Genomic DNA, 72089 nt, shown 5'->3' on the forward strand with positions numbered 1-72089 from the left:
CTTTAAAAAAATAAATAATCACAATTTTAGTAAAAAGAATATATAAGAATTTTCTATTTAAATTTTGAATTTAGATATATAAATGCACTCTCAAGAATGTTACATAGTCATTTTTAAATTTAAATTTTGAATATCAATATATACATATAATTTAGAAATTTATTTGATTTCACTCATGATTTCAAAAGGATTAAATGACTTAAAATTACTTTTATTTTAACTATATATGCATGTACTAAGTACCTAAACCTAGAGTTGTGAAATGGTTCAACTCATGATGGGACGGATCAATCCATTAGAAACTTAACATATGGTAAAGCAGAGCGAGCCGACTCACTAATTTGATGAATTGGTAAATCTCCAATCCAACCTCAAGGCGAATTACGAATTAGACAAGTCAACCCATGGACCTGTCAAAAAATTAAAAAATATTAAAAATTTTAGATTTAGATTACAATTTAAACGGGTCAAATTATAATTTTAAATTTTGGATTACAATTTAAATGGATCAAACCCGTTAGTCTATTAAGTTTTCTACTTTAATTTTAAATTTTAAAAAAATAAATAAATTTTCTCAATCCACGGACTAACCTAAGTCCGTCACAAACCGACTCATGCGGATCATGCGGAGGACAAGGCGGGTCAGCCCATCTGAATCCACCTTAAAATGAATTGATAAAATTTCAACCCAACCCGCTTAAATTGTTTGACGGGGCATACCAATTTGATGAACCCAAGCCAAATTGACGACTTTACCCAAACCTACTACAAATTAGGTTAGTATTTTTTAAAAAATATATATATCAAATAACATAAATAGGACTTTAATAACAAGGCAAATATTATCATAGAAGAATAGATTAAAATTTTAAGTTGCTATCTATAAAAATTATAGATTTAGGATTTAAGATTTAGAGATATGATTAAATATGGATACCTATTGCAATCCTTGCTTCTATCCTATTAATTCCTTTTGGCAATAATGCTTATCTCATGCTACTCTAAGGTTTGGAAGCTGTTCTAATGTAGCACAAGAGATTGGTTAAGTTTATTGGCTCAATATCTCAAGAAACACAAGCATAATTTTTCTATTCTAGATTTAGAATTTGTTTTTTCATTATTTTTGCTCTAAAGATTTGATCTCGTTATATCTGCAGGGTCACCTTGTAGAGATTAACTTAACTGATCATAGGAGCTTATCTCAAAAGGAGTTGACTATGTGCTCGAGAAGACATCAAACTCTTGAAAGATTATGATTGGATCATTAGCTATCACCACTATGTCAGAATAATTCTGATTAGGAAATCCAGAAGGTGTTATCCTACCACCGAATATTAGTCATTGACTAACACTAAGGTACTTAAAACGCTAATGGAATTAATTAATAGGATAGAACACTAAGGTACTTAAAACGCTAATGGAATTGTTTAACTGCAAGCAATCTGCATCTCATCCATGGGAAAAAGAGCAGTTCAAGTCATGGCAATAAGATATATTAAATGAATGATAATTTGTAATTTGAAAGACATCCTTTTTCTGCTTTTCTTAATTTCACGAATAGGATGAATTGAAAAAGATCATAAATAAACTGTTCCAGAATTACAAAAGAATTAAACACAATGTTTAATGTATTAACAAAATTTGCTGCTTAGTGATCGAAAAAACAGGAACACACTAAAAGAGAAAAGGTATCTAACTAAAAAATGGGTGCAGTGTATCATCAAATAGCCACCTCTTAACCCTAATCATAAACATACTTCCGAGTCATTCCAGTTGCTCCAACAATCATCTGGTTTTTCAATCATCTGGTTGCAAAATGTGAGTGGATTTCATGGAGGAATGATCCAACAACCTCATGTCAGGAGGCAGACACCACACCAAAGAATGACATCCAAGTTGGTAAATCATATAACAGTGTAATTGGAGAATAATTGAATTAGATTATCAAGAGTTTCCGGATAAAATTTCCTCGCAAACAAATAGCAAGGTCTCTTCATTCCGTTCCACATACAAGGTTTTAAAGTCGCCACTTTCTGCAAGAAAAGGATGACAAGTACCATTACTGAAACATAGTTAAACAGAAGAATTCACTTTATCATGTCATGTAGCATCAATCTCCAGATGCCCTTGTAAAGCTGTAGCATATATCGTCGCTACATGAATTTTCTGAACATAAGCACATCAAATATGCACGGAATTCAGTTCTTGTTGTGTTAATCTCATAGGTTTCCCTACTTGAAATATCAATATTGGTGAAAATGGTCATTTTTTTCTGTATACAACATTGGCCTTACTAGAAGAAATAGCAACTACATAAGGTTAGAATGCTGAAGGACAGGGCAGTTAACAGGCTAATAAGATTTAAAAAGAATATCGGCATGAAGTGTCTTAGCTCCACCACCAAAGATGTAAAAATATTTATCACAGATTTATTGACTAAAGCAATGGCACGAGCAAATATTTTGTGCCCATGGTGTTGCTCATAGTTTTGTGGCACAGTGTTGCTCATAGTTTTGTACAAACCAAAGGAGGAAACTAACGGAGCCAGAGGAAGGATCATTCTAAAAGAAATACAAGTGGATTACCTTCTCGTCGCTGGTGACATGGAAACTCTCATCGATTGACTGTCAAGAACCATATCAACCAATGAGAACTAGAGGCATTAGGACAGTTTGGATCATAATTTTTCAAGAAAGAATGCTTACTGTTATATTCTTCAGGCGTTCATAACTTACGTCCTGAGCTCGATATGCTTTTGGATGCCACTTTCCTTCAGACCAATCAACATGTGTCACGGACCAATTGGCAATCCCAGTAGGATCTACCATCTGCAGGATGTATCCAATTGGTTAGTGATGGCCAAAATATCAAGTTAGCTGTTATCCAGGAAAAATATGCCACAAGATGTTCTTATCTGCATACAGTGAATAGAGTTGGCAGATAATGTTCATCAGCATAGCAGTTACGACCATCAAAACCTGGCTGAGAGGTCAAAAAACAAAAATCAGTATATTTTTAGTGTTTGACCAATCTAGCCTAGCAAATACTCAAATATCATGGCTCAGTGATTATTACATTCCCTTGATATTCCTGTCATGTAAACTTAAATCAACTTTTGACTTTTCTTAAAGTTATTTAGTAATCAGCGCAACGATACTAAATAGAGACATCAAAGAGGAGAAACTCTCAAATACAAGTAAAATTGAGATTTTTGTTCCGTAGATTCATAAAAGTGAATCTAGCTATAATTGTGCAGCTTTTTACATCTGATATTATAGTAAATAAATCATTACAATTTAGTCAGAAGAGAAGCCTTAGCGCAACGGTAAAATTGTTGTCATGTGATCTTGAAGTTACAGGTGGGTGGGTTCGAGTCGCAAATATAGTCTCTTGCAAAATGCAAAGTAAGGCTACATATAATAAACCCAATTGGTCCAACCTTTCCTCAGGACCCTGTTTTAGCGGGAGATTTATGCACCGGACTACCCTTTTTTTTAATAATAATAACAATAAGATATGTTAGACATAGAAGTATATTTGATCTTAACTTGGATTTCATTTTTCCATCAGTTAACCTATTTTCAGCTATTCTCTGGTAGAAAACCAGACTAAGGAGAACTGCTATTTTATTACCTTGCAATAAAGCTTGAATTTTGTATAGTAGAGACTGTCTGCCAGTACTATTAAGGCATGTTGGCGCTTCATTGTGAACCACTGCATTGCAGAAAAGGATCAATCAGTGCTTTAGGAAATGATAAGTTTATGTTCAGTATAGGGGGGAAAACATAAGAAGACCACAGATGTCATATAAGACATGGGTTTTGCCTTATTGTGCTGCAGCATCAGCATAAAAAATTCTCTCCTGGGATATTTTAGGAAAACTGTACCTGAGAACCCTTTCTGAAGTGTCCCTCTTCAATCTCAGGTAACATATGCTCAGTATACCTTGCATTTCCATGAGGCCCAGGATCCCAGAAACTAATAACAATCATGAAAAAGATAGCAACAAAATTGTTAATCAGCATATCAAGTCAATTTTTAAGAAACATATTATCAAAAAATGTTTGGTGAGTTGCCAGATTTGATAAACATCTTCAGAATACAATAAACAAACCCATTGTTGAAGGAGAAATGGAATAAGATGGTTGTACCTGTCGATGAAACTGACATTTGTTGCCATCAGATAGTTGTAGACATAGTCAAAGTTATGTAGAGGAACACAACTGTCATATAGGCAGCATGGTTGGTCATCATGTTGGTGTAATAAAGAGGCCAACTGATCTTTGACAAGCAGTAAATGAATACCTGTCAGAAAGCAACACAAAGTGTTGATTATCAGGGTCTTGGAGTGCATTTGTCAGAAGTCGTCTCTCCGCATCAACCATAGAAATCTTCCCCCAGACAACCTACATGCAGAAACATCTTGTTTGAGGAAAATTAGGAAAATCCATGCATGTTTCCTTGAAGGGATGGAACATGGGAGAGAAAAGGAGAGATGGAGGATAGAGATTGAAGAGAAAGAGAAAATGTGTTCTTCTACTTTGCATCAATGAAGTAAATGAATAAGAATAAAACTAAAATTTCATACAATGCCCTCGTACAACGCCACCTACAATGCTAGAGACCTTGATAGTAACATATTTGCAAAACTACAAGGTTGCTCATTTCACCAGCCCCAATCCCTGCAAGCCACCTTTTCACCTCCACATGAAGGCTTGGGTATAGCTTGTCGAAAGATTAGATTGGGCAAAAGCAAGTAAAGCCTTAAATCGTGTCTCATGGTGCATGAGTCAACAAGGGTCGGCATCAAACTTAACTAAAGTGGAGGGAGAAGGTGCAGACCAAACAAGGGGAAAGGAGGGAGAGATTGTGGAGAAAGGGGAGGAACCTGTGGAGTGGCCAGAGAGGAAGATAGAAAGGAGGGATGAAGGAGAAACTATGGAGGCTGGATGGTACATGTGCTATCGCTAGTTATCCTTAATGGCCCATCTACTAACAAAAGGAATGGATAATTTTTGTATGGCCAAATAACTATTTTATCTTTAAAAGTTATCAAAATTATCCAAGATATCACTTAACCTACCTCTTAGCACTATTGCTTACTTTTTGTCGTGTGAAATATAGAAGCCAAACGTACCATCTTTCCTACAAACAAAGTTATCAAAGCCTTTGCCTCCCTGAAAGAACCTCACACATCTTTCCCCGAACAAAGCCATCAAAGTATGAAAAGATTTCTTATGATGTTGTGTCATTGCTCTATGTGGAGGTGAGGCAATGTTACAAGAATTTTATTTTATTTTTACTATGCCACCTGAACCCAAAATTTAAAAAAGGAAATAAAAGATCTGAAACATTTTTTGCTAGCTGATTTCAGATTTCAAATCATTTCAATTTTCAATTTTTTATTTAAAATTAATATATAATATAAGTTGTAGTTATATGGATGGAGAAAGACATCCCTATGTTTCTTGTGGCATTGTATCATTTAACTGTGTTCTCTGAACCTGGAAATCAAAAAAGATTAAAAAAATCTGAAGATGTTTTTTACTGGCTCTCTTCAATCTTTAATTCTTTCAGTTGTCAAACAATTTTAGTTTTTTTAAAGTGAAGTATAAAATTTTAAACTGTAAATATATGGAGAAAATCATCCCTATTTCATGTGCATTGTCAATTTTAAATGACAAATTTTTAGTGTTATGTCATTTATACGACTAATTTATGTCCATATGAGGGTGAGGTAAGATTACAAGAAAACCCAACCCAATTAGAGAGATTCAGATTATGAAAAAAAAACATTGTATTATCTGAACCTAAAAATCAAGAAAAAAAATCAAAAACTTGTTTTTGTCAACTCAGTTTATATTTTTAATTCTTTCAAATTGCATATATTTTTTAATTCAAAGTTTGTGAAGTATATAATTGTAAGTTGTAAATACATGGATGAAAAAAAGCATCCCTACAATCAAACCTGGATAAAATAGACATTTGCATTTTCTTTCCTTTCTATTAAGGAAGACAAATGAAGTGGCCAAATACTCTAATTTCTTTCTTTTGTATTTCTTCTTTCCAAATAGACATATTTTAGTTTTTTTTTTCTCTCCCCTACCCTCCCTTTTAACTCCTTCCTTCCCCTTTCCTTCCATAAGTAGATGGGATAGGTGTCAAGTATAAGTGGATATAATGTATCCGGAGTTGTATGTGTTTGTTTCCCATTGTTGAGAGGAGTCAATGAAGTTGATGCAATATGAAAAACATTGTATATATATAGCAATTGGAGAGAGACAAAGGTTTGGAAAAACAAGACTAAAGGTTGCAGAACAGGCTGAAAGCATTTACTCAAGTGCTAACGTGTAATTGCAAGATATTGCACATGAAATATAGATACAGTGCTTAATTGGTTATTTAAGATCTTCACATGCATTTCCGTTGTTCTTCATAAAGGTTTGACCATGTTTACACTTAAATAGTACCAAAAAACAGTTCAGTCATCACCAGTTAGTACCATACTGTCTGATGACATTGTACAGTATAAACATATACATGGAATTTTATAAAAAAAAATTGTTCCATTGTATTTTGTTCAATACTTATTCCATTTCATCATGAAACTGTAGAACATTAGAAGCATGTATTAGTCCATAAGAAAACAGGATGTCAAATTACCTTGTCACTTCGAATGTCTCGTCCCACAAATATAGGACTCACATGGACTGGTTTTTCTCGAGATGCATGTACATAGATGGAGAATCTCCCCTGGTGACCCTGTAAATACAAATTTAGTTCCACTTCAACTACAAGTTGAAAAGAAGTCTAGCACAGCTTACATGGAAATGACTGGCTAGCGTCATTTCTAATGTAACATAAAATCCATGCCCAACTTTTGCATCATGAAGATTGTTGGCACTTTCAATGTCAATTGTTGGCACTTTCAATGTCAAGCACTTGTCAAACAGTTGACCATGTACAAAGTGAGTGGTATACCTTTATCAAATAAAGCTAGCGGCCAATCCAGATATCCTTGTAGTCCATTATTTTACATGATAATATTGCAGAGAAATGGAATAAGTTGGGTACACACATTTTTATTAATTTCTGAATGAGGCTCAATTCTGCTCAAGTAAATGTAGCAGATACATGTAGACTGTGTTATGCACAGGGCTACGTAATGTTACAAGATATTAAGATGATATTGTAACGTCAAGATGCTAGTATGCAAGTATAAAGATGAAATCTATGGAAATAAATTTACAGTGAAATCATATTCTATTAAGTTTAACCATGAGTTGGACAAACCATGAATGTTTGTGTGTTCATTTCTTTTTTGGGCAAAGAATACTCCCAAAATCACAATGCACAAAACAAGAGGGCAGTTACTAGAAAGTCTGAAAAAAATTAGACATTGTCAAGTGATAACATGTAAAGATGTCGTCCAGTTTACATGAGCACTTAAACATATAATTTTATCATGTCATGCCCTTACATATAATTATAGAGATAATTATAATTGGTTATGAAAAAAATTACAATTATCGTCCAGATGAGCACTTTTAAATTTGCCCTTACATATAATTATAGAGATAATTATAATTGGTTATAATACAATTAAGATTTTTAAATTTCCAATTATGCAAGTACTATGAAAACTATAATGGTCTTGTGGCATCATTACACAGATGCACTGACAGATGAATAAGCAATACCATATTCAATTCTGAAAGACAGAAACATGGTGAGCCATATCTCAAATATTTGAATAATCATATATCAAAGTCTACTGGAGCACCTGGAAAGTCCACAAAACTGTGCTACGTTCAACTAAAATTCATTGTCATCTCAAAGGATACTTAACAATTCACAATGACAAAAAACAATTACTTGAAACTGTGAAATAAAATAAAATAGATTGTCCCATTTACATGAGCACTTAAATATATAATTTTACCATGATATGAACACACAAAGTAGGGCGTTCAAGATAAGTTTACACAATAAAGACAATGATAAAATTAATACAATTGAGAATTTAAATTTCAAAGTTTGCAAGTATTATTAGGGCTTGCAAATGGTCTGACAGCCTAGCTTGGCACAGTTTAGGCCGTGTGCACCAAGCTAGGCCTAACTTCGCATAAAGTCAGCCCAACCCTAGTTAGGTGGCTATTAACAAGCCCACATGTTGGACTCAACACAACTGTGTGCAGTAGCCAGGTCGCACATAACATATACCTATGCCAAACTTAGCACAACATGCATGCAGAGTGAGTCCAAGCACAGGCTTGATTAACTTTTCCCCACAAAAAACCAAAACCATTTCAAACGTCTAATTACAACCATAAAAGACAAAAATAAAATAAAATCATAGGGGCATATTGGTCATTTAAAAATTCAATACAAATAATAAAAATTATTAAAATTTATCCAGAAATATCCTCCCACTCCGACTCTCACCCAAACACTTTCTCATACTCATCTCAAGTTATCAATTCTCAATTAACATACCTACATTCTTATTCTCTGATAGTCTCAGTTTTATCTCTAAGTTTCTCTTACTGTCTTCTGAATTTTCAATTCTCTATATTTTAGAAAATCACCACCTGTATTGTGTCCCAACTCTCATCAACATCATCCACTCTTCTATGCAAGGAATAGATAATGAATTTGAATTTTACTTATTTTAATTTAGAACTTAATTTCAAGTTAAATTTAATTTTATGTTTCATGTTTTTTAGAAAAACAGGTTGGAGTAGTACCTTCTAGAATTGGTTCATCATGGAACATTAACGATTGAACCTGGGAGTAAATAAATCAATTCTAATAAACGGCCAGTGCCCCTGGTATTCTGGGTTAGCAAATTGATCATATTGAACCACAATATGAACAACCAGTTTTAGAAGTCTCGACCAATTTTAAGATCAAGAGATGGGCAATGACAAGATATTGATGACACTAGAGTATGTATAGATAACATACTTAAATAAACCATTTTTAGGAATTTTGGACATCATTATTCGAAATGTGAAGAAAGAGTCTATTGTAAAGCAAGAAAATTTTATTTGCAAATCTTATGGTCAATGACCACTTGGCTTGCTTGTCAAACTCATGAAATAGAAATGTCATTACCATTGTCTTTAACTCATAATAGCCTTATTACTTTTATTTTTTAAGAAGTGTTTAAAAAAATGGCTCACAAAATTAGGCATAGGAATTTATGTTGTTTTAGGTTAATCATGTCATAAACGGGTTGCACCATTTGTGTTAATATAAAATTATGCCACATAAACCAAAATTTTAATAGATTTTTTAAAAATAATTTCATATGACCAAAAAGATCAATTGAACTTCTAAATAGTTTATTTATTCAACATAAAAAGGTATTAAAATTAATTTAACTAGGTTAACAGTTAATCCATGTCACTCATTTACATATACGGGTTGCGTCATGCCACTTCTGAATTTTGTCTCTTTGTTAATCATGTTATGGGTTGAGTTGAGTCATCAAGTCATGTTCAACATTATCAACCCTAGCCCTATACAAAATATATAGTGAAGTTTGAATCACCAATTTTAATGGTTGATCCCGCATATCTTAAATATTTTGTTTGGGCACACTTACAACCTTTACACAAAAAGAACTAAAATCACAATGTGATCTGACACATTAAAATATTTTGGAGAATTTAACAAATATAGTTCATACTTTTGAAATTTTAAATATATAATTGCATTAATATTTGATGTTTGGACTAGCAGCCATAATTCTCTTCCATATATTTGAATATAATTCTCTTTCTTATATTTGGATCAAGTTGATGAAGTCAAGCCATCCCATCACGGCCCATCGACATGCTTGAATATTATGAAAACTGTACTGGTTCTGTGGAATCATTTAACATGTAGATAACTAATGAATAGGCAATATCATATTCAACTTAAAAGGGCTGAAACTTGGCATGTCATATCTTAAATGTTTAAATAGTCATATATTAGATGACCCTAAGACTAGAAGACTATATGCACACAATGAAAAAGATTACCAAAGGCACATCAGAATAATGAAAAGCATTTCAATTAAGGAACAAGAGAATCACAACATAAAAGGTTAAAGATTTACCAGAAAAAACTTCTCCCAGAGTTTCTCAAAGGGCAGTGAACCAGGAGTCAAAAACATGAAGGCTATTTTTGGATTTTTTGGCTCAACAGTTGGCATAGAGAGAATTTCCTTGATCAAAACATGTGAAGCAACCTCATCATCTGTAAGCACACGGGCTACAGGAGGTAACCAATCCTTAAAAGGACCACAAACACTTGAAGCAAAGAAGTAGCAAGCTGAATAGCGGCGAGGAGGATAGACATAAGCCCCAATCAAAGCAACACACACCATGCATACTAAGATGATGATCCAGTGAGGTCTTCTTGAAGTTGGTCTGTGGCGTACCATTGGCATGGTTTGCACATTCCCATTGCCTAAGTGCCATGGATGAGATATTTTCATCTTGTTCTTCTCATAACAAGAGTCAAACTACAAGTGTTGACTCTTCACATGAACTGCAATCACTTTACTGTATATCCAAAGACTAACCACAATCCACAATAATAAAGGCTGCAAATTCTATCAACCAATAGAGAATCCCACTGCAAAAGAAGAACAAATACTTCACAAATCAGATTTTTTTAGAAATCAAAATCAGTTCCTCTGTTTCCTTTGTGAAGGAAACATAAACTAGATTACTACTATATTATATTAACTCCTACTAAAGGCAATCTCAAATACTGCTTTCTTCTACATTTGAAAGAGTTTGAGTTTTTTTGAAAATTACAAATATTGTTTAATTACGAAAAAAGTTTAAGTATTCACAACACATAAGTATATTTCCCTTATTTGATCTAAGGAAGAAAAAAAACACAGCAGATAGGTATATGCTTTAAATCCTCTCAAATTTCCTTTAACAAACAAGCTACTCTGGACTCTGGAGTAGTAGATAATCAACCTCGTTCTCTTCGCTTGATGTATAAAAGTGAAACAAAAAGGATGTACAAGAAACATAGTTTCTCATAATTTTCCCCAATGATTGTCTCAACATAGTCAAATGTCCGTTACTTTTGAAGTTGGCCCTCAACGCGTGAAAAAATGGTGACAAAGATGGTCAAATTCAACCAAAACCAAGTCAAAAATAGGGAAATAAATTAAATAGTCACCCAGGAAAGACAAATCTATCGGTGCGACTCCAGCCACCAAACACATTGAATCATTACCTTCGCGGAACTAACCAAATCTGACAAATCAATTAGTACCAAAAATAGATTCAACAACTATCAAAAGTCGTTGAGCAAAAGAAGCTGACGACATGGACAAGCAAAAATAAAAATAAAAATCAAGCAAGTCCAATACCCAACATTTCCCCCGATTGAACAAAAACAGCATGTACTACAGCGCAATCTGAATAAGAAGCAGTCAAACGAATCCAAGGATCGGTAAGTAAGGTATTACCTGAGAATCGAGGAGGTTACCCCAGGAATCACAGATCCAGAAACGAAAGCGAAGAGGCAGCTGGGAGAGGGAAGAGATCTACAGGGAGAGAAAGGGGAGAATGGAGAATCACAAGCAATATTGGAAAGAAGCAATTAAATACTTGAAATCGGTCGCTTTCTTACTTCGAATCTCAACTGTCGGCTGCAAAACGCCTTAAAAAACGGCGACTCTTCTCCCTTCTCCGCTTTCGATCCTCCGAAGCGTCGCGTTCGAGGATGAGGGAGGGAGAGGAGAGGAGAGGATCGGGAGGGAGGGAGCAGTCGTAGCCGGCCGGCGTGCTTCTTGCTCCCCAACGAATTGGGTGGGTTATGTGGTTTGATTTGGTATTCTCTTCTTTTTCCCGTGTTGAATCGGCGATCGATATTTATCCCTTCCTTATGCCTCTGTATTTTATTTTATATAATATTATACTTGCTGTATGCATACATAGCGTACCAATCGTATTTGACAAGGACGTATAACAATTAATTTGACTGAGGCCGGTCAACCAAGTGGTTCCATGCCCATTAAAACTTACCTGGGTAGTGTCTAGTGGGGGCCCACTAGGGGGTTTAGTTTTTGTTTGTTTTTAAGTTTGACCAATTTTCACGAATTAAAAATTGAGATTGAAAATTTGTTTTTGGAAATGATTTGAGAGAGAGAGAAGGAATCACGAAAGCATTAGTGCGGTCAAATAAACCAACTCAATCCATCAAAAATCATCATATAACAAAGTAAAATAGATTGATCTCAACCCAATCCAAAACGGATTGCAAATTAGACTAATCAACTCACGAATATGTCAAAAAATATATATATAAATATTAAAATTTTTAAATTTGAATTATAATTTAAACGGGTTAAATTAAAATTTTAAATTTGAATTGTGATTTAGACGGATCAAATCCACTAGTTCATTAAGTTTTTTATTTTAATTTTAAAATTTAAATAAATAAATAAATTTTTTCAACCTGCAAGCCAATTCAAATCCATCACCAGCTGATCCATGCAGATCATGAGCCTAAATAGATCAGCCTATTTGAATTCCATCTTAAAATAAATTGATAAAATTTTAATTCAATCCACTATCTAATTTAAATTGATAGTTATAGAAGCATTGTCAAATCACTAATTTGATGGGAGATTTTGACTTGCAACAACTGAAGGAACAAATAAAGAAAATTATTATAGAATTCCAATAAAGAAACATATTTTATATTATAAAAAATTAACTGGACGTTAGGTTAGACTTGACCCAGATATATTATCCCAATTAATGGTCCCACCCCCAATATTTATAGATAACAAGACAAATAGAACAATAGAATCACAAAAATTATAATCATAAAAAAAGACCGGTTCCAATTTGGCTTCCATTTTTCGTGTCAAAAAGGGTTCCAACAAATTTTAGAGAGATGGTAACAATCAAAGTCTTCCAAGGCATCATGTTCCCTTAAAATTGGGAATATCTGATATTATTTAATTATTATAATTTCACTTCAGTAAAAGATGAAATTCGTCGTCCCAATAGACTCAATACGATCGGTCTCACGATTATCTATACAAAAGTAAATCAAAAACTACAGTTAATCAAAATTCGATCCTTATTCACTTCACAAATTTGTTCCATAATAACCAATTGAATCATAATCCGGGGACAATTATTATAATTTCACAATATTGATCAATGCCATCCAAAAGTCAAATGTTTGATAACTTAAAAAATGCTCATAACGCTTTTCACTTGAAGAGAACTAATTTGGAAAGTGAAATGCAAATTGATACGAGTAGCAACAGTTGCATGACAAGTCGAATCATCCATAAAATAAAATAATTTAGTCAATCCGTGAAACACATAGAATTAAACCAAATGCACTACCTTCGTGCTCAGAACTCTTTGAGAGATTTCCTAAAATATAGCCGCCGTTCTATCAAAAAAACTAATTAGGACAGATTAACTAGACAAACTTATTGAAGTAGCCAGTTCGATCAAGCAGGTTAGGGTTGTTAGGGATTAGTTAAGGCATTCAAAATAGACAAGTCGATCAGAATCAATCAAATAGTTATTATTTGATCTTTTTAATAAAAAAAATGTTCCGATGAAATATCATGGATAATCAAGTCATCGACCAATGAATTATTGACATACATGTTCCTAAAAGGTAACAATCAAAGGAACATGAAAAGTATTCAAAAAGGAGAATTAGAATAATGTCGGAGATAGATTCCGATAAATTACTCTGACACTCAAATTAAAGTTTTACATAAAGAAAAAATTTAAAGACTTGAAAAAATTAGGATTTATGTGTGTACATGTACATGTGCCCATGGGTATGGACAACTTTTTATAAAAGTTGTTAATATCCATTTAGGATATGTTCCAAATTATGTGTTTCAATTGTCCATATCTTACGAAATATTTTTCTATATCTTTGGAAGAAATAATCTCATGGTCGCTTGATTTTGTGGAAAAATGGATCTCTCGGACTGCAAGAGACCTAAACAAACACAAAGGTTGGGATCCAGATGTCGTTCAATTGCAAGTCATTTATTAAATAAATTGTCTTTTACTGTCCCTATCCCATATTAAATGAATTGTCTTTTGCTATTTCCATATTTTTGCTACTACTGTATACATTTTTTTTACTTGGTATAAATCAATATGCCCTGAGTCAACTCTTGTCATTATTCACCGCAGTTATATTTATTTTTAAAAAAAATAATTTAATATAGCATGCAATAATATTTGAATGATTTATTTTGAAAAATATTTTACTGAGAAAATTAAATACTCAGTGATAACCCAAATACTTTTGTACTTTGAAGACCATTCTTACTTTAGTTATATATATGGGCTCATTTAATTTTGGAGGCGGATGACCCTTTCAACGAGTCATATTTTATAAATTATGGACTCATTTAATTTTGGAGGCGGGTGACCCTTTCAACGAGTCATATTTTATAAATTATGGACTTCATATTTTATAAATTATGGACTCATTTAATTTTGGAGGGGATGAGTCATATTTTATAAATTATGAGTGCTTGGATATTTGTCGTGCGTCTCGGAGCACCTTTCTTACTTTTTGCCCCTTGTCATATTGGTGCAATACTCCCAAAATAAAACACTATAAAATTTCTTTGTAATTAGGTGATGGAGCAAACCTTAATCTATGAAAGGACTCACCCTAAGAATTAAATTCCATAAAAGAAGATCACAATGTGACAAAATAATGAAACATCTGCATAGAAGTGGAAACAACTTTAACTCTTGTATCAATTCTTTGTAAATTCTGGGATGATTTTAGGACATGAGAAATTACCTTGATAAAATTTATTAAATTTAGTATTTTCAAATTCTTCACCATGGTCATTACGTATTCTTTTAACTTTTAGGTCTTTTTCATTCTCTAATAACTTGCATAAATTAATTAATTTTTCAAAGATTTTATCTTTAGATTTCAAAAATGTTACCCATGTGAACCTAGAATAGTTATTTATTATTACTAAGTAGTACATGTTTCCACTTAGCGACTTAACCGCATGTGAATCAAGGAGGTCTAAGTGCAATAGTTTAAATATTGAGTTAGTTTGATTTTGATTAGTTACTTTATAGGTTGACTTAGTTTATTTACCATGTTGGCAAACATTACAAATTACACAACTGGTCCTTGTCTGCGATTTGCAGCAAGGGACCTTCGTTCGCTTCGACATCCACCAGTCATCGAAAAATGGCAAGGTAAGGTGTTTTTATCCGATGTTTACTGATGTTTTGTCTACGGAGCGCAGTAAGAGTCAAGGGCAGAGGATGGATTCTGAGCTTCGTCTTCTTCGATTGCGTCATGGTGAGCGATTTGCCCCGGCGACCTATCTTCCTATTGGCGCAAAATCCACCAATATTGCCGATTGCCCTGTTCTGTGCCGATTCGGGAAGATAACAAAATCCCTAACCCTAGATTTTGCTTTTGCTTACCTTGTTTTTTCAACATGATTGAATTAAAAACCCCCCTGAATTAACTGTTTTCTCTGTTGGTTCCGATAGGGAAAAACTAATCTCTAACTCTAACCCTAACTCTAACTCTAATTCTAACCAACTTTCGATTTTATTTGCTTATCTTGTTCTTTTAGTATTATTGAATCAGAAGAAACCACCCCTGTGTGTTTGATTTTGTGTTGTTCCTGTGAGTATCAAATGAATATTTCGGTTGAGTTAAATTTGAATGATATGTTGTTTATAAATGTTTAGGTTTGTGTTGAATGGTAGGGTGTGTATCAAATGAATATTTCGGATTGTGATGACATGTTCGGTTGTGTTGAATCAAATGTTTGTTATATTGTGTTGTTGAATTTGGGGATCAAATGTAACTCATGTTGTATGTTGAACCATGGAATATTTGGTTGAATGTATGGGCTTGGATTTGGTTTAAGGATTTAGGTTGTATGGTTGCAATGAATGTAATGAACATAGTTGATGTTGAACTTGTAGTGATGGTTGGAAGAGAGTTGTAGCCAGTTACATGATGTGTAGTATTTGTGATCATTTGTAAATGGATCTTGTAAATTTGATAATGTTTTATGAATAAATTATTTTATATTGTATGCTTTGTGTATCAATGTAAATTGATGTATGTTGCATGATGTTGAAATCCATGTTGTATGTTAACTTGTGATGATGAATTAAATTGTGGAATAGGTTATTGTAAATGAAACATAGCCATGTTAAGGTGTATGAATAATTGAATGTTGTGTTTGCCATGGTCTTTGCTTGTAGTAATAAATCGATGATGTATAATATTGATTATGTTTATGTTTAGATAATTCATGTTTAGTTGTATATGGTTAGTGGAATATATTGTAAATGAATTTTGTTGTGAAGTAATATAATTGTGTAATTAGGGTTAAATTGTAACACGAGTTGTTGTTTTGAATAAATTATGATTAGGAATGTATAATAGATTTCCAGTTATAAATTGTGTATTATTAATAATTTTTTTTTGTTGATTATAAGATTTAATTGTTAATAAATGGATTTTGTAGATGGTTAGAAATGAATAAGGATGATCAATAAATAAAAACCCCGCACTATGTGTCTAGGGTAAACTTCCATCATTGAGTCCATGAGAGACGACTCGGACCTCTGCTATATTACCTGAGCGATAATTAGGGGTTTAGTTAATTATAAATTTTAATTTTGAAGAGTGTGAGTGACAAAATAAAAGAAAACATAACAAATAAAAAAAATAAAAAAAATAAAATTTAACAATCCCAAAACACACCTCATCACTGACCATCCGAGTTGTATCCACCTATAAAGTGGGCCAGAAATATCTAGCTAATAATATTTTTCGAGCCAGAGTTCGTTCTCCAATGTGATGTTGGGATGTATACTATAAGCCTAGCTTTTTGTATAAACATCTATTTTGAAATAATTTGAAATGAGAATCACATTGGTCAAATGTCTGCATTTTATATAATGCAGTTGTCCACTTAATTTATATTGTAGATAACATGGTGTGTGGTGTCACACACAGAAGATCATGTTATCAGTTCCTTATAAATTATAAATAGTAGCTCACAACCAAGATGGATAGGGACAAACCATTGGAGTGGTTGTAGTGTAATTGGTATTAGTTTATCTTGACTATTAAATTACACTAGTACACTTTGTGTGTATTGAGCAGGACCGTTTGAGGTCGTTCGATTTATACTGACTATATAATCGAACTAGACCTCAGTTATTATGGATGTGCATGCTCTTAATCCCTATATAATAACAAGCACATATACTTAGTATGTATTTCTTTAATTCATCAAAGGGTGAGATTTATTCGTTAAATCAAAAGGCCCGATGAGTTGGGAGATAATGCTATGTATATGGTGTGTTGTTGATTATAGAAGGAAACTGTGTCCTAATATTTAGGCTGATGATGTCCCCTTGAGGAGCTCATAAGGATTATCATGTAAACCCTGCAGGTGGACTTAGTTCCGCATGATAATAAAGTTGAGTGGTACTACTCTTGGATTCAGAAGTTAATTAATTGAGTTGTCAGTAATTCAATTAATTGACGGACATACGATATCTTAAACACAGGGAGATTAATGCACTCATGATAAGAAGGAGCCCATATTATAATATGGGATTGGTGCGGTAGTTCAATAATAACCCTTTAGTGGTATGAGTTATTATTGATGGACTTGAGTTGGGTGTTCAGGGAGAACACAGGAAGCCCAAGCCCATCAGGAGGCCAAAACCAATTCCTCCTCTAGGTCCCTGTTGTAGCCTCTGGATAAAGCCTCGTATCCACCTAAGAGAATTCTGTAAGAATTTCGGTTAGGAAATTCTGTTAAGAATTTTTTCTGTTAAGAAAAATTCTGTTAAGAATTCTGTTAAGAATTTCTGTTAAGAATTCTGTTAAGAATTTTGTTGAAATTCTGTTAAGAATTCTATTTCTTTAAGAATCGTAAACAAAATTTTGAAATATAAATTTTTTCAACAAAATTTTTATGTTCAAGAAATTTTGTTAAGAAAATAACAAAACTTAATAAAGAAATTTTGTTAAGAAATTAACGAAATTTTATTAAGAGATTTTGTTAAGATAATAACAAAATTTAGTTAAGGAAATTTATTAAGAAACTAACAAAATCTTATCAAGAGATTTTATTAGATTTTTTCTAACTAAATCTGGATAAGAAAAGTTTGTTAGATTCTTTCTAAATTTTCTAAGATGGCAAAGCTATAAAAGGGGAGGATTAGGGAGAGGCAAATTCTTCTTAAACACATTTTTTACCCTCTATAATCTCCAAGAGCTAGGGCCGGCCACCAAAAACCCTTTCTCCTTGTTTCTTGCTAGGGTCGGCGCCCCTCTTCACTTTCTTTCTCCCTTTTCTTTGCTAGGGCCGGCGCCCAAGCTTCCTTTATCTTTTCCCTTGCTAGGGCCGGCGCACAAGGATCCTTTCCTTGCTAGGGCCGGCGGCCAAGTGAAAAGGAGGAAGAAGAAGGAGAAGAGGAAGAAAGGAAGAGGAAGAAGAAGAGGAGTTTCTTCTCTTTTCCTCTTTGGCCGTTCTTCTTTAAGTCTCTTCCTTCTCCTAGCTTTAGGTGGTGCCACCTTGAAAGGATTCTTTCCTTTGATAGGGCCGGCGCCCAAAGAAGAGAGGAGAGGAGAGGAGGAGGAAGAGAAGAAAGAAAGAAGAAGAGGAAGAAGAAGAAGGAGATAGCTTCTACCTTGAGTTCTTGCCATCGGATTAGAAGAAAGGAAGAAGGAATTGGGTGGAGTCATCTTGGTAGATCGTTGCCCACACAACGTCCAAGAAGAGGAGAGGAATACAGCAGAAGATCAAGAGGTCTTCGGGTATGTACAATCATCTACACAACTTACAAAGAAGAAAGGTACAACTACTTCATTCCGCTGCATAGTTGTTATTGTTTTTCTTTGTATGGATCCTGAATACCAACACAAGAGCCCAATGATCTTATGCATCGATCAAGCACATAGTTGATCGAATATGAGGGTTGCTTGAAAAGATTCCGTCTCCAAAAAATTTTTATCTGGCAAGAATTGAACGGAACGGAATTCCAAGGTTCCCATCAATGGTATCAGAGCATTGGTTAGGGCTCTGTGTGTTTGGTTTCAGTTAATTTATGCACTTTTCATACATAAATTTAGGCAGGATAATAGTAGGATATGCAAATAGATTAACTCTGTGGTTGCAGGATTCCTAGTTCAACTATTATGGCCTAATATGTGTTATGTATGATTGTGTTGTGCATGAATGTGTTGTATGATTGGATTCCTCGAGGCATGTCATGTAATAATTTTTTAATTTACTATTCGATTATATGTAAACTCCTTCGTGGAGTATAGGATCGATAGATGTAAATTATTTTATTTACTGTTCGATCTAGATTACATGTAAACTCCTTCGTGGAGTATAAGATCGATGGATGTAAATTATGTAAATTATATTTGATGTTATTGCGACTTGTATCCTTGCTACGCGTGGTGTTGTTTTGATGACCAGAGGCGCAGCAGAGAAGGAAGCATGATAGACGCAACTACATCATCAGTGGACGACATATTGAAGAACGACGGATAATTGAAAAGGGCCATAATAGTTGAAAATTTATTTTTTCATATTTATTGCCTATTTCTTTTATGCTATTTGATATGCTATGATCATGCTACTTTATATGCTATTATGATAATGCATAGGTTAAAATTCCTCAATTTCAAATAACTAAGTGGGAGAGGGATTATTTAAATAAATCTCATGGTCTCCATTACTGGTTTGTAAGTGATGCATTCAAACTTGCGTGTTGGCTCTGAGTGCCTTCCTCCATATCGGATGAGTTTGTTTTGCGGATCACTAGATCAAACTTCCTTTATGGATGATTATAGGAAATTATTTAGGAGCGTGTGATCTTCTCCATCTGAAGGGGCACAATCCTAAATAATGGACTTAGTATCAAGTAATGGTATACACTTAGAACGCATCTAATAGTATCCTCCCCATCGGAGTCACTGCTATTATTTGTGTGACCAAAGATAAACCAACTATTAATTTTATTTATCATAAAGTTAAGTTGACAAGATAATAAAATTAATGGGTAAAACCTCCTCTTACAAATGCTTGAATTCGTATACGTCCACACGATCGTGGCATACGAAATTCTCGGTGTTTGAGGTGTTGGTGAATTTAAATAATATTGTTTGAGGAATCAATATTATTTTAAATTCTAAAGATTTTGACCAAATATGTGATTCTTAGGATTTCATTATGGCTTTCAACCCACTTACTGTTATTCTAAAAGAAAATAAAATTACTGGTCCTAATTATATTGATTGGAAACGGAACTTGGACATTGTCTTAACTGCTGAGGAGTACAAATTTATATTTTTCAAGGTCTGTCCTAGTGTGCCTAATATAGATTCTAGTGAAGAGGAGATAGAGAGACATAGGAAATAGGTTAAGGCAGATGAGATGGCGCGGTGTTACATTTTGGCTTTTATGTCAAATGTACTGCAACATCAGCATCAGGCCATGCCTACTCCCTATGACATAATGCTCAATCTCAAAGAACTCTTCGGATACCAGAATCGGGCTACCAGGCAGGAAGCCAAGCAGTTTGGACATTGGAAGGTGGACTATCCTCTTAGAAAAGAGAACAATAGAGGTGTATCTTATTCATTAGTAGTTGAAACATGTTTAGTGGTGTTATCTACCGCTACTTGGTGTGTAGATACGGAAGCCACTGATCATGCCTGCAATTCTTTGCAGGGGTTCCAGGAAACCCGACGACTACGTGAAGGGGAGATTACCGTCTACATGGGCAATGCTACGAAAGTGGCAGCTATTGCAGTGGGAGATGTTTATTTATCTTTTGAGATAAATAAAACTTTGATTTTGAGAAATTATCTTTACGTACCATATTTTAGAAAGAATTTAATTTCAGTTTCTAAATTATTCATGGATGGATATTCTATTTTTTTGATGACAAAGTTGTTATCAAGAAAAATAGGGTTAATATCTGTTCTGGTACGTTGGTTGACAATTTATATACTCTTAATCAAATAACTCCCACGATGCAATAAATGAAAATTAATAACACATCTTCTAATTTTAATAAGAGAAAAGAACCTTCGCAAATGAACTAAACATATCTTTGGCATCTAAGGTTAGGTCATATTAACTTAAGTAGAATTCAAAGGTTAATAGCCGATGGACCTTTAGGTTCACTGGTGGTGGAAAATTTTCCAACCTGCGAATCCTACTTGGAAGGTAAAATGACCAAGAGGCCTTTTAAGGCAAAGGGGTATAGAGCCAAAGAAGTGTTGGAATTAGTTCATTCTGATTTGTGTGGTCCTATGACTATCCAGGCAAGAGGTGGTTTCGAATATTTCATCTCTTTTATAGATGACTATTCAAAATATGGATACATTTACTTGATGCGCCACAAGTCTGAGTGCTTTGATAAGTTCAAAGAATACAAGGCTGATGTGGAGAAACATCAAGGTAAAAGTATCAAGACACTACGGTCTGATCGTGGTGGAGTTCTTCCTCTCTTCCTTTTAGCTGCTTGTTCAAACGGACTCTGAGTCCACTGCACCATGATCAGTCTGAGCCACTGAGCTTACCAGCACCATGCTCTCCTCTCAGCCCACTCACTGATCGCCTTCCCGTGCAACTCAGATCTCGCCATTGTCGTTTACCTGAGAAAACCAAACACGACAACCTGCACCGATGGAAAGCTAAGCCTTGACCCTCCTGATCTTCATTCAAATTCAAACTACACCTGCAATCTCCACAGATGATTAGCACAGCAAAATCAGAAGAATCAGAACAATCAGAAATCAGAAATCAGAGCAGGTCGCGATCAGAGACACCTTAATCGATCGAACAATCGATTAACTATCGTAATTGTTCCTCAGTAAAGCATGTAATCGATCAACCAGTCGATTAACCAAGGTCTTAATCGATCAACCGATCGATTAAAGGGTGGTAATCGATCAGGTGATCGATTACCAGACGCTGATTTGATTTCTCGCCAAAGCATGTAATCGATCACCTGATCGATTACAATTCATGATAATCGATTGACTAATCGATTATGTCACGTTCTGTGAGTTTTGCGAATTGTCACAGAGAACTCGGTAATCGATCAGCAGATCGATTATCACATTAACACGCGTCTCACAGAATGATCTGTAATCGATCACCAGATCGATTAAAGATCTGTAATCGATCAGATTAACACACTCAGCCTTGGTTAATCGACTCACTGATCGATTAAACCAGGCTTAAAACATTAAATCTCGATCAGGTTAACTTGGGTCTCACCCGAGCCAACCGCGCTGGATCACGTAATCGAAGAACAGGCTACCAGGCCTCCTCTGACATTGATCCGGTCCGAGGACAGGCTACCAAGCCTTCTCGGACCATAGTTCGGTACAGAGAACGAGCTACCGAGCTCTCTCTGACCTAGTCCGGTACAGAGAACAAGCTACCGAGCCCTCTCTGACCTAGTCAGGAGAATGAGCTACCGAGCCCAGTACCTCTTAGGAGAGTTTAGGAGTTACTTATCAGAGGCTGGGATTCAATCCCAATTGTCTGCACCTGGTACACCCCAACAGAACGGTGTGGCAGAGCGAAGGAATAGGACTCTTATGGAAATAATTAGATCGATGATGAGTTATTCAGAATTACCAACTTCGTTTTGGGGATATGCTCTGGAAACGGCAGCGTACATTCTGAACTTGGTACCTTCTAAATCAGTACCTTCTACTCCCACCGAATTGTGGACTGGGCGTAAGCCTAGTTTGAAACACATTCGGATTTGGGGTAGTCCAGCACATGTGCTGAAGGGAGACGCTGATAAGTTGGAACCTCGTACGGAAGTTCGCTTGTTTGTGGGTTATCCTAGAGGAACGAAGGGTGGTTTATTTTATAGTCCTAAAGATCAGAAGGTCATTGTTAGCACCAATGCCCGATTTTTAGAAGAGGACTATGTAATAAACCACAAGCCCATAAGTAAGATTGTTCTAGAAGAAATAAGAGGGGACATGTCTACTTTAGTACCAACGGTACAAGATGAGATACCACAAGTGACTGCACCGCGTGTCACAAGTGATACACAGTTACAGGTAGTGCCTCGTCGTAGTGGGAGGGTTGTTAGACAACCTGACAGATTCATATTTTTGGGAGAGTCTTCGGACTTGGTCCCTGGTGAACATGAACCTGATCCCTGGACATATGATGAAGCACTCCAAGATAAAGATGCAATATCTTGGCAAAGGGCAATGAACTCTGAAATAGAATCTATGGATTCTAATCAAGTCTGGGAGCTTGTAGAACCACCAAATGGTGTAAAAGCCATTGGATGTAAATGGGTCTACAAAAGAAAAAGAGGAATAGACGGGAAGGTGGAAACCTTCAAAGCAAGGCTTGTTGCGAAAGGGTATACTCAGAAAGAGTGAATCGATTATGAGGAAACTTTTTCGCCAATAGCCATGCTTAAGTCTATTCGGATTCTTTTATCTATTGCTGCTCATATGGACTATGAGGTTTGGCAAATGGATGTCAAGACAGCTTTCCTTAATGGAAGTCTTGAAGAAAACATCTATATGCAGCAACCAGAGGGATTCATTGCAAAGGGCAAAGAGCATCTTGTATGTAAGCTTAATCGGTCCATTTATGGACTGAAGCAAGCTTCAAGATCTTGGAACATCCGGTTTGATGAAGTAATCCAGTCTTATGGATTTATTCAATGTCCGGATGAGTCTTGTGTATACAAGAAGTGTGACGGAAACGTGGTGGTATTTCTTGTACTATACGTAGATGACATTTTGCTCATTGGCAACAATGTCAAAGTGTTGTCAGACGTAAGGGTATGGTTGTCCAAGCAGTTCGATATGAAGGACTTGGGAGAATGTGCACATATTCTTGGGATCAAAGTAATAAGGGATCGCAAGAAAAGGATGTTGTGCTTATCCCAAGCTTCGTATATCGATACTATCCTAGCTCGTTTTAGCATGCAGAACTCCAAGAAAGGTTTTCTACCTTTTAGGCATGGAGTACCTCTATCTAAAGAGATGTGTCCTAAGACACCAAAGGAGATAGAGGAAATGAAGGCAGTTCCTTATGCTTCGGCTGTAGGAAGCCTAATGTATGCAATGCTATGTACGAGACCGGATATCTATTTTGCCGTTGGCATGGTTAGCAGATATCAAAGTAACCCAGGACAGGGACATTGGACTGCGGTAAAGCATATATTGAAGTGCCTGAGAAGGACTCGAGATTATATGCTGGTTTACCAAGCAGATCAATTACTCCCTGTGGGTTACACGGATTCTGACTTCCAATCAGATAAGGATAGCAGTAAATCTACCTCGGGGTATGTGTTTACTTTAGGAGGTGGAGCCATAACATGGAGGAGTGTTAAGCAGAAATGCGTTTCAGACTCTACCATGGAAGCTGAGTATGTAGCAGCCTCTGAGGCAGCTAAAGAAGCTGTATGGCTCAGGAACTTCTTGATGGACTTAGAGGTGATTCCTGGTTTGCCCAAAGTTATCACAATTTATTGTGATAACAGTGGTGCAGTAGCAAACTCGAAGGAACCACGAGCCCATAAGGCAAGTAAACACATTGAGCGCAAGTACCACCTGATACGAGGAGAAGTTGTTGTCGCCAAGATTACATCAGTAGATAACCTGACAGATCCTTTAACTAAGGCCCTTCCGGCGAGAGCTTTGGATAGGCATGTTGAGGAGATGAGAATCAGATGTATGACAGCATTTATGGCAGCATAGTCTTTTAGTATAAGTGGGAGATTGTTGGGATGTATACTATAAGCCTAGCTTTTGTATAAACATCTATTTTGAAATAATATGAAATGAGAATCACATTGGTCAAATGTCTGCATTTTTATATAATGCAGTTGTCCACTTAATTTATATTGTAGATAACATGGTGTGTGGTGTCACACACAGAAGATCATGTTATCAGTTCCTTATAAATTATAAATAGTAGCTCACAACCAAGATGGATAGGGACAAACCATTGGAGTGGTTGTAGTGTAATTGGTATTAGTTTATCTTGACTATTAAATTACACTAGTACACTTTGTGTGTATTGAGCAGGACCGTTTGAGGTCGTTCGATTTATACTGACTATATAATCGAACTAGACCTCAGTTATTATGGATGTGCATGCTCTTAATCCCGATATAATAACAAGCACATATACTTAGTATGTATTTCTTTAATTCATCAAAGGGTGAGATTTATTCGTTAAATCAAAAGGCCCGATGAGTTGGGAGATAATGCTATGTATATGGTGTGTTGTTGATTATAGAAGGAAACTGTGTCCTAATATTTAGGCTGATGATGTCCCCTTGAGGAGCTCATAAGGATTATCATGTAAACCCTGCAGGTGGACTTAGTTCCGCATGATAATAAGGTTGAGTGGTACTACTCTTGGATTCAGAAGTTAATTAATTGAGTTGTCAGTAATTCAATTAATTGACGGACATACGATATCTTAAACACAGGGAGATTAATGCACTCATGATAAGAAGGAGCCCATATTATAATATGGGATTGGTGCGGTAGTTCAATAATAACCCTTTAGTGGTATGAGTTATTATTGATGGACTTGAGTTGGGTGTTCAGGGAGAACACAGGAAGCCCAAGCCCATCAGGAGGCCAAAACCAATTCCTCCTCTAGGTCCCTGTTGTAGCCTCTGGATAAAGCCTCGTATCCACCTAAGAGAATTCTGTAAGAATTTCGGTTAGGAAATTCTGTTAAGAATTTTTTTCTTGTGAAATTCTGTTAAGAATTTTTCTATGAAAAATTCTGTTAAGAATTTTTCTGTTAAGAAATTCTGTTAAGAATTTCTGTTATGAAATTCTGTTAAGAATTTCCGTTATGAAATTCTGTTAAGAATTCTATTTCTTCTAAATCCTAAACAAAATTTTGATATGATTTTTTCATAGAAATAAGAAATTTTGTTAAGAAAATAACAAAACTTAATAAAGAAATTTTGTTAAGAAATTAACAAAATTTTATTAAGAGATTTTGTTAAGATAATAACAAAATTTAGTTAAGAAAATTTATTAAGAAACTAACAAAATCTTATCAAGAGATTTTATTAGATTTTTTCTAACTAAATCTGGATAAGAAAAGTTTGTTAGATTCTTTCTAAATTTTCTAAGATGGCAAAGCTATAAAAGGGGAGGATAGGGAGAGGCAAAAAAACACACAATTTTTTTGTTTCTAACCTCTTCCTAGGGCGGGCACACCCTCAATCCTTTTCTCCTTTTGGTTTGCTAGGGCCGGCGCCCCCCCCTCTTCTCCCTCTTCCTCCTTGCTAGGGCCGGTGCTTAGGCATCCCTTCCTCTTTTCCCTTGCTAGGGCCGGCGCACAAGGATCTTTTTCCTTGCTAGGGCCGGCGGCCAAGTGAAGAGGAAGAAGAAGGAGAAGAGGAAGAGGAAGAGGAAGAAGAAGGGGAGGTTTCTTTTCTTTTCCTCTTTGGCCGGCTCTTCTTTAAGTCTCTTCCTTCTCCTAGCTTTAGGTGGCGCCACCTTGAAAGGATTCTTTCCTTTGATAGGGCCGGCGCCCAAAGAAGAAGAGAGGAGAGGATAGGAAGAGAAGAAGAGGAAGAAGAAGAGAAGAGAGAAGAAGAAGATAGCTTCTACCTTGAGTTCTTGCCATCGGATTAGAAGATTGGAAGGAAGGAAGAAGGAATTGGGTGGAGTCATCTTGGTAGATCGTTGCCCACACAACGTCCAAGAAGAGGAGAGGAATACAACAGAAGATCAAGAGGTCTTCGGGTATGTACAATCATCTACACAACCTACAAAGAAGAAAGGTACAACTATTTCATTCCGCTGCATAGTTGTTATTGTTTTCTTTGTATGGATCCTGAATACCAACACAAGAGCCCAATGATCTTATGCATCGATCAAGCACATAGTTGATCGAATATGAGGGTTGCTTGAAAAGAATCCGTCTTCAAAAAAATTTTTGTCTGGCAAGAATTGAACGGAACGGAATTCCAAGCTTTGCAGCTGATTATGATTTAAATCGGGATAATGCAGTAATTCGTCCAACCAACTTCTAAACTTCTTTGGTATTTATAAGGGAGACCATATTTGGTAGGGTTTGGACTTTTTCAGGATTGACTTCTATTCCTCTTTCAGTGACTATGTATCCCAAGAATCAGCCACTCTCTACACCAAAAAGATATTTGTTTGGGTTTAATTTGATGTTATTTCTCCGCAGAGTAATGCATGTTTCCTTGATGTCACTAATCAGGCTTTCAGCCTGACCTAATTTGATCAATATGTTATCTACGTATGCTTCAATATTGTGGCCTATTTGAGCTTCGATCCATGAGTCGCTGGTAAGTAACTCCTGCGTTTTTCAAACCAAAATGCATAACCGTATAACAAAAAATTCTGTCCGAGATGATGAAACTGACTTTTTCCTGATCTTCCTTAGCCCGAGGAATTTGATGATATTCTTGATAGGCATCCAGCATACATATAAAATCGCAACTTGAGGTAGAGTCCATCAGTTGATCTATTCTATGAAGAGGGTAACAGTCTTTAGGGCAGACTTTGTTGAAGTCCCGGAAATCAATACAAATCCGCCATTTGCCCCCAGGCTTTGGCACCAATACTACATTTGTGAGCCATGTCGGAAATTGAACTTCCCATATATGTCCAGTCTCAAGGAGTTTAGTAACTTCTGCACGAATTATCTTATCTTGTTATGGTCCAAAATATTGCATTTTCCGTCGAACAGGTCAAGACTCGAGGAGGATATTAAGCCGATGTTCCATTACAGTGGGCGCTGTTCCCGTGACTTCATGAGAGGTCCAAGCGAATACGTCATTGATCTGAATGAGACAGATAACTAATTTTGTTTTTAATTCGGGTGTTAAGTCGGTTGAGATTTGAGTAACTCTGTTAGGCAGGCTGAGCACACCATGTACTTCTTTCTCGGGTATCAATTGTTGTACAAGTGTCTATTGCAGAGAGTGTACTTCTCGTGAAGTTGTTGGACTTTTCGAGCCGCAAAAACCGCTTTTTGCGTTGCGGAAACCCCGGAAGTCCATGCCACCGGATCCGTGCGAAAAAATAAAAAAATTTCACATACTTGTTTCTATCCTAGATCTACTCTAGATCTACATGAAGAGAATTTTACCCTTCGGTGCGTGCCCTTCGCGTATCCCGCTCGTCCAAACGGTGCCGGATCTCGAGAGCGTCAAGTGCCGCTCCTCTATGGTATCCACACGGACAATATGGTGGAAAAACCAAAACCAAAGGTGTGCTAGCACCCAACAAGGTTTTGGCAAGGCTAGAGAGGAGAGGGAGAAGGAGAGAAAAACTCAAGGAGAGGAGAAGAGAAGAGAGTTGTTCACGTTGAAAAAAAACCATTTTTTTTCTCCTTTTGTGGCTTGTCACATCAAGGCCATTCATGGCTAATTAATCCCATTAAAGCCATTCAAGCCTTAGGTTACAAACTCTATTGTAACCCCCATGATGTGGCATCCATGATGATGTGGAGCATCACCATTGGTCACCTCTTATGCCACCTCACCTCAAAGTCAAATGGTCAAGTCAAGCATTGACCATGAGGTGGCATAAGTCAAGTCAACATAGATGATGACATGGCAAAAAGTCAAGTCAACATTTATGATGACATGGCACAAAGTCAAGTCAAACTTGACTCCCAAAGTCAAGTCAAACTTGACTATAAAGTTCTCCTTCTCAAGTCAAGTCAAACTTGACTTCTAATCTCCCAAAGTTGATCAAATCAACTCCACTAGTCTAGTTTGGATTACACTTAACCCAACTTGATTCATCACATGAATCTAATCCTCTTGGTTCATCATATGAACCTAATCTCCACCTAATTGTCCTTTGTGTGTGACCCTATAGGTTCTTGTAACGTTGGCAATGCCCTAAACTCATTTAGGTGCATAAGTAGTGAGCGGTATCTAGCAACACATCACTACTACCCAAGTTACAAGAATGTTGAGATCCAACATCACCATTGTGACTACTAATTGTGACTCTTCACAATATGTGACAAATGTCCTTCTATCCTTGATATCATGATTGATCAAACCGAGGCATAGACCGTGTCATCCTCTAATCAATCTATGTCTTGAACTCCAAGTAGACTCACTACAATCAAACGAGCTCAACATCACATGTTGACTCATTTGGGCATGGCCATGCACTTTAGTGGTCTCACTCTATCAAGAACTATGATATCACTCCCGTTATATGGGAGGGATAGATCCCATCTACATCACTCACATCCCTCCGCATAATTTGTTACATACCCAGTAATCGCCTTTATAGTCCACCCAGTTACGGGTGACGTTTGACGAAGCCAAAGTAAGTAACTCCTTATGTAGGGAACCATGGTGACTTCAGGTCCAAGGACTAATAGTCATACTAATAGCCACATGAGAAAGTATATGACACTCATATAACGATCCATGATACTTTCTCATGGCGGGTCATTCAGTATACATTCTCCAATGCATACCCATGTGTCAACTTGATATCTCATATCCATGACTTGTGAGATCAAGTCATCATGTTGACCTACATGCTAGTCTCGTCGCATTAACATTGTCCTTGAATGTTAATACTTGACTAGGAATCATTTAGAGTAGTGTTCTCTATATCATCTCACTATCGATTCAACCAATCGATTGATATAGATATGAACGATCTACTCAAGGACATTATTATACTTAGTTATATGGCACGAATATCAAGTAAGTATAATAACCACAAATAAAATGCCTTTATAAAATGTAGAAATATGATACAATGAGTCCATACAACAATCATCAAATGATTGGCTCTAGGGCTCTCACTAACAATCTCCCACTAGCACTAGTGCCAATCACTGTAGGGTCTAAGCCCTAATGACCTAGTGTGACCATCATGCTTTCTCTGTGCCAAAGCCTTGGTCAAGGGATCTGCGATGTTAGCCTCTGTAGGTACTCTGCAAATCTTCACATCTCCTCTATCGATGATCTCTCGAATGAGATGGAAGCGCCGTAGTATGTGTTTGGTCCGCTGGTGTGAGCGAGGTTCCTTAGCCTGTGCAATCGCTCCATTGTTGTCACAATAGAGCTCTACAGGCTCTGCAATGCTAGGAACCACCCCAAGCTCAGTAATGAACTTGCGGATCCAAACAGCCTCCTTTGCTGCCTCAGATGCAGCAATGTACTCGGCCTCTGTTGTAGAATCAGCTACTGTGTCCTGCTTCGAACTCTTCCAGCTCACAGCACCACCATTTAAGCAAAACACGAACCCCGACTGCGATCTGTAGTCATCCTGGTCGGTTTGGAAGCTGGCATCACTGTAACCCTTTACAGCTAGCTCTTCCTCACCGCCATATATCAAGAAATATTCTTTAGTCCTTCTCAAGTACTTCAGAATATTCTTGACCGCTATCCAGTGACGCTCACCTGGATCTGACTGGTACCTGCTCGTCATGCTCAAAGCATACGAGACATCAGGACGAGTACACAACATGGCGTACATGATAGATCCTATAGCAGAAGCATAAGGGATCTGATCCATGCGGTCTCTCTCCTCTCTAGAAGAGGGACTTTGAGTCTTCGAAAGACTCACACCATGTGACATCGGCAGAAATCCCTTCTTGGAATTCTGCATGGCAAACCGAAGTAATACCGTGTCGATGTATGTACTCTGACTTAGGCCAAGCAATCTCTTAGATCTATCTCTATAGATCCTGATGCCTAAAATACAGGCTGCTTCACCTAAGTCCTTCATTGAGAAACAACTCCCAAGCCAAGTCTTCACAGACTGTAGCGAAGGGATGTCATTCCCAATGAGTAGTATGTCATCCACATACAATATAAGGAAGACAACTGTACTTCCAACAACCCTCTTGTAGACACAGGGTTCATCTTCATTCTTGATGAAACCAAACTGTTTGATCGCATCATCGAATCGAAGATTCCAGCTCCGAGAAGCTTGCTTTAGTCCATAAATGGACCTATGCAGCTTGCATACTCTACCAGTATGCTGTGGATCTACAAAACCCTCAGGTTGTGTCATGTACACATCCTCGAGTAGGTTCCCATTCAGGAACGCGGTTTTGACATCCATCTGCCAGATCTCATAATCGTGGTATGCTGCAATAGCAAGCATGATCCGAATGGACTTAAACATCGCAACTGGAGAAAAGGTTTCATCATAGTCAATACCATGAATCTGCTTGAAACCTTTAGCTACCAACCTACCCTTGTAGGTATGCGTATGTCCTTCCATGTCAGTCTTTCTCTTAAAACCCACTTACACCCAATGGGTTTGACCCCTTCAGGTGGATCAACCAAAGTCCATACTTGGTTGGTGTACATGGAATCCATCTCGGATCTCATGGCCTCAAGCCATTTCTCAGAATCTGGGCTCATCACAGCTTCCTGATAGGATGTAGGCTCATTCTCAATGAGCATAACGTCATCATGGTCAGACAAGAGAAATGAGTATCTCTCAGGCTGACGACGTATCCTATCAGACCTGCGAAGAGGTATGTCTACCTGAACAGGTTGTTGTTCCACAACTCTTTGTGCAACAACCTCATCATCCACAACACTTTGTGGCTCCTGTTCAGTCTCCATCAAGGCCTCAGTGCTATGGTCCATATCTTGAACTTCTTCAAGATCGAACGTACTCCCACTAGTTTTTCTAGAAACAAATTCCCTTTCTAGAAATACCCCAGTCTTAGCCACAAACACTTTGTGCTGACTGGGAATGTAGAAGTAATATCCCTTTGTTTCCTTGGGATATCCTACAAAATAGCACTTATCAGATTTGGGTCCCAGTTTGTCCGAGACTTGACGTCGAACGTAAGCCTCACAACCCCAAATCCTCATGAAAGACATCTTGGGACTCTTCCCAGTCCATATCGTATATGGTGTCTTCATTACAGCCTTGGATGGAACACGGTTAAGTGTGAAGGCTGCGGTGTCTAGAGCATATCCCCAAAAGGATATAGGAAGATCTGTGTGACTCATCATAGATCGTACCATATCTAATAGGGTACGATTCCTCCTTTCGGATACACCATTCCACTGTGGTGTTCCAGGAGGAGTGAGTTGGGATAGAATCCCACACTCAGCTAGATAGTCACGAAACTCATGGCTAAGGTATTCTCCACCTCGATCTGATCGAAGTATCTTAATACTCTTGCCATGCTGGTTTTGTACTTCATTCTTGAATTCTTTGAACTTTTCAAAGGATTCTGATTTATGTGTCATCAGATACACATAACCATATCTACTGAAGTCATCAGTAAATGTAATGAAGTACCTATAACCACCTCTAGCAGCAACATTGAAAGGGCCACATACATCACTATGTATAAGTCCTAACAAGTCTGTTGCTCTTTCGCTGTGTCCACTAAATGGAGTCTTGGTCATCTTGCCTAGAAGGCAAGACTCACATGTCTCATATGATTCAAAATCAAATGAGTCCAGCAGTCCATCCTTATGGAGCTGGGATAAGCGACTCTCATTTATGTGTCCTAAGCGACAATGCCAGAGATAGGTTGGGTTCAACTCATTTGACTTGAACCTTTTGGTACTTATGTTATAGATGGGGCTCTCTAAGTCTAGAATATAGAATCCGTTCATTAGAGGTGCACTACAATAGAACATATCATTTAAATAAACTGAACAACATTTGTTCTTTATTATAAATGAGAAACCTTTCTTGTCTAAACAAGAAACTGAAATGATGTTCTTTGTTAATGAAGGCACATAATAACATTCATCTAAGTTCTAGTACAAGCCCAGTGGGCAAAGATAGTAAATAAGTTCCTACAGCAACAGCAGCAACCCTTGCTCCATTGCCTACTCGTAGGTCCACTTCGCCCTTCGTCAATGCCCTAGTTCTTCGTAGGCCCTGCACATTAGTACAAATGTGAGATGCACAACCGGTATCTAATACCCATGAAGAAGAAATAGACATATTGACTTCTATAACATATATACCTGAAGTAGAAGTCTCACTTCTCTTCTTCTTTAGATCCTCCAGGTATCCTTTGCAGTTCCTCTTCCAGTGTCCGGTCTCACCGCAGTGGAAGCAGGTTCCTTCCTTGGGCACCCCACCTTTGGGTTTCGGAGTAGATTTGGCCTTCCCTTTGGCTTGGGTCTTACCCTTGCCTTTGGGCTTCCATTTACCTTTGCCCTTGTTGACCATTAGTACATTACTAGTCTTGGTCTTCTTGAGATTAGCCTCAGCAGTTCTCAACATGCTGAGCATCTCGGGCAAAGGCTTGTCAATTTCGTTCATGTTGTAATTCAGAACGAATTGACTATACCCTTCCGGCAATGACTGCAGGATAAGGTCAGTGGCCAATTCTTGACCCAGTGGGAACCCTAGTCTCTCAAGGTTCTCAACATACCCAATCATCTTGAGTACGTGAGTTCCTACAGGTGTTCCCTCTTGCATCTTGCATGCAAATAGGGCCTTCGAAGCCTCAAACCGCTCGTGCCTTGCTTGCCCTTGATATAGTTGCTTCAGATGCTCAACCATACCATATGCATCCATGTTCTCATGTTGCTTCTGAAGCTCAGAGTTCATGGTGGCAAGCATGATGCATGATACATCTAATGCATCATCTTGATGCTTCTTGTAAGCATCTTTTTCAGCACGAGTGGCATTAGCAGCGGGTGCTTCAGGAAGAGGTTGCTCCAGAACATACAGTTTTCGTTCCTGTTTGAGGACTATCCTCAAATTCCTGTACCAGTCCAGGAAGTTTGTTCCGTTGAGCTTGTCCTTCTCAAGGACAGATCGCAGGGAGAGAGTGTTCGTGTTCGTTGACATGGTAATCTACAACAGAAATAAAATGCAGAAAGTAAATATCATATTCTACTCTATCATTTAATTAGGCCTTTAATTAAATGATGCTCCCACTGAATTATAGAAATTTTATGGAATCGAGTCATGTACGTGGTCAAACCACATTACTCGATTCGCACTAATTAACTATAATTCACGCGGGACAAGACCCACATCATACTACGCCTTGAGTTAGCTTTGGCTAAATCGCCCAAGACTTAGTATGATCGGTAGGTAACAAATTACCGATTACATCTCTATGCAACTCTTGGTTATAGGATCAAGATCCACCTTTACAAAAGAACTTGAGTTAGCTTTGGCTAAATCGCCCAAGTTTTAGTGTAAAAATGATCTTGTCCTACCTTTCCAACCATTTGGAAAATGCCTATAGTTTTTACTCAATCTAATTGAGGTAACTAGTTACACTCAATCTAATTGAGGTTACTCACCCACGCTTTGATAGGCGGGACCAAGATTGTCCCTCCGCACCCTACCAAGATAATATGCGTTGCTCTGCTTTGGCAGATTCAACAACAACACATGATCGAGGTAGTGATGGGTATCAAAACGTGGTAGGCATTATTAGAGTTGATTTCGATTACGATCTAATCTAATCGGCGATTTGTATCTTATACGCATCGAGGCTTATTTCCTACACTAGCATGCATCACATACACACAAGCATAAAAAAAATAAATTAAATTGTGATTTGTCATGGCCCTACTACGATCTTCTCTAGCCAAAGAGAAGATCGGACGGTCAACCTAAGTCTAGCCGCTTCTCCAAGCGCCTTCCTTTGACCGCCATGTGTCGCCGGCTCCCTCCTCGTAACTCCGTCTCCGAGTGGACTCTCCACCGCATTCAATTTGTACATTACAAAGTGAAACTCGAGTTACATTCGAGTCTAAATCTAATTTACAATCAGAAATATAAAAGAAGAGGCACGACTCGCAGGTCGCGTATCACATACAACACCCACAAGCACACAAAAACGGCGCGCAGGCCGTATTATGAATTACAACACAATTTTCCAATCATATTGGGTTTTTGGGCCATGACAATCACAATTTGATACATAATTCTAAATTATGTATTTTTCATAAATTTCTATAATTTTCCTACTGATTTTTATAATTTTTGAGTCACGCACTCGAAACGGTCCCGCTAAGCGATTTTCGGGCGCGATCGCGGGACATAGCCCCTTGCGGGGTTTAGGGGCAGCACCCCTACTCGCGAAATAACCTTCACGAGTGTCCCAACACGATCCTACAGCGCCTTCCTTCGCTGTCCCAAACAAAACCGAATTTTTTGGGCGAGATCTTGCCGTTTCGGAGAGTTTTTCTCGGTGGTGAAGCCTACAAGTGTCCTAACACTTGTTGCTTCTCCTCTACGAGAAAAATTCTCATAAAAATTCTATAAAAATCATAAAATTACAGAAACATATAATCTTAATTTTTTTCTAATATAAAAATTTAAAACAAAAACATGTTTGTTTTTCGCACGTGGCTCTGATACCACTGTTGGACTTTTCGGAGCCGCAAAAACCGCTTTTTGCGTTGCGGAAACCCCGGAAGTCCATGCCACCGGATCCGTGCGAAAAAACATAAAAATTACAAAACTTGTTTCATATCCTAGATCTACTCTAGATCTACATGAAAAAGAGTTTTACCCTTCGGTGCGTGCCCTTCGCGTATCCCGCTCGTCCAAACGGTGCCGGATCTCGAGAGCGTCAAGTGCCGCTCCTCTATGGTATCCACACGGACAATCGGTGGAACCAAAACCAAAGGTGTGCTAGCACCCAATCAAGGTTTTGGCAATGGCTAGAGAGGAGAGGGAGAGAGGAGAGAAAACCAAGGAGAGGAGAGAGAGAGAAGAGAATGGCCTTCACGTTGAATGAAAAAAAACCCACTTTTCATCCTCCTTTTGTGGCTTGTCACATCAAGGCCATTCATGGCTAATTAATCCCATTAAAAAGCCTTAGGTTACAAACTCTCATTGTAACCCCCATGATGTGGCATCCATGATGATGTGGAGCATCACCATTGGTCACCTCTTATGCCACCTCACCTCAAAGTCAAATGGTCAAGTCAAGCATTGACCATGAGGTGGCATAAGTCAAGTCAACATGGATGATGACATGGCAAAAAGTCAAGTCAACATTTATGATGACATGGCACAAAGTCAAGTCAAACTTGACTCCCAAAAGTTCTCCTTCTCAAGTCAAGTCAAACTTGACTTCTAATCTCCCAAAGTTGATCAAATCAACTCCACTAGTCTAGTTTGGATTACACTTAACCCAACTTGATTCATCACATGAATCTAATCCTCTTGGTTCATCATATGAACCTAATTTCCACCTAATTGTCCTTTGTGTGTGACCCTATAGGTTCTTGTAACGTTGGCAATGCCCTAAACTCATTTAGGTGCATAAGTAGTGAGCGGTATCTAGCAACACATCACTACTACCCAAGTTACAAGAATGTTGAGATCCAACATCACCATTGTGACTACTAATTGTGACTCTTCACAATATGTGACAAATGTCCTTCTATCCTTGATATCATGATTGATCAAACCGAGGCATAGACCGTGTCATCCTCTAATCAATCTATGTCTTGAACTCCAAGTAGACTCACTACAATCAAACGAGCTCAACATCACATGTTGACTCATTTGGGCATGGCCATGCACTTTAGTGGTCTCACTCTATCAAGAACTATGATATCACTCCCGTTATATGGGAGGGATAGATCCCATCTACATCACTCACATCCCTCTACATAATTTGTTACATACCCAGTAATCGCCTTTATAGTCCACCCAGTTACGGGTGACGTTTGACGAAGCCAAAGTATGCAACTCCTTATGTTGGGAACCATGGTGACTTCAGGTCTAAGGACTAATAGTCATACTAATAGCCACATGAGAAAGTATATGACACTCATATAACGATCCATGATACTTTCTCATGGCGGGTCATTCAGTATACATTCTCCAATGCATACCCATGTGTCAACTTGATATCTCATATCCATGACTTGTGAGATCAAGTCATCATGTTGACCTACATGCTAGTCTCGTCGCATTAACATTGTCCTTGAATGTTAATACTTGACTAGGAATCATTTAGAGTAGTGTTCTCTATATCATCTCACTATCGATTCAACCAATCGATTGATATAGATACGAACGATCTACTCAAGGACATTATTATACTTAGTTATATGGCACGAATATCAAGTAAGTATAATAACCACAAATAAAATGCCTTTATAAAATGTAGAAATATGATACAATGAGTCCATACAACAATCATCAAATGATTGGCTCTAGGGCTCTCACTAACAAACCTTGCATAGCTGGCAGGCGATTTGTTTATTAAGGATCAGAAGAAGTCTCCATCAACCAGGTCTTGAGAAAAGGTGCTGGTTAATACTTCAGAGGGAGTAGAAAGGACATCTCAAACGACTCGATCGAATCGTTGAATATATTCTTTAAGAGTCTCTTGAGGTTTCTGTTTCAAGGTAAACAGATTTAGAGATATTTTCTGATACTTTTACTACTAACGAATTGATGGAGGAATGCGGCTTTAAAATCAGCGAAGGAGTGAATGGATGAGACCGGAAGGTGACTGAACCATTTCTGGGCAGAGCCTGACAGAGTGGTTAGAAAGACTCGACATTTAACTCTATCCGAGTATTAATGTAGTAGAGCAGCGTTCTCAAAATAGCATAAATGATCCTCTGGATTAGATGCCCCTGTGTATTCTCCTAACTGAGGTTGTCGAAAGTGTCAAGGCAACTCCTGCTTGAGAACTTTTAAAAAAGGGTGTGCAGGGTATGTTACCTCATCCACCATTATTATCTTGCTTTTGGGATCCAATAGAGGTGTTCCAGCCTTTGACTCATGTGAATCCCCCTCCAAAAAAAATCACTTCTTTGTTAAGGGAGTTCATAATGGATATGTCCTCTCCTAATGGCAGTGGCAATTTTCTATGCGGAGAAGGATCCTTTAGGGAGAAAAGAGGAGCTCCAGAAAGAGGTAACAATGATTGTTATTGTAATACCTTTAATACTGCTTGAGATACTAATTCATTGATCTTCTCAGATGTGACAATCATCTCTTCACCATTAGCTTTTCTCTTCGACAGAGTCATTCTCACCAATAATTCTTCTAGTGTTAATCATTATAGCGTCTCGGCTCAATTTTTCTATAGACGACGCCAATTTATTCCGATCAAATACCGTGGATGATCAAGCCACCGGCCAACGAACTGCTGACATGCATACTCCTCGAATATAATTATCAGAGAAGACAAAGAAACCTGAAAATTACTCAAAAAAGAGAGTTAGAATGACACCGGAGATATATCTCGATAAATCACTACGACACTCAAATTAGAGTTTTGCATGGGGAAGGAGTTTAAGGACTTGGGGAAATTAGGATTTATGTGTGTGTACTTGTGCCCATGAGTATAAACAACCATTTATAGAGTTTGTCTATATCCATTTATGATATGTTTCGAATTATGTGTTCTAATTATCCATGTCCTACAAGATATTTTCCTATATCTTCGGAAGAAATAATCTCATGGTCTTCTGATTGTGCGAGAAAACGGATCTCTCGGATTGCACAAGGCCTAAACAGACATAAAGGTTGAGACGTGAGATCGAGATAACGTAGGCCCATGATGCCAAGCAAATGCCCAAATCCAAGATTAAGGTCGGTACCCAAAGCCAAGATGAGGCCGACATGTGATGCCGAAAGAGTGTTGAAGTCGGAGCTCGAGGTCGGGACTCAAGGCCAAGATAAGGTCGATACGTGATGCCGAAGAAGTACTAAGGTCGGAGCTCAAGGTCGGGACTTGAGGCCATGAGGAGATCGATACATGATGCCGAAGAAGTGTCGAGGTCGGAGTTCAAGGTTGGGATTCGAGGCCAAGAGGAGATTGGTACGAAATGCAGAGAAGAAGTACCGAGGTCGGAGCTTGAGGTTGGGATTTGAGGCTAAGAGGAGATTGGTACGTAATGCCGAGAAGAAGTACCAAGGTCGAAACTTGAGGTCGGGGCCTAATGCTAAGATGAGGTTGGCACGTGATGCCGAAGGAGTGTTGAGGTTGACACTCAAGGTCGGGACCCGAGGCCAAGAGGAGGTCGACACGTGATGTCGAAGGAGTGTCGAGGTCGGAGCTCAAGGTCGATACCCAAGGCCAAGTTGAAATTGACATGTGATGCCGAAGGAGTACCGAGGTCGGAACTCAAGATTGAGATCCAAAGCCAAAATAAGATCGACACTGATGCCGAAGGAGTATTGAGGTCGGCACTCGAGGTCAAAATTCGAGGCCAAAAGATCGACACGTGATGCCGAAGGAGTGCCGAGGTCAGAGCTCGAGGTCGGAACCAAAAGGAGGTTAGCACGTGATGCTGAAGGAATGTCGAGGTCAGAACCCAAGACCAAGATAAGGTCGGCACATGATGCTGAAGAAGTACCGAGATCGGAATTCGAAATCGAGACCCAAGGTCATGATGAAATCGGCATGTGATGTCGAAGAAATACTAAGATCGAAACTCGAGATCAGGACCATCAATCAAGAGGAGAACAGCACGTGATACAGTACAAGTGCCAAGTTTAGGACCGAATCCTTAGTGAAAATTATTATCAAAGCCTGAGGTGTAAGTTGCCAACTAACCACCCTACTAACCACCCTAAATATTATTTAATCTTTATTCGTGATTCTGATTGCTTTCTTATTCTAAAGCTACATGGTAGCCATGTGGCAATCACATGGCGTTCAGCGCCTCCACCGTATCAGAAGAAAAAAAAAAATACTAATAAACAAAGATGTTCACTCCAAATTAATTAAGATAAGACAAACTGGCTAACAGTGCCGAGTTTAGATGACCATAGCTTTCAATCAAAGTCTGAAGTTAGCTGTTTCTACTTGCAGAGCCATTGAGTGGTTTTCCTGTGGTTTAAATCCATTCCAATTTTTGAGAACTTACAATGTTTAGAGGTTTGGATAGGTAGTACCTAAAATCAATACAAAGCACATTTTGGATGCTGATACTCCTACAGTATCTCAAGTTTGTCTACTAAGAGCTCAAGCAATAAGTTCATGAACCCATAAATTAGAAACACTTTTCGACATTTACTAAAATTATTATATATTACACTAGATTTAGAAATCCAACTAAGTGAGATGATGAACCCACTTTTCCAGGACAGATGGAGAACCATACCAAGGTCTTATTGTATCATCAGAACCAAATGGAGAGTGATAAACACCATCTAAGCTTATATTTAGTGCACCTTCAAGATGAGCAGACACTTCAGGAACCACACCATCTCCCCAAACATCTGCTTTCCCACAGACCTGCAGATAAGGAATGCTGTGATTTTGATGCTGAAGACTACATTTTAATCAAGAAAAGAGATACTCCAGGAATTTTCCAGAATCATGCACTAATATTATGGCAGAAGATATCTTGCAGAATTTTCATCTCGATCTATATGCACAAACAATCCAACCAGCAAAGTATTTAACAATCTGTTCATAATTTCCAGAAAAGGTTGTCTAGTTGCTGATTGGTAGTGTTGGTGGATGTCTCTGTTTTTTTCACTCACAAGGGCAAGTGAGCATATATTGAAACAGGGAAAAAGCATGCGCATGCACATTGGAGCAAAACCCTCTCAGAAAGATTAGAACGGTCGCAAGGATGATGATGCACATGAATTAAGAAATAGGATAACTCCTTGCCAATTCAGAAAAGAAAGTTGAAGTTTCATAAATTCCATCTCAACATCATGATTCAGTAAGATTTGAAAGAAATTTTGGCATGCACATACCTGTTTATAGCTTTGGCCAATCAACCGAGCACGTAAACTAGGTGCTGCCAGTGGAAGCTTTCCATTGCCATTATCTGTAATTGACTCTACCTTGTTATTATCTTCACCAGTAGAAATTTTATTATGAGAAGCACCATTAGATGTGCCAATCAAACGAGCACCTTCGATGTACCTGAGAAAAGTTTCTTATTAGAGGAAACTCTTCATAGACTACTTATCATTGCCATCTGCAGCCATTCAATTGCCTTGTGACTTTCAGGCCTAACGAATCAAATAATTGTATATGATTGTACTAATATTTCTTCTTGATGTTAACTTGTTCATGTATGGAGTCTTTTCCATTAGTTACCCGTGTAAAAAAATTAATAGCCCACATGATATGTGGACTTCTGTGCTGCTTCTCATTCAGTGAGTGCTATGAGTTCTAAAAAATGAACATATCAACACATAGATTGTTACTACTACAGAAGCTGTATCCAGCGTTGAGCACATATCAGACAAAAAAAGGGAAAAAAAATTGCAACCTGATATAACTTTTCTGTGGTGTTTACATCACTCAAAATTTCATTTGCAAGAACGTACCTTCCAGCGATACATATGTATTTAAGTTCGGGCGTGTAAACAGCTGGTGCACAATTCTTGTTAACATAATCCAGAAGACCTCTTGTTTGATCGATTACACCCGGCAAACCTTTTGGTGGTGGCCTAAAGGGATTGCATCATTAGTTGATCAAATTGCAATGAATAGGAATGAAAAGGAGATCAACAACAAAAAACAAAGCCTTGGCCAATCATCAAGAAGTTGATCTACTTGGACTATGTGGATCCAAATTCCAAGTAAAATGGCATGAAAGTATAACCATCTAAATTACTAAATCCTTAATTTCATATTGCTTTTATCGAAACTGATTTGCATAACTGTCAATACTTCCACTTGAGTGAACAATTGAGGTAAAAGATACGTGCAAACAATATCTAATCATTTTTGTTCTTAAATTTAGCCAGAAGATTTACCGGATTTTATGAAAGTGTTAAAGCAGAAATAAAACATACAAGTGAGGGGTTCCAAGAGTCAGCAGCAGAGATATGTTAGACGTCCCAAATTCTTCAAAGTACAGACGGCCAAGCCATCCGCCTGCAGAATGACCAATAAGTGAAATATTCCCACCTGCATCAAGATAAATATCAAAGTTTCACTTCTTATTGTTGAATAAATTATATCACCTGTAATTTAGAAGTGGCATTGATAATGAAAAGTTGGGTATAACAGGGCAGCCCAAACAACAACAAGATAAACCAAGAGGTTAAGGAGAAACAGATCTACACAACATTAAACTAGAGAGGTCTTCACACTGTAACACGAAATTTTTTAATGACTTGAAACTTTTGGAGTTCAGCAGCAGATTATGGGGAGAAGGAAGTCCAAAAAGAGAAAATTACCTAGGATGCCTTTTGAACTCTCAATTCACAAAATTCAACAATGGAAAATTATAAATAAAAACATCCACTGAAGCATAATAAAATCTGTGAGGATGGATCATGCTTCACGCTTCAGCACACAATAATTCCTTGCCAAAGTTGAAAGTTAAAGAAAGTTGTTAACTCGTGAAGAAGATCAGGGCGGAGGGAGCTACAGAATGACATCAAATCCGTTAAACTTAAGCTTAGACTCACCGTCTGCCAATAGCTCATTCGCCTCAGTGACAGCCTCGTCGACTCTTTCGAGGTACCTGGCCAAGACCAAAGCTAAACTCCAGTGAAAAACACAGAAAGATGGACCTAAGACAGAGTTGCGAATAGCGCAGAGAAGGTACCAATCTAAGACGGGGCGAGGGCAGAGACAGCCCCTCCAGTATTTAGGGCTGAGCAATCCGGCAGCATTGCGGAGCCAATCGACGCGAGAGACCTTGGCGACCACTGAAGGGATTCCGTACGCCTCCCTCAGCACCAAGGCTAGGTATTTGTAGTCGGCGGTGTTGTTCCCGAGTCCCTGCATCCGTGGAAGAGAGGGTGAATCAGAATAACAGAATGCCAGCAGACACGAAGAGAAAAAAAGGAAGGGAAGGGGGAGGCAGACCGGAAGTATGACGGCGGGGCGGGCGGCTGCGGGGGAGGCGGCGTTGGTGGCGAGTGGTGGGAGAGGGTGAGGCGTCGGCAGAACAGACATGGGGCGGAGCCCGGGCTTGTCGCCTTCCCTCTTCCTGTGTGTGGACAGAGGCAGAGCTGCTACTAAAATTGGGTTAGTTGGCCAGCGCGCTCTCTCTCTCTTCTTAAAAAAAGAACACTCATTTATAATTTAATATCTAAAATAATCATCTTTTAATTAAAATCTTACTAATTAAAATAATTTGGAAATAGAGCAGTTTTAATTATAATTACATCACAGTTATGATTAATGCAAGCATATATAAGATTAAAAAAAATGCTGCAATATGAATAATTGTCCGAGAGAATTAGGGGTGTAATTGAATCGAACTGAGTTAAATATTAAGAGGCTCGATTTTGAGTTCGGTTCATTTTTCCTAAGCTCAATCTCTATTCGAGTTCGATTTGAGATTTAATTTTTAAACTAAAGTTTGGTTTGTAATGAAATTAAATAGTTCATAAACAACTTAAGTTCGATTCAAAAATGATTCGTTTAGTCGAGTTTGATTTGAAAATAACTCATTTAAAAATTAAACGAGTTTAGTTCAAATTTAATTTAAAAATAGCTCGTTTAAAAGTTAAACGAGTTTAGTTCGTTCGGCTCGTTAATCATAATTTTTATAATTCATGTTATATATATATATATGGTATGATATGATAAAGGAGTCTTTTAATGAAGATATTCATGAGTCTCTTAACAAATATGTTTGTAAGTTTCTGAACGAATATATTCATAAGTTCACGAACTAAATACGGTTAAAATTTGAGTTTGGTTTGATAATATTTTTAAATTTGAAATCAGATTTAAATTCAACTTATTAACTTAATCAAATAAATTTAAATAAATTTTTTATTTGAATACAGATTAGAATAATTCACGAGCGACTCGACTAATTTACATCCTTACACACAGCGAACGTGAAAATCATGGACGATTTTTAAATAAATGATGGCATTCTCGATTTAAATTATTGAAAAACTTTATGGCCCCGACACAACTCACCAGATGGATACAAGCATGATTGAGATCTGAGTAAAAAATGAAAAATATGCACATAAATCCAAACAGCTTTTAATAGAAGACCATTATTGATCAAATTGCGTACTTGTTAAACAGTTCGCTCCTGCTGCATGCTTTACCTAACGAGGTCCCCATTTAACAACCTGTCTATTAATGGGAAAAAAACATTTTAATCGTCAGAAAAACGTTTTAATGCGTAGCTGATCGATCGATTTTTCTTACATTTAAAATACTTTTATTTTTTTACAGTTTTAATAATTTTTTTCTACGAGAAACGAAGGTTTAAAAATAAAAATTGATAAAAAAATAATAAATGTGCATAAAAATACAGTATAAAATTCTGACATAAAATTTACTGTATAGATCTAGTGTTATATTATATTTTTATATTAATTTTTTATATAATGTATAACTCTTTAAAAATATGAAATTATTAATAAAAAAAAATTGGATCATCACCAGTGACGAATTTTAAATGGGCAAGATGGAAGCTGTCGGCTCATTTTGGACGCGCATGTCGTGGCATGGATCGTAGCTCATTGCATTGAGTTGTCATGTCAGAAACCACAAACTGGGTCATATAGTACCTACCACACATTCGCCTATGCCAGCTTTGACTCGCGGCGGTGTCAGCTTGAGCACGTGGACATAAGGACGTCACAACTATTTTAATTTTTTTTTAAAAAAAATCATAATATATATATCTTTTATTATTAACGGGTAAAGTAGGCCTCTTTGCATGAGGGGCGTAATAAGAACTGCAAAAGTGAAATTTGTTTTATTGGTTATTTGGTGAGGAATGATAGATTATTTACTGATGGATTCGTAATATTTTTAAATTTATCTTCTTTAATTTAATATTTATAATCAAATTTTATTTGATTTCGCTTCCTAATTTGACTTGAAAAGACATCTGAAGGAGTTCATATTATTTTTGAGTTGATCGAAGTCCAGCACTCCTCAATCCAATTTGAACAGGAGACATCTGATGATATTATTTGATATTATTTTTTGTGTTGATCTTTTTTAGTTCAAAATTTTTAATCAAACTTCATTCGATTTTACTTCTCAATCTGCTTTGAAAAAGGGGTATCTGATGGGTTTTGTATTTTGCCTGACTTTAACACTCACCCGACTATAATACTTAGGTCTCTAGTTATACCGAGCACTCAGTCGCAGGCCTTGGGTCTCTAGTTACATCAAGCACCCACTCTTAGTATGCAGATTGCAGGTTACACCAAGAACCTAACCTCAGTGTTCATATTTCGATTACACCAAGCACCGGAGCATGATACTTGTTTCTAGTTACACCAAGCACTAGGTCTCGACTCTCGAGTCATGTTGTTGCAATCATGCCCATAAGTTATGTTTTGACGTTTGACACCAATAAACCTTAGAGCACAAGATGAGATATCTAACTTGTGTGTTAAGTGTGCAGGAAAGTCCTTACGGAGTAAGGCAAGTGGAAGGTCCAAGAAAGTCCATGAGGAAGTCCTTGCGGGTGAGAAGACGGAAAGTAAGGGCAAGGAGGTAAGTCTTGGATGAGAAAGTCCAGTAAGAGCATGGAAAGTCCTTGTGGGTGAGAAGACCGGAGGCAAGGCAAAAGAAAAGTCCAAGAGGGTCGGGGAGCGAGCTCTTGGCACGGGAAAGCCCTTACGAGGTAAGGCACATGAAGATCAAGAAGGTCGACGACCAGAGTCTTGATCAGGTGAGGAAAAATTCATTTCAGCCATATTTCACTGTTACCAGTCGACTGAAGGGTAAGCTCAGTCGACTGGCACCAAGTTATTATGCCTGATACGCAGGTTCAGTCGACCGAGATACGGGCCAGTCGAGTCAATTTTAAGTTCAGTCGACTAGATTTTAAGGCTAGTCGACTGAGGCAACACAGAAGGCTGAAGGACTCGACTGGACGTTCACGTCAGTCGACTGAGGTCAAAATCAGTCGACTCAAAATCAGTCGACTGAAGGGAAAATTCAGTCGACTGAGTTTTGAATTCTGACGAAAATCAGACGTGATATCAGCAGTTCAGTGGTCGTTGTCAAGGTTTGACCACATCAGTCGACTGGAGTGGTAAATCCAGTCGACTGGTGACCTAAAAACTGAGCTGGTATAAGAGATGAGTGCACTTCGTGGAAGAGACACACCAACCCTCATTCAAACTCCAAGCTCTTGTGCTCTAGTGATCAAGCAACCACCTGGTGTTCAACCCTAAAGCTTGGAGCAATCTTGTGAAGAAGAAGAAGCTCTCTACATTGTAATCATCTCTTCTCTTCTTCTTCATTTGTGTACTTCATTTGTGTAACTTGGTGTAAGAAGGTTTCTCCGCCTTCGGTGTTTTGACCGAGAAGGAGAGGAATAGTGGAAGAGTGGCTGAGTGAAGATCCTTGGATTAGTCGCCTCAAGGAGGCGGATACCAAGTAAAATCCTTCTTGTTAGCATTGTAGAGTTGTGAGGCAGTGTAGAGTTGTTTCCTTCATCGACGAAAGTTCGAAGAGAAGCTATTCAACCCCCCTTCTAGCTTCACAAGGTCCTTACAAGTGGTATCAGAGCTTGGTTGCTTCGGAGGACTCACATCCAAAGGAGCCAAGCAAAGAACTGCAAGATGTCGCTGAAGGAAGGTCATAGCACCACACGGCCACCATTCTTCGAAGGAAGCAACTTCGCCTATTGGAAGAGCCGCATGGAGTATTACTTGAAAACTGAAGTAGACATGTGGTTCTCCGTAACCGAAGGCTTCACTGAACCAACCGACGAGAATGGAAAAGTATTGGAGTCTTCGCGATGGTCCCCTGATCAAAAATGGAAGTCACAAGCAAATGCCAAGGCGGTGGTAACCCTACAGTGCGGTTTGAGCTCCGAACAGCTGATCAAGGTTGGCCCATTTCGAAGCGCAAAAGAGCTGTGGGATAAGTTGATTGAGCTCAACGAGGGGACCAAAGACTCAAGAGTAGCAAAGCGAGACCTCCTCATCAACCAAATGCAGAATTTCATGATGAAGGAAGGTGAAACCGTGAGTCAACTTCACGGAAGGTTCAAGGAGCTACTAAATGGACTTCATGCCATCGGGGAAAGGTTAGAAAACAGAGATCTCATCAGGTATGCCTTAAAATCCTTCCCGAGAGACACTTTGTGGTCATCCATGGTGGATGCCTACAAGGTTTCAAGGGATTTATCAACTGTCAAGCTAGATGAATTGTTTTGTGAACTTGAATTGCATGAACAAGCCAATGCAAGCCATAAGGAGAAGGGTATAGCTTTGGTTGCAGGTGAAAAGAGCAAGAAAAAGGAGAAGAAGAAGGAAAGGAAGGAAGAAACCTCATCCGACTCAAGCTGTGGAAGTGATAGCGATGAGGAGAGTTCGTCAAGCGAAATGGCAAACTTCGTTAGAAAGATAATGAGAAGATCACGGAGGTTCAACAAGAATGATGTGAAGAAGATGTTGACGGACAAAAATAAACGAGGTGAATTTCATGACAATTCTAAGTTTAAAACTGATGTGGTTTGTTATGAATGTCATAAAAAGGGACACGTGAGGAACGATTGCCCGAAATTAAAGAAGCAAGAAGAGAAACTAAAGAAGAAGAAGAAGGCTCTTAAAGCCACTTGGGATGACTCTTCGTCAAGCTCATCGGAGGAAGAAATAGAGAAGAAAACTAAACACATGGCTCTTATGGCGGTGAGCAATGTGGACAGCAGCGAGAGTGAAAGGAGTCAAGATGAAGATTCATCAAGTGAGTCATCATCTAGTGATGACGAGGTAACCTCTCCTAAGCTTGAAAAATTGTATGCTACTATTGCTTGCTTGACTAATGCTTTATCAAAATCTAAGAGTAAGATTAAGAGATTACAAAATGAGTTGAAAATGATTGACCATGAAAATACTTCATCATGTGATTATTGCTTGCATCATGATAGTAGTCATACATCGATGCATGAACTTGAAAATGAGAATGCAGCCTTAAGAATGCAAGTAGATGATCTTAGAAAGGCCTTAGAAAAATTTACATCTAGTTCCAAATACTTAGACATGATTTTAGGAGCTCAAAGGGCAGTTTACAACAAGGCTGGTTTAGGTTACAAACCAAAACAAAAGGAAGTGAATTTCATGTCCTTGACAAGTAGGCATAATATTTCTAAGGTTAAAACTGTGCAAGCTTGGGTACCCAAGCAATATGTTATTGATGCCACCGGACCCAAGATTTGGGTACCAAAACATTTAGTTCATCGTGTTTGAGCAGGCATGCGCCAAGGGGGAGCATCCAACTATTTGGTTCGTTGATAGCGGATGCTCTAGGCACATGACGGGAGACTCATCAAAATTCTCATCACTAAAGAATAAGAACAAAGGTACCGTATCTTTTGGTAATAGTGGTGAACTTAAGGTTATAGGAATAGGAGATATTAAAATTTCTGAACAATTCATGATTAAGAATGTGTTATTAGTGAAAGGCATGACTTTTAATCTTTTAAGTGTTAGTCAATTGTGTGATTCAGGATATAGGGTTGAGTTTAACTCATCCCAATGCTTGATTAAACACAATGAATTGAACACTACCATGCTAGTAGGCCATAGAAAGGAAAACATTTATCAAGTTAAACTATTTGGTGCTACTAACGTGTTTGCTAAGTGTTTCATGTCAAAAGAAGAAGAATCTTGGCTTTGGCATCGAAGACTTGCTCACACCAACATGAGGAACATCAGGAAGTTATCAAAAGAAGAGTTGGTGCAAGGCTTGCCAAAGCTGAAATTTCAAAAGGACAAGCTATGTGATGCATGTCAAATGGGTAAGCAAACCAAAGCTGCCCACAAAGGTAAAAACATTATGAGTACTTCAAATGCATTAGAACTTATACACATGGACTTGTTTGATAGTAGTAGATATGCATCATTAAATGGTAGTAGATATTGTTTTGTGATAGTTGATGACTACACTAGGTATACATGGGTATTTTTCTTGAAACATAAGGATCAAACCTTAGATACCTTGATTGCTTTTTGTACAAGAGTAGAAAATGAAAAGAATCACAAAATAAATAGGATAAGAAGTGATCATGGAGGTGAATTCGAAAATGACAGATTTACTCGATTTTGTACTGAAAAAGGATATAAACATGAATTCTCTACCCCTAGGACACCTCAACAAAATGGAGTTGTTGAGAGAAAGAATAGAGTTTTACAAGAAGCTGCTCGAAGTATGCTAAATGAGTATTCTCATCCTAGCTATCTTTGGGCTGAAGCTATAAACACGGCATGTTATGTGCAAAATCGAACTTTAATACACAGATTTTTAGATAAGACACCTCATGAATTGTGGTTTGGAAAACCACCAACAATTAAACATATTAGAGTGTTTGGATGCAAGGTGTACATACTAAACACCAAAGATCACTTAGGAAAATTTTCGGCTAAGGCTGATGAGGGTATTCTTGTAGGATACTCAAATCATAGCAAAGCGTATAGAGTATACAACAAGAGATCTAAGATTGTTGAAGAATCTCTAAACGTTGTATTTGAAGAAAATTCATCTTCAAATTCATCAAAAACAAATGAGTTAGATGAACCCTTTCAATTAGAAAAGTTAACCTTGACCGAGGGAAATGATCAAGGGGGAGGGGTTCAAGAAAGTGAGGATGAGAGAATAGAAAGTCAACCTCTTGAAAGTGTGGTTACCACAACTCAAGAACCAAGACATACTAGAACAAATGTTAATCATCCCATAGACCAAGTTGTGGGAGATATAACACAAGGAGTGAGAACCCGATCCTTCTTTCGAAATGAAGGAAGTCAAGTAGCCTTAATCTCTAAAATTGAGCCAAAATCAATAGACGAAGCATTGCTTGATCCGGATTGGATTCTAGCTATGCAAGATGAATTGGCTCAATTCGAAAGAAGTCAAGTTTGGGACTTAGTTCCTAGATCCAACGAAAATTCCATTATTGGAACAAAATGGGTATTTCGCAACAAGCTTGACGATAAGGGAGAGGTTGTGAGAAACAAAGCTAGGTTAGTTGCAAGAGGATTCAATCAAGTAGAAGGGCTAGATTATGATGAAACATATGCCCCTGTAGCTCGATTGGAATCCATAAGAATGATGCTTGCATTTGCTGCTCACAAAGGTTTCAAACTATTCCAAATGGATGTGAAATCAGCATTCTTAAATGGGTTCATAAAAGAAGAGGTTTATGTTGAACAACCACCGGGGTTTGAAAATTCTGAGTTTCCAAACCACGTGTTTAAGCTTAAAAAGGCCTTGTATGGTTTAAAACAAGCACCTCGTGCTTGGTATGAAAGGTTGTCAACATTCTTAGTGTCTAAAGGATTTCATAGAGGGCAAATTGATCCCACACTATTTTTGAAAAATAGTGGGAATGATATTTTTGTGGCCCAAGTATATGTAGATGATATAATTTGTGGTTCCACAAATAAGGACTATTTAAATGAATTTATAAATCATATGGAGAGTGAATTTGAAATGAGTTTAGTTGGTGAATTAAATTTCTTTTTAGGCTTACAAATCAAACAAACTAAGGAAGGAATATATGTTCATCAATCTAAATACGCAAATGAACTGTTCAAGAAATTTGGCATGGAAAATGCCAAAGAAATTTCTACACCTATGGCAACTAACACAAAATTAGATAGTGATCCTGAAGGAAAAGATGTAGACCCTAAACTTTATCGTAGTGCTATTGGTAGCCTACTGTATCTTACGGCTAGTAGACCTGATATTTTATTTGCCGTAGGCATGTGTGCAAGATTTCAATCTTGCGCCAAGGAGTCACATCTTAGTGCAGTGAAACGAATCCTACGATACTTAAAAGGGAACTCAAAATGTAGGATTATGGTATCCTCGTACCGAAACATTTGATCTTGTCGGCTATTCCGATTCCGATTATGCCGGTTGCAAATTGGATCGGAAAAGCACTAGTGGAGGATGTCAATTTCTTGGATCATCCCTAGTGAGTTGGACAAGTCGAAAACAACATTGTGTAGCACTCTCCACAACCGAAGCTGAATATATCGCTATGGGAGAGTGTGTTTCACAATTGTTATGGATGACTCACACATTAGAGGACTATAAACTAATATACAAAAATGTTCAAGTCCTTTGTGACAATATAAGCACCATCAATTTAACCAAAAATCCTGTTCATCATTCTAGAACAAAACACATTGAGGTGAAGCACCATTTTATTCGCGATCATGTAACTAGGGGTGATATTGTGCTTAACTATGTTGAATCAAAATCTAATCTAGCCGATATCTTTACTAAACCACTCCCCGAAGCCGAATTTAGCTATCTAAGAAGAGAATTAGGAATGTGCTCGGTTGGTTAAGAATTCTCTCCATGATCATCTTCACACCTTAACTAGATTGCATCTCTTACACACGTAGCTAATACCTTGCTTGTGTTTTTGTACAACTTAGATGGGAAGAGATGCTAGGATCATTCTTTTAGTTCATAATGCTTGTTATGATGCATTACTTTGGGCTAAGAGATTGAATTTTTATGGATCATTTATTTGACCAACCATGGGGAAACCAATATATAATTCATGTGTATTTGGTTCGAAGATCATGGTTGGACATTGGAGACGAATCAAACAAAATTGGTTTGAGTCAAATCGGGATTCGATTGGTTAGCGAACCAAGCAAACCAAGGTTAGTCCGGTTTGCTACAGTAATAGCTTGAACCGAACCCGGTCTGAACTCAAAGCTTATAGGTTAATGGGTTAAAGGATATGGTTCAAACCCGTTAACCCAAACCCGTTAGGAATCCTTAAGCCAACAGTAGTCGCGATCTTCTTCTTCCATTTACGCCCGACGCCTTCGCTTCTCTCCCGATCGATCTCCCTTCTTCTTCTTCCACCCCATCACCGACGAAGCTTTTCCAGGCCGCGATTGTTCTCCTTCTTCACCGTGCCGAAGTCGCGATCTGCTTCCCTCTCGTGTGCCGAAGCAACGATTCCTTCTCACGCCGAAGCCGCGGTCTCCATTGCTGCCCGAAGCTTTCCCCTTCAAGATCAGCGAGCTCCCTCTTCCACGCTGGACGCCGCCTCCTCTCCTCTCCATCGCGATCAGGCCTCTGATGTCGCCTTCTCCCATTCTGCCTCGCGTGCCAGCCGCCGAACGAGCCAGCCATTGTCGATCGGAGATGAGTTAGGGTTCTAGGGCAAGGATTGGAGGTAAGGCATTAACTCTAGTTCATCTATGCTTGGTAATCTTGGATTTGCTTGGACCTATTTGATTAGGGTTCGGCAGAAGGATTTGATCAAGATGGAGATTAGAGCATCCTAGAGCATGAACTCTATCTGAGGTGAGGTTTTCGATCATTGAATCTTGAAATTCTGGTTTCATGAATTTGTGTTGATAATATTGGTTTGTTGAATGGAATTTCGGGTTTCTTAGATTCTTTATCTCAAACGAGAAGGATTGGAACAAATTTGTGGAGATTTGATTCAAGAACAGAGCAAAAGATTTTGGAGCTGAATTTCTAGGAATTTAGCTGAGGTAAAGATTCCTATCTTGAGTTCCTTCACTTTGCGATGAAGGTTAGACTAGCTATTGATGATTGGTTTGATTTGGGAATAAGAATTAGATTAAGATCAATTAGGTTATGGATAACCTAAATTTGGATCGAACTAGGGTTGAACCCAAATGGATTTGATTGGTTAACTAAGGTTGAGCTTATCCCTTAGATTAGGTTATGGATAATCTAAACTCGGATCTAATTAACCATGATTAGTTTAATTAGGTTATGCCTATTAAATCTAACGTGGGTTAACTTAGGATTGATTAAATAGGGAATTAACTATATTAATTGGTTAATAAAATTAATTAATTAATTAGTTAATCCCTGTTAGTATCAACCTAAAGATTTGATTAGTCTAATCTAAGATGGATTGATTAGCTTAGGTTTGATTAAACATGATGTTAGTGGTATTGATCGATTCGATTAGTACAACTAATTGATTGATTAGTTAAACCTTTGTTAGTATCGACCTAAAGATTAGATTAGTCTAAACCGAGTCAAGGTTAGTTAAAAAGGGTTAAAGTAACCCTTAGAGTTTCCTTGGTTGGATTAGGATTTCTTTGATGTATTATTGAGTACCCCGATACAAAATCAAATATTAAACTCTAAAATAAAACATTATCTCTAAAACAACATCCAACTAATGCATAATCGATACAATAAGTTTGAAGTTCTTCCATTCTTCAATTTTTCAAAATTTTGACACCACTTATTCTACAAAAGAAAAAAAATAAAAAGAGTTAACTATAAGATGGGTCGGGTTCGGGGATGGAGATGGGGAATATTTGAAATACCATCCCCAACCCATCCCCGTTTTTCGAGATTCGGGGATTCCCCATCCCCATCCCCGCTTTCTCAGATTCGGGGATTCTCCAGTCAAAATGGGTTCGGGGAACGGATTCCCCATCGGGTTCGGGTCTAATTGCCATCCCTACCTAGGAGCAAGGGATCCATTCCCATGCAACACACTTCACGCTTATGACGATCGATTTATCTGTGACATTGGGCCATCCAACGTTGCTCATGTAGGATCGAACCAGTCGCTTTCAAAATTAATTGGATCGTAAGAGTTGGATACCTGTATTATCAAAAATAAAATAAAATCTTGTATATATAATATGTGAAGTTGAGGTTTAGAAGGATCATTAGACGTAAATTTGTTGGTCTCTAGATAGTTTATATATGATTTACTTTAAGTTTGTTAAAATAATATATACAAATTAGAAGTAGTACAATAATCTACTAATATTAGCTTATAATCATAAGTAAATGCACTAATTAATTAAACAATGAACATTAATGCTATGTTTACTTCATACAACGGATGAAGAAAAGAAAGGAATCCCTAGGGAAAATAAATCCCTAGGGAGGAGAAAGGAAATCTGTGCACCCGCGCAGAGTAAACGGAGGACTCGCATTCCACAGGGACCTCGCCGCCGCCACCATCGATGGGTGCTGGAGCTCAGCACCCGCGCGGGTGCGCACCCGCGCAGCACCGACCGAGATCTACTTCGTCATGGAGTACGTCCGTGGCGGGAAGCTTTTCTCCCGCGTCTCCAAGGGTCGGCTCCGCGAGGACGTCGCCCGTCGATGCTTCCAGCAGCTCGTCTTCCACCGCGACTTGAAGCCAGAGAACCTGCTCGTTGACGAGAATGGCGACCTCTCAAGGTCTCCGACTTCGGACTCTCCGTGGTCGCGGAGCAGAGCCGCGTCGGGGACGCCCTGCTCCACACCTTCTGTGGCACGCCGGTGGCAGAAGAGAAGAAGAATCGGGTGCGCCAACGACAGAGGAGGAGAAGAATCGGGTGAGGAGGAGAAGAATCGGGTGCGCCGATGGCAGAGGAGAAGAAGAGAAGAATCGGGTGCGCCTGCGGCAGAGGAGGAGAAGAATCGGGTGCGCCGGCGGCAGAGGAGAAGAAGAGGAGAATTGGGTGGGTGCGCTCTCGCGAAAGGCGGAGAGAATTTTTATTTTTATTTTTCGTCCGTCCGTCGCGTTCCGCCCGATTTCGGGGTGACAGATTTTGGGGAGAAAATGATCCGCTGATGGATAAAATTTCCATCATTTCTTAAAAAGTTATAAAAGTAAACAATGGATGGATACATACTGAGGAAAGTTTTCCACTGATTTACTTTCCGCCCTCCCAAGTAAACAGGGCATAAGTAAATAATTATGAAAGGTTTTGTTGGATATAGTCCAAATTAAATTCAACATGATCAAAGAATTTAAAATAATGAGTTAAAAAGATTAAGCGAAGAGGTTGGATTAGAAACAATGGGCGATTTTGTTTTGTTTTTAATTGCAAATACCTTTGATTAAACTAGTAATAGTTAATTTGATAATTTTTAGATATTTATTCCAAAACAATTGAAAAGAGAATTTTATTTTTTTATTTTAAATATTCTTATTTCATATTCAATAAAAAATATTTTTCATAGGGAAATTCAATCTCGACATCATATTATCACTATAATATAACTTTTTTTTCAAAGAAAATCTCTTTTTAATTGGACTTTATCATAATATTAAGAATATATTGTGTGATTTCTATCAAAAAAAAAAAAAGTCTAGGTTTGACGAGTGTCATAAGATTATTTTTTTAGCGTCGCTTGTCCCATGCGACACTTAAATAATTTATTACAGTAAAAAGTGTTGGTGTAAATCAACCTCGATCAAAGTTGATTAAGTTTATCAAACTTGAGTTAAAGAGTTTTAATGTTTGACTAATATGATAGAGTGAGACCGTTATGGTAAAGAGGGACCACTATGGTAGATATTGACTGATATGGTGTTTGATCAAGATGGTAAAGGAAGAGTCAAGTAGGTAAAAATTGATTGGATACTTGACGGTGGAGAAGTCCAAGTAAGTCACGGTTGATTGGACACTTAACATACAAGAGAAAGTCCAAATAGATCACAGTTGATTGAACATTTGATATTCAAAAGATCAACTAGGAGTTGGCATGACGTGAGGAAAATCTAAGTAGGTTATAAAGGACCGGATACTTACCATGAAAAGAAAAAAAATCCATATGGGTGATAATGGACCAGACACTTGGTGGTTGAAAATTCAACAAGGAAGTTGGTATGAGAAAAGTCTAAGTGGGTTCATAATTGATCAAACATTTTGACAATGAGAAAAGTCTAATAGGGAATTAGCAATGAATGAAGTCCAAGTGGATCATGAATGATTGAACACTGGGTATATGGATGAAGTCCTAACAGGTCGAGAGTGACCAAATGCTATGCAATGACAAAGTCTCGATAGGTCAAGGTTAATCGTATATTAGGCAATGAAAAATTCTAGTAGATTAAGGTCAATCGACTATTAGGCGAGGTGAGAGTTTAGCCTTAAAAAGGCTAAAATAGAGGTAGTAATCAATTGCTAGGAAGTAGAAATTCATGATTTGAGGTGATAAAGAAGGCTTGCAACTCAACTACCTAATTCAATTACAGGCTATCAATCGATTGACACTATAGCAATGAACATAATGCTGTGAAATATATTGGCTAGTTCGATTGCTCATTGACAATCGATTAGTGACTACTAGCAATCGATTGCTAGGTAAAAATAACCATTCTATAATGGTCGAATTATAGCAAGACAATCAATTGAAGGTAAATTAACCCGAATACAATCCTATAAAAGAGGATTTCAAGGTCATTTAAAGATGTCGATTCTTGAAGGTTTGGAGATGAAGTGCTATTGTATTTTCTACCATCAAGAGGCAATCCAAAGCAATAAAGAAACATTTAAAGCAAAGTTTTTACTTGTAAAATTTGTATTACTTTGATTTCATTTGTATCTTTGTATTTGGTTGTATTGCTTATGTTTGTTGCAAGAAATATGTTGTAGGAGACTTCTTCACTTTCGGAAGGTATCTAAGAAGGAGAAGGTTCGTGGTGATAGTCCGCTAGGACTAAGCCTTGGACATAGCTGTTTTGGGAGGCGATGAACCAAGTAAAATCGATTTGTCTTTGTGTGTTTTCTTTTCTTTTGTATTGTTTTATTTCACAGCATATTAACAAATTGTAGATGAGCACACAAAATTAAATGGAAGTGATCGAAGCTATTTACTCCCTCTAGCTCGCACGAATTCTAATAAGCAGTATCAAAGCGAGGCCACTTTTCATCAGATTAACCTTCATCAGAGCACAAAAGCTAGAGTAGAAGATAAAGTCTCAGATTTTGAAGGAGTTAAATGGAGTTTATAGATGGACTTGGATACGACATTCGAGTTCCACCTCCTTTTGGAATAGGAGGAATTTAGATCATTAGAAATCAAGAATGAAGAATTTCTTAATAATGGATATAGAGCAATGGTTTACTCTAATGGAAGGAGTTAAAGCTTCGCGAGATATGAAAAGAAAACTTCTTCGGAGGAGCAAATGGAGTGAGGAACAAGTTCAAAAATCTATAGCAAATGAAAAGGTAACTAAATTACTACTTAATATCTTGCCTAATGAGATTTTGTGTAAGATAGGAAAATTTCAAGATGACAAGGAATTTTGGACAAAACTAATGAAGCTTCTTAAAGATTCTGTTAGGACACATGCGAGCTAGGGGGTGAATAGCTTTGACCACTTCATCCCAATTTTGTGCTCGTCATTTGAATACGTAGAAAAAAACTTGAATTAAACTCGACGCCACATGCACAACACTAGTGGTTTACTACTTCCCAAGGTGACTACATCCAAGGCCTAGTCCCAACGACTATCTCACTATCCTTCTCATTCTCGGATATCTTCTAGAGGCAGAGAAGTCTCTTACAATAAATTTTCACAATAATACAACAAGAATGTGAAATACAAAAGCAAATACATAAAAGTAAACTACTTTACAAAAATCTTTACTTTGCTTGCTCTTTTGTCGCTTTGAAATGCCTCTTAGTGGTGGGGAATGCTACAACACTTCGTCTCCAACCTCTCAAGAACCAACGTCGAAATTTTTTTTGAAACCCTTCTTTTATAACCTTTAAGGAAGGGTTGATTTTCGTCGATCAATCGACTAATCTTACTCATCAATTGATTGATCTACTGTAGATTCGTATATTACATTAACCTATTAGCTTAACGACTCTATCCATCTCAACATCAGTCAACTGCTCATTACTATTAGTTGATTGACCTATCAGCTTAACGGATACCCATTATCAATCAACTAATGCCATCAATCAAATTTTCTAATCGATATTTAAAGCTTTTGCTCACTGCTACAATGCCATCAGTTGACTATTACAACTCATCAATCTACTATTACCGTAGAAAATTACTATTCATCACATTGTAGTAGTAATGTAGCAATCCTATTTTTGGCGATCATTAGTCGATTGATGCATTCTATCAATCAATGAATACTCTTGTTCCAGCATTACCAAAGCTAAATTCTCATCTTGTCTGGTATTCAATTAATCTCAAATTACCAGGACTTCTTTTGCTTGACATCCAATCAATCTTGACATGTCAAAACTTCTCGTTGCCTAGCATATAGTCAACCTTGACTTATAGGGACTTCTTTGTTGTCTAACATTCAATCAACCTTAACTTGATAGGACTTCATATCTCATGCCAACTTCCTATTGGATTTCCAACCATTAAGTGCCCGATCAACTATGACCCACTTGGACTTTCTTCTTGTGCCAATTCCATGTTGGACATCCGACCACTAAGTGTTTGGTAGCTCATGATCCACTTGGACTTCTCACTTGCCAATTTCCTATTGGACTTTCGATCAATAAGTGTCCGATCAATCGTAATCTACTTGAATTTTTAGTCTTGTGCTAACTCTATGTTAGACTTTCGATCACCAAGTATTGGGTCAACAGTGACCTACTTGGACTTTCTACTTCTTTGTCAAGTATTAATCAACTTTGACTTACTTGGTTCTTACTCAATCAAACTAACTTATTGATTGGCTGTCAAATATCTGGTTAACCTTAATCTACTTAATATTTCACTCGACTAACTAACATATTGATCAAATATCAAAATTTAACTCGAGTTAACTCGAACTTGGTTAACCTGATCAATCTTGATTATGTTGGTGTTGGAAGCACCATAATGAACCCAGAGTTTGATATATGACTAAGTGTAAAGTTAGGTTAGTTGTGAACTAATGATTTTATGTCAAGTGTAGTAGGTTACTTGACAAGTAGCGAAGTCCTGATTGAGAATTAGGCAAGTAACTAAGTCCTAGTGAAACTAGGCAACACAAAGTCCTAGTTGAGAATTAGACAGTTAGTTAAGTCTTGGTTGGGAATAAAGTAAAAAAGTCCTAGTTGGGAACTAGGCAAAACAAGACCAAGTGGAATCAATTGGGAGCTAAAGGCTTGGCAATCAAGTCCAAGTTAGAGTCAGTTGGGAGCTGAAGCTAGGCAATTTATACTAGATGGGTCAGTTAGGAGTTGAACATCTAGTGAAGGTACATACGAGTAAAGTTTAATTTTACATCATACTAATTATGCATATCAAATGTAGGGAAGTGAGGTTCAACGGTTCTAAGTGACTGGAGGGAGTCCGAGCAACTGGATGGAAATAACTTTCAACTAACGGAGTCAAGGCTTACTAGGCTATTGGAGAGAGGAGCAGGTGACCCTAGCTTCCAGGCCATTGTAGATGTTTCTAGATGACTGGTAGTGATGAGATCCAACGATCCAAAAGAGGAAGGCAAGATCAAATTTGATCATGCTTTAGGTGACTGAAGGGTCTCCAGTCGACCGGAGACCACGAACGTCGTTATCTCTTAGATAAACATCGTAGCTACGTCAACAATGCTCCAGGCGATTAGAGAGTGTTCAAGCAATCAGGGCTTGCCACGCCAGCATCCTAGGAAGCTCTATTAAAGGAGCATCGAGGTAGAGCTTTCAGAACATCTTTCCGACATGCTACTATTCTATTCGTGCTCATACTCACTGTACTCTTCGGATGCTACTGTAAAGATGTGCTGTAACTTTGGGCTTCATCTTCTAAATGGTAACACTTAATGTAACATTGTCTTTATTTCATTGTTGTCATATATTCTTGTATTTTGTGCGTATAAACTTTTTAGATTCTTTTTGGATTTCTCCACCTCTAGAAATTTTCTGGAAAGGAGTTAATCAAAATAAGAATCACAATTTTTATATTGTGTGTGTCAACTTGTGCTTGTCATTACTTTAATCATTACATGCGTATTTAAACTACTTAGGAGTTTAATAATCAATATTTGCTAGACTTGCTTAATCATTCTATCAATATCTGCTAGACTTGCTTAATCATTCTGTTAATTTTGAGATTTTCCAAGATAATTGTTAAGGGTTGAAATTGCATGTTTGGCAATTTTCTAAGTTGCATGATTGTCAAACTTGTTGATTCATTACTTGCCATCCATTATTAGTTCATTACTTGCTATATGTTTTTATTCATTATTTGCATTACTCTGTTGTAATATTATTTTTATTTTCTCTATTTTAAGTTTGGATAAAACTTAGCTTGTAAAATTCGTAACGTTATTCATCCCCCTCTAAAGTCGAGTTCGATCCTATAAATTGATACAAAGAGGGTTGAGCTGATAGTACATTAGGAAAGTCTGGTTGGGTGCATGTTTAGAAAAGGCAAAGAGTACCCTATTTAGTGCATCTAGTCAAGTGGAATTAGCCGAAGTTACCTCACTGATAAAATCCATATTATCATGATACAATATTAAACAAATAAAGTATTGAACCTTTCTACACTAATATAGTATAGGGATAACTTGGATCGTCTTCCAATGAATGTAACGATCAGATGATAATTCCTAGGATCGATTTATTTGTGAATGACTTGGGGTTTTGAATTTCAAATGATGGAAACAAATAATGGAAGACAACCTAACCTAACCTAACCTAAACTACGATTGCAATGATATAAAAACATAAAACTAACTCATGCGATTGAAAAGCAATTAATCTCATTCAACCTATCTACAACAATATAGAAATAAAGAATGAACAGTAACATCAAGATCAAACTTAGATGCAAATCATCAAAGCTACCAATCAAATGAATTCAAATTCAATTGTGTAGGGGATTAAACTAAACATTCTTTCTATAATTCAAATCACTGGAACAAGGGAAACTACAGCTCAACAATGCATGAATCTATGAGTTTAAATGTCACTCACAAATCAAGCTAGGACATCTCCTAGCTTATTCAGTCTGGATCCGAAGAAGATGAATAAGACTCGGCGATAGTGGATGTTGAATATCGATCTGGTGGCATTGGCGATCTTGACATTAGGGGAGTGACCAGGGAAGGGAATCCCCTTTAACCCTTGGATGATCGAAGAAAGTGGATCGCCGATTGTTGCTTGTGGTCGGTGTGAGGTTAGATGAAGTCACCGGTGGAAGATGGCTGGAGATGAGTGGAGAAGGGAATCCCCTTAACCATTGGAGGAAGAGCAATCCCGATCCATTCTGCTAGCCACCGGAGCTCCATAGACTATCGGGGTTCAAAGTGTTGGTGCTTGTAGCATCACTCCTATGTTTTGATGAATGAACCGCTTTAAAGTTAGGATATACTTGTGAAGTGATGAATGTATTAAATATACAAGACTTAATAGGGAAATCCCTAGTAGGTTAGTTGGATCGGATACTAGGTAGAAAAATCTCAATGGATCAGAAGAACTAAACATTGGATAGGAGAACACTTGATGGATTAGCTGGACCAAATATCAAGTATGAAAAGAACTAGTGGGTTAATCGGACATTGAGCAAAAGAAGTCTAAACAAGTTAGGTAGAACAAATGTATGACAGATAAGTTGAGGTAAGTCCTAGAGAGATCTTTCTATTTTGGAAGTCAGTAAGGACGAGTCTCTGTTGAGACTACCTTAGGTGGTGATCTGACCAAAGAAATCAATGGAGATAAAGTTTTTAAAATACGAGATTCACCTCCTTTCTCGTCTTTCTTGATCCTATAATTGGTATTAGAGCAAGGGCGCTCAAATTTGGTACAACCACCAATTGAGTAATTTTTTTCTCTATAAATTTTTGATTTTACTTTCTTCCTCCTACTACTTACCCAAGACAAAGACTTGAAAAAAAATATTTTAGTATTGTTTTGCAAGAATGTTGATGTTGCACCAAGAAGGATATAGCACCGTCAGTCCAACACTATTTAATGGAGATGACTTTAGCTATTGAAAATGACGGATGGAGTGTTTTCTCAAAACTAGCATTAAAATGTGGTTTAACATAAAGAAGGGATACAACACGATCTTGGAAATCAACTAGATCTAAAGAAATGAACTTCGGGCATGAAGAAGAAGGCTTAAATCAATTATAAAGCTTTAAATACACTACAATGTGGACTTGCCAAGGAAGAGTTTAATCGAGTCAGACCTTTTGACAACTCCAAGAACCTATGGGACAAATTAGTCGACCTATATGAGGAAGCAAACGATACAAATGCAAAGCATGATTTATTTTTAAATCAATTATTCAACTGTAAAATGTAAGATGGTGAGACCATGAGTCAATTACACACCAGAATAAAAGACAAAATGGACTCCACCTAATCGGTCTTCAACTAGAGAATAATGATATTATAAGGTACACACTTAAAACTTTCCCTAGAAACTCTTTGTGGGCATCTATGGTAGATGCATATAAAGTTTCTAAGGATCTTTCAATAATAAAACTAGATGAACTATTTTGTGAATTAGAGTTACATGAGCAGGCTAACTCGAGTCAAATCGAGAAGGGTATTGCTTTAATTGCAAGTCAAAATAGGAGCAAGGAGGTTAAATCCAAATGCCAACCAAAATAAGAATCCGAAGACGAGTTAGACTCAGACTCAAACGATGAAGAAGAGAAACCGAAAAATGTTCACCAAGAAGAAAAGATTTTCCAAAAGAGACTTTAAAAAGATGATACAATTTGACACAATAAGAGGAAATTTGGCTATGACACTGAGTGACCCACACCCACTTTAGAAACATTTCAAAACTAAGTAAAATTAGATTAGTTAAAGGATTACCAAAATTAAAAAATCTAGAAGACAAGGTATGTAAGTATGTAATGCTTGTCAATAAGGAAACAAACTAAGTTAACACATCAACTAACTAATCAAAATTGAATAAATACTATACTTGAATCACTTCATTTAGATTTGTTGGATTTACATGGAGTTAAATCACTTAATAGAAGTTTTTATTGCTTATTAATAATCAATGATTATTCTATATACACTTAGATAAAATTCTTAAAACATAAAGATGAAACTTTTAAATTATTTAATAATTTTTATAAACAAATAAAAATGAAAATTACTTAAAAATTAAGAGAATTAGAAGTGATAATGGAGGTAAGTTCAAGAATCATATGTTCACAAATTTGTGTTTAGAAAATAGATATCATCATGAGTTCTCATGTCCTAAAATACCTCAACAAAATGACATAGTCAAAAGAAAAAAAATAGAGCTCTATAAGAGGTAGCTAGGTCAATGTCGAATGAATATAACTTACCAAACTACTTTTGAGCTGAAGCTATTAACACGATTTGTTACGTTCAAAATAAAATAATAATAAATAAATCACTCAGGAAACCACTTTCAAAATTTATTTAAAAAAAAAATACCCAATATAAAATATTTATGAGTATTTGGATGTAATGTACATATTCTAAATACCAAGGATTATCTTGAAAATTTTATATCTAAAACTGAAAGAGAGATTTTTCTAGGATACTCATGCAATAGTAGGGCTTATACGGTATATAACAAGACAAGGCTAAAAAATTGAAGAAACTACAAATGTAATATTTGATGAAAACTTACACTCTAACCTAAATCAAGATAAAAATGAATGATTAAACTTTGATAAACCAAGCAATGAACAAGGGGGAGTTAGTGACAATATGAATGAACAAGAAGAGGAAGAGGAACAAAACATACAAGAAGAAATTAACCTAATAACAGTAAGATCATATCTAAACCATCCAATTGAACAAATCATAGGTAATCCATGTTTAGGAATTCAAACATGATCAACTTTTAGAAGCATAAGTCAAATAACCCTAATATCTAAAATTGAACCCAAATATATAGATGAAGCATTTCTTGATCCAGATTGAGTGATAGCAATGCAAGAGGAGTAAGCTCAATTTGAAAGAAATGAAGTATGAGATCTGGTGCCTCCACCAAAAAATAAATCAATCATAGACACTAAATGAATATACCATAACAAATTAGATAATAGAGGAGAAATCATTAGAAACAAAGCCCGTCTAGTAGTTAAGGAATTTAGTCAAGTAGAAGGCCTATATTACTATAAGACTTATGCCTCGGTAGCTAGACTTGAATCTATAAAAATGTTGCTAGCTTACACAACACAAAAATGGTTCACGTTACACCAAATGGATGCTAAATTAGCATTATTAAATGGGCTAATTAAAGAGGATGACTATGTAATTCAACCACCTATTAGGTCTAGTCCAGTGCGTTGTGCATGTTTATATGTTTCATAAACATGTGCAACAGAAGAAAATTTAATAATCATGACTAATTATTACAACACTCGTAATACACATATGCAGGATACAACAAGTACATGACATAATTGAAAATTAAAATTTTACAGAATAACAATTTTATTGGTGCAGTTTTCACTAATGGTCAAACTCAAGTTTTGATGAATGATAAATAAGTTAAAGTTAGGTTTGTTGTGGGTTTAACCTCTTTACCAAGTGTGCAGGGTTGAAAGACTTAGGACTAGACACCAGGCTGAAGTCCAGGATGGTTGAGTTCTGGCGAGAAGTCCAGTTGGGTCCGTAGGGCCTGACAACTGGCTGAAGATCAAGTTAGTTGAGACTTGGCAGAAAGACCAAGGTGGTTAAGCCTTGGCAGAAAGTCCTAGTGGGTTAAGAAGTTAAGTAGAGCTGCATAAGGTAAGTGAGGTAAGTCACTGGAGGAGCGAACCAATGAGGACGAGTCCAATTTTGGACTTTAGGCGCGGTCCAGTGTAGACCCATTTGGGTGATCTAAACTGAGGCCTGGTTAGATCCTGGTCTGGGAGACAGGATCTAATTAACCTTGAATTTTATCCTATTTTAGTCCAAATAAAATATGCTAACTTTGTTTTGTAGAATTCACTTTACTTGGATTAACATTAAAAATTATTACTTATTTAAATGTTACTTATCTAAAGAATGCTTGCTTGCCATGATATAGAATTTTATTTAATTAAATTATTCTTTCACTTGGTTAAATGAAGCCACGTTGAAGGATCTATGTTAAATTTAATTCTATTATTTTAATTCCACTATTTGCTAAAAGTGATAAAGATTAAGCCTTGTAAAGATGCATGCACGTGACCTTGAATTAAATCAGGATAAGAATAAAACTTGAAGCCTTGAGTATCAAGATAAAGAAGTCAGCCAACTTAATAGGATCAGGATGAGCCCAAGATCTCCTATTTAAGTTGGTCGAAACTTCTTCAGTGGATCAATTGAACAACTTCGACCAACGTCATTCTTCTGCGGTGACCCGAGCTTCGACACGACCACGTCCAACTTCTGCCGGAAGATCACCCCCAACATCCGAGCGCGTCCAGAATTTTTTGTTGTTGGGTAACGAAGAAGTTTTTCTTATATTTATTTTTGACACTTATTTAAAAGTCAAAAGTGTGGAGTTGTCACACTTTTGATCATTATATTTGCTTACTCTACCAGAGTGTTTGTCTGCTAGGGAGATTTAGTGGATTATCCACAGGAAAGGTCCAAGGGACCTGGGCCTTCGAGTAGGAGTTGTCAACGGCTCCGAACGAAGTAAAAAATTACTTGTGTCTTTCGTACGTATTTTCTTTCATCACTTTATATTCATTTTCCGCTTCACGCTTTTCAAAGCACAAACTTTATAACTCTGATTTTAAATGAACAAATTTTAAAAAAAGCACGTGATTCACCCCCCTCTCATGTGCACTCGATCCTATAAATTTATCTTACGTATACCTAACAAATGACATTGAGCGGAAATAACATCAATCGAGTGGCTTTGTCAAAACTCCGCCTCTACCGGTGATCCATTCAAACTGTCATCTAGACAGCTTCCCAAGTGACAAGTCACGTCACCATCTTCGATATTAGTCGATGATCGACAATGGTCGATACGAGAGAAACCTCTAATATCAAAAAACACGCAACAACACACGTCGCGTTAAGTTTTTTGGGGCTTTCTAACTATCACTGACAATCGTATTCCCAGCATAGATTTTGGTGGTCAATCTTTGATCACCGATATAGGACAAATGGTTGAAAACTCTTTTCAACGAAATTGGAACAATGGTCGTCGAACGATCGAGATTGGTTGACCACGACTAGATAGCTCTTCACAAGAGATATCAACAGTGTTTCTTCTCCAGCAGCGGCAATAGCTAGATGGTTGACAGTCTTCGTATGACCAGCGATAGGATTCAAAGTCTGGTTAGACCAGACGAAGGGCAAGATGATGGGATTCATCTTATGAAGACGAAATGAACTAAATAATTTAGTTCTGATGGAAGATATTTTGTCAGATCGGAAGCGATAATGGGCTTCGTTTTATAAAGATGAAATGATCAAAATTGATTTGGTTTTGATTGGAGGTGTTTTAGTTATCGAATCAAATGATTTTGTTTTAAATCAAATTGGACCAACTTGATTTGGTTTTGAACCGAACTTAAGTTAATCAGCATATGAGTTTTAGGTATTAAGCTAAGAGATAGGATTTTAGATTGAATCCAAACCCAATAAGATATTGTATGAGATATAACAATAAGAGAGGAATGGATGGTTGAGATTAAAACTGGATTTAATCACAACCATCCATCATCTTAACCTAAACTCGATTTGCTACAGTAACCGATTCAAATCGGTTTGCTATAGTAAACTGTAAATAAAACCCCAGCCACCGGTTCCAAAAACCTACCCTAATCACGATATCCCTAATCGTATTTTTCCTTCCCAACTACGCGGTGCTTCCTCTCTGATCACAGTTTTTGGCTAACCACCGAAGAATCACAATTTGCTCTAGATCGGGAAAAAACTAACATAGCCTGCCTCCCTCCTTCCTCTCTAATCGTAATTTTCCCTAACCAAGAAATCACGATTTGGCTGTGGCATCCTTCATCTTCTCGCGATCGAAAAAACCCCATCGGGTTTTGGTCGTTGCTCAACACCGACCGCAAGAGGAAACCTGACCGGCATTGGACACCGTCGCTCCCTGACCTTGGCTTCTCCCGATCAGTGAAAAACCCAAGCGTGTGCCGTTGCTGAGCTCGCATCGTTAGCAACCTAATTTAGTTGTGGGCAACTTGGTTTGACCAGTCGCAACCGATCATAGCAGTTGGTGGAGGGGTTCTTTCCAACTACGGTCGACCACCGGAGCATCGTCCATCGTTAGAAATCATTTCCAGCCACCGCACATGGCTTCCGGAGTGCTGGAGTCGCTGCCGAAGTGTTGGAGTCCTTGCCGAAGCGTCGAAGTCGCTATCGGAGCCGCTACGGGATTGCTGCCAAAGCCGTTGCCAGGTTGCTGTCAGAGTTTGCTGCTAGGAGCTTGTGAAGCTATCGGAGCACGTTCCATCTTCGCCGAAAAGGGTTTTCAAATGTTTGACCTTCACTGGTGGTCAAAGATTGACTATCAGAATCTATGTTGGGAATATAATTACTTGTGATAGTTAGAAAGCTCCAGAAAATTTATTGCTACAAGTGTTATTGCATATTTTCAATATTAGAATTTTTCTTTGGTATTGATCGTAGCCAATCGTCGGTTAGTACTGAAGACGGTGATGCGACTTGTGGCTTTGGAAAGTCATCCAGACGAGAGTTTGGCATGGATCACCGATAACACGGAGCTTTAATAGAGCTACTTGATTGACACCAATCCTATTCTCGCTCAACGTCATCTATCAGGTATACCTAGAATAAATTATTATTCTATAAAATTTTAATTTTCAGTTATGTCATGTACTTGTTATATGTTGCATGCATGTGTTGCGAGTATTGTAATAATTAATTATTAATTTTTCTTCCGCTGCGCATGTTTGTGAAATGTGTAAACATACACAATGCATCGGACCTAACCCAACAACAAACATATAATATCAAACTCATTAATAAATTAAGTAAATTTAAAAATATAAAATTTTAAACAATTAAATAAGCTCGACTTAAAAGTTTGATATCATATAAATCTTTTTAAAAAATTAAAAAAACTTAAATAATTTTTATTTTAACTTAATTTATTTTAAGTGCAATTTAACTTAACTAGATTCATAAGTTTGAACAATCCTCTCCTTCCAAGCTTTTAAAATAATCTATGTATCCCGGTTTCGGACTCAATTAATTTCAGAGGGAAATAATTTTCTCCTTTAATTTGTTTATCGAGTAAATCTGAAAGTGAGAGTAATTTGTCATGCCGACCTCATGACCTGATCCCGGCCTCACTTCCTTCAGCCGTGGCAAACATAAAGAGCTTGGGGCATATCTAGCTCAGCTCATCAATCCATCCAGGCTCGTAGCATACCTGCACATCCCTACCACTCATACAAATCGCCCATTTTCGACCTCAGGGTACGGAGTAGATGCCAACGGAGAAGAAGAAGAAGAAGAAGAAGAAGAAGGGTTTTTTGTATCTTTTCCTCTTTGGCCGATTCTCTTTAAAGTCTCTTCCTTCTCCTAGCTTTAGGTGGTGCCACCTTTAAAGGATTCATTCCTTTGATGGGGCCGGCACCCAAGGAAGAAAGGAGAGGATAGGAAGAGAAGAAGAGAAAGAAGAGAGGAAGAGGAAGAAGGAAATAGCTTCTCCCTTGAGTTCTTGCCATCGGATTGGAAGAAAGGATTAGAAGGAATTTGGTGGAGTCATCTTGGTAGATCATTGCCCACATAACGTCCAAGAAGAGGAGAGGAATACAACAAAAGATCAAGAGATCTTCGGGTATGTACAATCATCTACACAACTTACAAAGAAGAAAGGTACAACTACTTCATTCCGCTGCATAAATGTTTTTATTTTTCTTTGTATGAATCTTGAATACCAACACAAAAGCCCAATGGTCTTAATGTATCGATCAAACACCTAGTTAATCAAATATGAGGGCTACTTGATAAGATTCTGTTTCTGAAAAAAATTTTATCCAGCATGAATTGAACGGAACGGAATTCCAAGGCTCCCATCAAAAGGAGGGGCTGAGGTCAAGAATATCTGTAATGGTCCATCCTATGTTTTTCTAATACTGCCTCAGAAAATTCAATAATATTTTCTCTTGATCCTCCAGGTTCTTGGGAATGAAGACTGGTAACTCCTCATCTTTTCCCAAGTAGACATACTTCAAGTGATCTGGGAGGGGTTTTATTTCTAGCTTTGGAGGTTGAATAAGGGATGGAAGTAATTTTTCAAAACCTGCTTTCAATACAGAGATCTCTACATAAGCATCAACAACATCATCAGTGACACAAGAAGAATCATCATCTATTACCTCAGAGTTGGTATCCAGCTCAATCAAGGAAGTATCTGTATCACATTCTAACTCATCAAGCTTAGAAAATCCTTCTCTCTGGGGAAATGACACTAGCACTGATGCATTTGCTTCTATTTATGGTTCATGCTCCATATCTGGATCAGACACTAAGTAGGTGTTTGAAATATGGATGGTGTCTGAAGTATGGGGTCTAGAATAGTTTTACCATCTATGGGATTTGGAATTAACTGAGATGATAGCTGAATGGACCCCTAAGACTGAAGTTGACTGAGAGTAGTAGCCATCTGACTCATTTATCTTTCCAAGTTTTGAATGGTAGTGTCCTTCCTCTATTGATGTTGCTAAAATTGTGCTTGTTGCTGTAAGAGAAGTTCCTTCAGCTCTTATATAGAAGTGTTTGGAATAGGATTAGAATATTGGGCCTGTAAAGGCTCATACTGAATTGTGTTACTCTGAAATCCTAGCAGTCTCTGAAAGTTTGTTGCAGACTGAAATGGCTGTTGTTGTGCAAAATTGGGCTGCTGCTGTGCAAAATTGGGTTGTTGTTCAAAATTATTTCCATATCTCAGATCTGAGTGATCCCTCTATCTAGGATTGTAGGTAGATGACATAGGGTTGTTATGAATTGAGGGCTGCTCTGATACATATTGGCTGCTGCCACCTAATCTGGGAAAGGAAATCCTTTATCTAGTTGTAATGAGGGGCAGATGTTGGTTGAATGTGTTGCACTGGCACATATTCCACAAACTTGCATCGATTGAGCTGCTAAGCCATGAAAATTTTGGTACTACCAACTCTCTTATCTAAGCTTGAAATCCACTCCAGGTTCAGGATATTGGACGTAAGAAGATTGATAAGCAAAATATAGTACTCTGGGAGTTCTGTTGTTGTTGTTGAAATTATTGTAGAATGTCATGTTACTGATCAATATAGTCCTCTGGGCTCTCTGTAAAGGATGGAATGTTCTGTCAATATTTAGATCGTATTCAAGTAAGTGTTCCTCAGATACTCTAATCATGCACTCTTGTCTCACCTGAAATCAAGAAACAAGACACAACTAGGTGTAGAAACAGTGCTTGATAATCTCAAGTATAACAAGGAATTGAAGTATCAAATAATTTTTTTAATTTTTGTGACCACCACAACAATAAAAGTTACTGAAAATAAAGTTGGAAAATGAAAAGAAAATTTTTGCAAAAATGAAAAGGTGGCCTAAATGAAAGAATTTGGGCAAAAATGATCTTATTTCATGGCCAAAGGCCATGAGTATTGTTCCCTAGGCCGTTTTCTACCAACCTACCAAACTTCAGGTCAATCAGAGTCAAAATGAAAAATTAAGCATAATCTAGCACCAATTTACCCCTAACATGCAAGATTCAAAGCAAAAACAAGCTAGAACTACCTAACACCTCTATCAATCCCCGACAACGGCGCTAAAATTGATGTGTGTTACTCAGATTTATCATCTAAAATGAGCACATCAACTTAATTAATACCGAATCTCCTAACTAAAGTAGTATAGGATAACTCAAGTCGTCTCACAATGATTGTAGTCAGTGTATGATAATCCTAGTGGTTATTAGATAATTGGGAATTTAGATTTTCTTTTTGGATTGGTCTGGGGGGTTGTATTGAGTTCTAAATCTAAACAACAAAAAGAACACTAAGCATTGAAAACAGAATTGTTAATCCGGAAGTACTAAGAATAAATTGCATCAACAAAGTAAAGAACTGCATCAACAAAGTAAATAAGTGCGTCATCAAACAATTAAGAGAAGCTAAGGACAAACAACATCTAAAACATTGTAAAAGGGAATTAAACAAACATCTAACATGCAGAATTGAATCAATGCTCAGAAATAGAAAGTAAAGTAAATCTAATGAATCTCCCTATGTCCCTGGCCGAAGGTTGATGCGAGGCGACAAAACTCTATGGAAGGTGCGGCGAAAAAAGGAATCCTCAACTTCGATGCAATCCCTATCGTTGATGCAGCAGGTGAGATGATGTGGTGGAGAAGGGAATCCCTTTGACTCCTCGGTGGATAGAAGATGGCCGGATTGAAGAAGGGAATCCCCTTAACTTCCGTCCGATGGTGGCAATGAAGATGATGATGGAGGTGAGGTGAAGGTGACAGCTAGCCCCTAGGTCAGGTCCAAAGGGAAGAATCCTCCTATCTTCAGAAAATGAAGCCTTTATACCTCCAAAAATAGCCCCGCGACACGGTCGTGTCTCAAGGCACAGCCTGGAGAAGAAATCATTCAGCAGAAGAGGCACGACCATGCCTTTTAGTATGACCTAGGGAAGGCATCCTTCTGGAGAAGAGGCATAGTCGTGCCTTTTAGCATGGTCGTGCCTTTTAGTACGACCTAGAGAAGGCATCCTTCTAAAGAAGAGGCACAGTTGTGCCTTTTAGCATGGCCTAGAGAAGGAATTCTTTGGTGCACCCTGAAAAAAAGTTGTAGATCTTGAAGTTATCTTCATTTTGGTAGGTGGCATGGCCTGTGAGTCAATCTGAGCTAAAAGTTATGCCCATTTTAGTTTTAGTTTGTAAAACTATCCAAATAGGAGACACGACCATGTTTGTCCTTAGAATTGGTGAGACACGACCTGGAGAGGTGGAATACGACCTTGGGAAGGTGAGGCATGGCCTGGACTTGTGAGGTATGACCTTGGAAAGGTGAGGCACAACCTGGACTTGTGAGGCACGACCTGGACTTCAAAACTGGTCCAGATGATGGGGCATGGTCGTGCCACCCTTAGCACGGTTGTGTTGGCCTCTGAAGCACTTAAAATGACCTCCAAACACATCAAAATGTGCTTCAACTTGATCCAATTTCATGGCTCTTTAAGTATCCTATAAAAACACATTACAAACATTAGATTCAACCTCATATCTGTAGGAATAAGCAATATAATCTAAAATAAGTTCCTACTCATAAAATGTGTTAATACTCAATAGTTACACAACGAGAGGAGCAAAAACATCAAGTATTAGAGTCAAAATGAACTATAAAAATACATGTTAAAGAAAAAAGAAATATTCATTGAAAAAAAATTTATTGAAAAAAAAGAAAAAAAATAATTGATATGTTTTGCAATTTTTCTAGAAGTGGAGTATTTAATGATGAGTAATGAGTTTGGATGCACATCCAAGGGAGGA

At 37.5% G+C, this 72089-nt stretch overlaps 3 protein-coding genes and 1 pseudogene across 3 annotated transcripts; 2 read left to right on the forward strand and 2 right to left on the reverse strand.

The window, feature by feature from the left end:
- Positions 1-1569: 1569 nt before the first annotated feature.
- Positions 1570-11851, reverse strand: LOC141824798 (glycosyltransferase BC10-like). Its single transcript, XM_074712132.1, has 12 exons — positions 11650-11851; positions 11486-11563; positions 10109-10629; positions 6664-6762; positions 4306-4406; positions 4152-4223; positions 3888-3978; positions 3634-3714; positions 2923-2982; positions 2706-2828; positions 2586-2624; positions 1570-2033 (listed from the first exon to the last, which is right to left on the reverse strand). The coding sequence occupies exons 3-12, from the start codon at positions 10487-10489 to the stop codon at positions 1905-1907; spliced, it is 1176 nt and encodes a 391-aa protein (XP_074568233.1). The 5' UTR covers positions 10490-10629; positions 11486-11563; positions 11650-11851; the 3' UTR covers positions 1570-1904.
- Positions 11852-40009: 28158 nt separating this feature from the next.
- On the reverse strand, positions 40010-42990 carry LOC141844002 (uncharacterized). The gene is made up of 7 exons (XM_074732000.1): positions 42830-42990; positions 42563-42742; positions 42427-42478; positions 41806-41920; positions 41335-41457; positions 40753-40924; positions 40010-40279 (listed from the first exon to the last, which is right to left on the reverse strand). Exons 1-7 carry the CDS (start codon positions 42917-42919, stop codon positions 40097-40099), a joined length of 915 nt encoding a protein of 304 aa, XP_074588101.1. The 5' UTR covers positions 42920-42990; the 3' UTR covers positions 40010-40096.
- A 3534-nt stretch (positions 42991-46524) lies between these two features.
- On the forward strand, positions 46525-48156 carry LOC141813795 (uncharacterized). Its single transcript, XM_074701780.1, has one exon. The coding sequence runs from the start codon at positions 46525-46527 to the stop codon at positions 48154-48156; it is 1632 nt and encodes a 543-aa protein (XP_074557881.1).
- A 2353-nt stretch (positions 48157-50509) lies between these two features.
- Positions 50510-51260, forward strand: LOC141813824 (secreted RxLR effector protein 161-like; annotated as a pseudogene).
- The last annotated feature ends 20829 nt before the right edge of the window (positions 51261-72089 follow it).

The sequence above is a fragment of the Curcuma longa genome, chromosome 1 (assembly GCF_044706935.1).
Source record: "Curcuma longa cultivar G26 ecotype Majalengka, Jawa Barat chromosome 1, ITB_CL_G26_1.1, whole genome shotgun sequence".
NCBI lineage: Eukaryota > Viridiplantae > Streptophyta > Magnoliopsida > Zingiberales > Zingiberaceae > Curcuma > Curcuma longa.

Bases quoted from the DNA above. Each gene is read 5' to 3' on its own strand.
- LOC141824798 (XM_074712132.1), bottom strand. From the start codon at position 10,489: ATGAAAATATCTCATCCATGGCACTTAGGCAATGGGAATGTGCAAACC. The intron at 6,763-10,108 runs GTAAATCTTTAA...TTGTATTTACAG, and splicing joins TCTGGGAGAAGTTTTTTCTG to GGTCACCAGGGGAGATTCTC. The intron at 4,407-6,663 runs GTAATTTGACAT...TTCTGCATGTAG, and splicing joins GAGACATTCGAAGTGACAAG to GTTGTCTGGGGGAAGATTTC.
- LOC141844002 (XM_074732000.1), bottom strand. From the start codon at position 42,919: ATGTCTGTTCTGCCGACGCCTCACCCTCTCCCACCACTCGCCACCAAC. The intron at 42,479-42,562 runs CTTCTCTGCGCT...TTGGCCAGGTAC, and splicing joins GCCCCGTCTTAGATTGGTAC to CTCGAAAGAGTCGACGAGGC. The intron at 41,921-42,426 runs GTGAGTCTAAGC...ATCTTGATGCAG, and splicing joins GAATGAGCTATTGGCAGACG to GTGGGAATATTTCACTTATT.
- LOC141813795 (XM_074701780.1), top strand. From the start codon at position 46,525: ATGTCGCTGAAGGAAGGTCATAGCACCACACGGCCACCATTCTTCGAA.